At 32.2% G+C, this 56,592-nt stretch overlaps 5 protein-coding genes across 12 annotated transcripts; 2 read left to right on the top strand and 3 right to left on the bottom strand.

The window, feature by feature from the left end:
* Nucleotides 1-5,478: 5,478 nt before the first annotated feature.
* LOC123888920 (high mobility group B protein 1) lies at nucleotides 5,479-8,407 on the top strand. 2 transcript variants are annotated; one of them, XM_045938084.1, is made up of 8 exons: nucleotides 5,479-5,712; nucleotides 6,538-6,613; nucleotides 6,848-6,979; nucleotides 7,059-7,116; nucleotides 7,207-7,251; nucleotides 7,461-7,538; nucleotides 7,622-7,702; nucleotides 8,016-8,407. In XM_045938084.1, exons 2-8 carry the CDS (start codon nucleotides 6,552-6,554, stop codon nucleotides 8,082-8,084), a joined length of 525 nt encoding a protein of 174 aa, XP_045794040.1. In that variant the 5' UTR covers nucleotides 5,479-5,712; nucleotides 6,538-6,551; the 3' UTR covers nucleotides 8,085-8,407. The 2 variants fall into 2 exon arrangements, with proteins under 2 accessions (XP_045794040.1, XP_045794039.1); XM_045938083.1 differs by having other exon boundaries at nucleotides 5,550-5,712; nucleotides 7,461-7,702.
* A 2,312-nt stretch (nucleotides 8,408-10,719) lies between these two features.
* LOC123888919 (E3 ubiquitin-protein ligase AIRP2-like) lies at nucleotides 10,720-13,496 on the bottom strand. Of its 4 annotated transcripts, none has more exons than XM_045938081.1 (6): nucleotides 13,357-13,496; nucleotides 13,112-13,258; nucleotides 12,177-12,327; nucleotides 11,853-11,919; nucleotides 11,352-11,589; nucleotides 10,720-11,026 (listed from the first exon to the last, which is right to left on the bottom strand). In XM_045938081.1, the coding sequence occupies exons 2-6, from the start codon at nucleotides 13,234-13,236 to the stop codon at nucleotides 10,810-10,812; spliced, it is 798 nt and encodes a 265-aa protein (XP_045794037.1). In that variant the 5' UTR covers nucleotides 13,237-13,258; nucleotides 13,357-13,496; the 3' UTR covers nucleotides 10,720-10,809. The 4 variants fall into 4 exon arrangements, with proteins under 4 accessions (XP_045794037.1, XP_045794035.1, XP_045794036.1 ...); XM_045938079.1 differs by having other exon boundaries at nucleotides 11,847-11,919; nucleotides 13,357-13,490; XM_045938080.1 differs by having other exon boundaries at nucleotides 11,847-11,919; nucleotides 13,347-13,488.
* A 5,607-nt stretch (nucleotides 13,497-19,103) lies between these two features.
* LOC123889463 (protein root UVB sensitive 5) lies at nucleotides 19,104-28,097 on the bottom strand. 4 transcript variants are annotated; one of them, XM_045938802.1, is made up of 15 exons: nucleotides 27,861-28,097; nucleotides 27,408-27,467; nucleotides 26,595-26,749; nucleotides 26,222-26,322; nucleotides 25,665-25,723; nucleotides 25,191-25,237; nucleotides 25,023-25,101; nucleotides 24,861-24,933; nucleotides 21,850-21,939; nucleotides 21,395-21,454; nucleotides 21,178-21,291; nucleotides 20,994-21,054; nucleotides 20,783-20,904; nucleotides 20,571-20,663; nucleotides 19,104-19,640 (listed from the first exon to the last, which is right to left on the bottom strand). In XM_045938802.1, the coding sequence occupies exons 1-15, from the start codon at nucleotides 27,992-27,994 to the stop codon at nucleotides 19,629-19,631; spliced, it is 1,260 nt and encodes a 419-aa protein (XP_045794758.1). In that variant the 5' UTR covers nucleotides 27,995-28,097; the 3' UTR covers nucleotides 19,104-19,628. The 4 variants fall into 4 exon arrangements, with proteins under 4 accessions (XP_045794758.1, XP_045794757.1, XP_045794760.1 ...); XM_045938801.1 differs by having other exon boundaries at nucleotides 19,104-19,626; nucleotides 27,861-28,094; XM_045938804.1 differs by having other exon boundaries at nucleotides 19,104-19,626; nucleotides 27,421-27,467; nucleotides 27,861-27,955.
* A 9,946-nt stretch (nucleotides 28,098-38,043) lies between these two features.
* Nucleotides 38,044-47,305, top strand: LOC123888930 (alcohol dehydrogenase-like 3). The gene is made up of 11 exons (XM_045938098.1): nucleotides 38,044-38,370; nucleotides 38,538-38,676; nucleotides 38,797-38,933; nucleotides 39,072-39,121; nucleotides 39,331-39,662; nucleotides 43,481-43,563; nucleotides 43,929-44,004; nucleotides 44,378-44,439; nucleotides 44,527-44,625; nucleotides 45,016-45,177; nucleotides 45,328-47,305. Exons 2-11 carry the CDS (start codon nucleotides 38,607-38,609, stop codon nucleotides 45,436-45,438), a joined length of 1,182 nt encoding a protein of 393 aa, XP_045794054.1. The 5' UTR covers nucleotides 38,044-38,370; nucleotides 38,538-38,606; the 3' UTR covers nucleotides 45,439-47,305.
* On the bottom strand, nucleotides 45,784-50,529 carry LOC123888931 (probable envelope ADP,ATP carrier protein, chloroplastic). Its single transcript, XM_045938099.1, has 10 exons — nucleotides 50,093-50,529; nucleotides 49,078-49,134; nucleotides 48,161-48,223; nucleotides 48,001-48,057; nucleotides 47,836-47,919; nucleotides 47,606-47,674; nucleotides 47,400-47,512; nucleotides 47,130-47,299; nucleotides 46,435-46,513; nucleotides 45,784-46,350 (listed from the first exon to the last, which is right to left on the bottom strand). The coding sequence occupies exons 1-10, from the start codon at nucleotides 50,435-50,437 to the stop codon at nucleotides 46,236-46,238; spliced, it is 1,152 nt and encodes a 383-aa protein (XP_045794055.1). The 5' UTR covers nucleotides 50,438-50,529; the 3' UTR covers nucleotides 45,784-46,235.
* Between the last annotated feature and the right edge of the window lie 6,063 nt (nucleotides 50,530-56,592).

Here is a 56,592-nt window from a genome sequence, read left to right as displayed (position 1 = left end):
AATTAAAAATTTAATTTATATGCACCGTCGGTGTAAAATTATTTTGCACATGCGTCCAATAATATACCGACACATCATGTATGGTCATTAAAAACACATGATGTGTCACATTCATTAAATGATGTGGCAACGCGTCATTGGATGTATGTGTAAAAAAAATTTACACCGACGGTACACAACAATTAAACTCATGAAAATCATGAAAAATGGAGAGGATTCAAACTGTACACATCATAACCGTATAAAACTATAGTAGTTAAGAAAAAAAATAAAAATGGAAAATGGAGAGGATTCAAACTCTACACATCATAACTGCAATTGTAAAAAACCATTTTTTTTTCTTATGAATCCCTTTACGAAGAAAAGTACTATCAGTTTTAGGATTGAATGTTTAAAACGTGGAGCAATTTTATTTTGAGAATTATTTTTGTCACCCTATTCATTTGCTCGCGCGCCCTACAAATTTACTAAAATACATCTGTCCACTACTTGAGTAGCGGATACATCCCAAAAACACCAGATTCTTATTTTAAAACACCCACTGCTTAAGTAGCGGACGACATATTCAAAATTTCTCATTTTTATAACGCCCGCTATTTAAGTGATGGAGGGGTAAAAATGTAAATCCGTAGGACGCGCGAGAAGTATGTAAGATGGTAAAAGAAATTGTCTTTTATTTTTGTCAATAAACATTGAGCAATATTGACTTCGAACATATATATAACAAATGATTGGATATAGTCACCGTACAAAATTGCTGAAAAATTCTCTTCCCCACCTTACATATTTTTTCTACCCCTCAAAAATCCAATTTTACCTTTGAATAAAATTATGCTTTAGAACGCGTTTTTCGAAGTTTCTAGTTCAAATTTTGGAAAAATTCGGAAAACACATTCCAAAATTTGTATTTAAGGAAATTAAAAATTCAAAAAATGCGTTCCGAAATTTTTATTCAAGGATAAAAACGGAAATTAGGAGGGAGAAAACTGAAAAGATATGCGGGGGAGGGGGAAGAGAATTTTTCAAAATTGCTTAGCCCCATGTGTTTTTAGGCCCATGTATATATCAAACATGAATCAATTTTTGTTGTTGTTGAATTAGACATCAAGCACCTTATTCTTAACATAACGTTTCCACAACAAAGCAACGAGAAAAGAATGAATAAACATAGAATATATGTGAAAACTATTTTTTTTTTTTTGACAAAATATGTGAAAACTAATTAAACACATAAAAGTTTTTTTTTTTTGAACAAGTTAAACACATAAAAGTTAAATGCTGCAAGCAAATATTGTGGCACACTAATAGTTTGAAAGAGTTGGATACATCTCACTTGAAGATGAGCTGAAACTAGAACTTGATTTGGAATCTAAAAGTTCCTCCGCGGGTCAAGAATCTTGTTTGGCGGATATGTCGACAATGCTTTTCTACTCGTACTAATCTTCGCAATAGAGGTGTTAATTGCACGACTGTTTGTGCTCTGTGTAACGAGCATGAAGAGGACAGCCGACATATTTTCTTTTGTTGGGGAGTTCGGGGGAGTTCGGGGGAGCTCGGGAGAAACAATGAGTCAATGCTCCAGGACCACTAGAGAGGGAGACGCCACATCCCAACCCAAAACCTTAAGGTGTTAGGTTAATGGGTCACCTCTCTTATAAATCCAACATTCTTCCTACACATAGTCGATGTGAGACTTAAACACTCACACTTGAAACCCAACATTCTCCCCCAAGTGTGAGTTCCCCCACATACTATAGTTGATCCAAACCAGGATCCCGTCCTGCTCCCCCACCAAGCCGAAGCTAGGCTCTGATACCACTGTTAGGAAATAACAACACTAAAGAAAAAAAATAAACACAATCAAAACACAAGAATATGATGTTGAAACTCCAAACCGGAGAAAAAACCACAAACAGTTGTCTAAACAGACAACTAGAGAAAAATCACTATGTGAAAATTATTACAACACACAGACTTCTCTCACTCTCACCCCAATGCCCCAATACAACCACACTCTCACAAAGCAAATATTTAAACTAAGAGTCAGATATAAGCTTAAAGTGCTACTGACTGGTGCAATTACAAACAAAGAACTTAGGTCCATTATATAGCTTTGATTTCCTCCTTGCTTCACAATTCTAAGCGATGTGGGACTTTCAATAGCTATTTTTTAACCTCATTCTTTATTTAAGAAACTAGGCGATGTGGGACTTGACAATCAACCCCAACATCTTTGACTGTCTGGGGAGTAGCAACATATGGAGTATGTGTAATTTTAATCATGTAATTTCTGCTGGTCTGCAACATTATGCAGGTGCTTTAGAACTGATTTTTGAAGTCATACAGCGGCTGAATGTTGACGAGGCAGCGTTAATGGCCTGCATTATCTGGAGCATATGGAAGGTTAGTTGTGATTTATCGCAAGGGGCTGTTGGAACGTAAATCGATCCATGTTGGCGGTCTGTTCATTTGCCAATTTTCAAACCTTGGTTGGGCTCGCAGATGTTCACTATGCTCATGCTTGAGGATAATCTGTTAGACTCGATTAGGTTGATTTCATTTATGTTGATTTATATATTGTATCATCTGTTTCAGTTGGGTAAAGTTTTATGTCCCCAATTTTTTTTTTATCTTGTACTGTTTTTTTTTCTTCATTTTATTATATATTATTAAACTATGATAGACGATAAAAGTATTTAAGTGTGCCTTAATTGATATTTCTAAAGTTCCTTTAATACATGCAATTCTCTTATTAATTTTTTTTTTACAAAAATTCTCTTATTAACTTATAAATAAAATAAAAAACTTAATATAAGAGACTAAAATTCTAGTAATAGCATATTTATATTGTTTATTTAAGTAATAGGGAAATTGTAAATCACACCATGTGCAATGAGCTTATGGTACGGGCCACAAATGCATGGCTTTTATCTGTTTAATTTTTATAAACAAAGACTCATGAATAGTTTTTTTTATTCTAGATTCTAAGACTAGACACTGGATTTATTTATTTGTTCAACGGTAACCCACTCTATTATTTCAATTTTCAACGGTTATATCTTACAGATGTTTCTGATCTGACATTAAATCAAGAACTCTTTCTGACTGGACCTTGTGTTCATAAAGTGATCTTGGAGAGTTACGATCACACTGATTACAAGTCGGTGCCAATCTTGTGAGTTGTGATACTCTTACAACTTTATAAATATTTTAAATCTTAAATATAAGAAAAATTTAGCAAGTAAAATTTATGTATTTAGATTAAATTTTAAGTTAAATATATTATCAACAAAAAAAAATTGAGTTAAATACATTAATTTTAATTAATCAAACTTTCCTAACAACAAGGTAAAATGAGGGAAAATTTTATCAACTAAAATTTTAAAATGACAAAAATTATTTTACAACTTTTTTATATACTAGTATCTCTTAACATTATTTAACTTTATGTTTTGATTTTACCAACAGTATTCGTTCTATTGAATCATCTAATTTAATTTGGGGTCAGTTCTATCATCAATCAAGTTATTTCAGTCTTTCTCGATCACTATTTCTTGAATACTTTAAGAGTATCTATTAGTAACAACTTTTATTAAAAGAATAATATGATTTATTAGAACATATTATGATTTTTATTTATTTTTGACAAAACATACTATGAATTTCTTCGAAAATACATTATCCAATAAGTAAATAATTTCAAAAGTTACCTTGAATAAAATTTCTTATTTTAAATATTGACTTGATAAAAATATATATACAAAAGAGTAAAGTTTAAAAGACGTACCTATTTTGATAATTACCTTTCCAATAAAATTTCTACTATAAGATTTAATTTTTTTTAGACAATTTCTATATAAAAAATTGTTTCTTATAATTATGAAAATTTTTTCATATGCTTATTTTTCTAATTAAAATAATATGATTTTCTTAAAAAAAAGTAATCCAATATGTTAATAATTTCAAAAGTTACTTTGTATAAAATGTCTTATTCTAAATATTGGAAAAAATATATAGAAAAATATAAAGTTTAAAAGATGTGACAAGTTAATCCCTAAAAGAATTTCAGTTATCTCGATTAATTAGTTTCCGCAGTTACGTGTAAAGCTAGAATTATAATTTTTTTTGCTTTTACAAAATCTCATTTTTAATATTACCTCTGTTGGTAAATATAAGACTCTCTTCAAAAAAATTCTTGTACTTTTTCATAAAATTCTCTTTCAATTTTCAACAACATTTGTTATTTCTTTACTTATTTTACCTCTTTTTCTACACTTTACAATAAATACTACGATAAACATAAACAAATTATCTCTTTTAAATGATAAAATTATATATATAAAAAAAACCTGCACTATCAATAAATTAGGTTTTTTCTAATCTACCCTTTCATGATTTGAGGATATTATTTATCCATCAACCAATAATAACAAGTTATATGCAAATACAAAAGTTTGTTACAAGTTAGTTGTGGGTACCACATGCAAATCCACTTATGTGGTTTGTTTTGATTGGTTTATGGGTAAATAGTAAATACTCTCAAATTATGAATGAGTACAGTAAGCCTCACCATAATTTTATCACTACTACCAACTTTTTTAATTATCGTGATTCAGTTAACATGGTCTTATATTTAAAGACAGAAGTAGTATAAAGAATATGAATGATTTACTATAAATAATCTCGTAAAATAATTTATTTTAATCGCTAATTTTGAAAATGAAATCAGTCAACAAAAGTTCAAATTTTAAAACACTCTTTATTTTAAAAAACAACAAAAAAATTTGAACTTAAATGACTAATAAATTTCAATTAAAAAATTAATCAGAATTATTTAATTCACAACTAAAATAATTATTGACCAAAATTAATTTTTCTTTGTCAAACTTAATATTATCATGTTATTTTCACCTAGAGTTAAAACCAATAAAATAGGTCATCGTGAGTTTAGCTCAGTTGGCAGGGACATCACACTATATGTGAAAGAGCCGAGATTCTAACCCTGGACGCTTCATTTATTCACCTTTAAGGTAGATTTTCTAGCCACTAAAATAGATTATAAAAAAAAAAGCCAATAAAACAAAACAGATGTTAATGTGAGTATAATTTAGTTCGATAGAAAATTATAATATGCGAGAGCCGATTTTTTTGTTTTTTGTTTTCAAAGTTATTTAGTGGTTAAAAAGTTTATTTTAAAGATGAATAAATTGAGTGACTGAGATTCGAACTCCAACTCTTACATATATATAATACGATATTCCTGTCAGTTGAATTAAACTCACGAGACACAAGAGCCGAATTTAAACATACAATTTTTTACTTTCACCTTAAGATAAAATTCAAAATTCATATAAATTCCTTGACCAAAACCAACAAAACATAGATTAGTCAAAGAAATAGAGTTTGAAAGAAAAGAAAAAGTATATGTCAATAATTAGTAATTAATAATAATGATTGTTGAGAATATCTTCTCAAATGACAACCGGCTATTGCAGGTAAAATCCACTCATTATGGATATGGGTTGACTCATCTTTGCATCAAAACACACTAAAAACCTTACCTGCTATTCCGGTTGTATTTAGTTCTACTTGTACCCTCTTTGTTTTGTTCCTAACCTTTGTCGCTTTGATTCTCCGCTTGCTGTGTGTGTGTTCGGTTCTGCTTCTCTTGTTGAAGATCTTCTTCTTCTTCTTCCCTTCATCCCTTTCAAGGTAAATTCCTTTTTTCCTATTTAATTTCTATTTGCTTCAATATCTCTTTGGATTCAATATCTCTTTTGAATTTATTTATTTATTTATTTTTTGTTTGGCTTATGTTTGTTTTTTGAGGAAATGAAAATTAAATAGTTATGAATTATGAGGAATGAAAACCTTAAACTAGTTTTTATCTGTGTTTGTTTGTTTTTATGTATGTATTTAGGTATGTGCTATGTAACATGTAATATGGAGTTAAGTGTAGTGCTGAAGATTTGATGTTGAATTGGTCAAATAATTGAATTGAGGATTATGTGATCTTTGTTCACGTTGTTGATGATTATTATACTTAGTTTTATGATTGATGATTGTTAGCTCAATATTATGTGATATTTGATTTTTGAAAGGAAGGTCAATTTGAAAGTGTGTGACTATTGACTATGTGTGAATGAATTATGTTGTGATCAAGGTTTTAAGTCACAGTCATAGTTGCAGTCACATAGAAAATCACATTCAAACGAAGCTGATGCGATCTCAATTACGATTGTATTGTGTTGTGGTCTTGGAGACATCAAAAACTCTTCTTTTTTTTTTAACCTTGGTTGTGACTATAGGACACTTAATCTTGTGAAATTGATATTTGTGTTGGCTTTGTGGGTAAGTAGCGGATATGTGAGACTTTGAGGCTGCAGGATAATAAGCTAATCCTGATGGGAAATCTTTTTTAGTTTCTTGTTCAATGGATTGAGCATATCTTTGTGTTTTATTAACCTGCTCTATTTCATAATTGGGTATTTGATGATTCTTGGTTTTTTTTTTTAACCTTTGACCAACTTGGCACAGAAACTTAGGCGGCAATGACAAAGGGCAAGGGAACAGGAAAGACTTCGAGGGAAGTATTGAAACCAGTTGATGACCGGTTAGTTTCTTTTTCTTTATCATCACATTACACTTGTTATAATATCATAATATGAAGCATTTTTGATATATGATGACTTTGTATGTCATTGTTCATTAAAGTGTTGTTTTTCATATGATATACTTAGCCATGTATACAACTGCTATCGGTATGTGATTATAGATACATGATGGTGGAAACAGTTGTTACATGAATCATGTAACGATGAAACATATTTATATTTGTTGTCTACAGAAAGGTAGGAAAGCGAAAAGCAGCTTCTAAACCTGAGAAGAGCAGTGCACCAAAGACGACTAAAAAGGACAAGAAGGCCAAGAAAGATCCCAACAAACCAAAAAGACCTCCAAGCGCTTTCTTTGTCTTTCTGTTAGTATTTGTGTGTTTACCCATTTCAGTTATATATCTTTTTATAAAATTACCTGACTTTTCTTCCATTCTTTCATAGTGAGGATTTCAGAAAGACTTTCAAGGCAGAAAATCCTAATGTGAAGGCTGTATCAGCTGTAAGTTTACATTTGGATTGTGCCATTGTGTATCGTGATGATTGCTTTTATAATATGCCTCTAAACATGTATTGCTCACTTTCATTGAAGGTCGGAAAAGCTGGAGGAGAGAAATGGAAATCTTTGACTAAGCCGGTAAGCAATGCAATCTTTTAAGACATACCGACAAAATTTGAGCCTTTATAAATATTTATACTCTTCATCATGTCTTTTGATGTTTTCAAATATAAATTTAAACAATATTCTTGTAAAAGAATTATTAACATATTTGTAGTATTGGCTTTGTTATATTGAAGAGTGGATTTATTCTATCTTATTCTAACTCTCTTATTTTGAATAAAAAGGAAAAAGCTCCATATGAAGCCAAGGCTGCAAAAAGGAAAGTTGAGTATGAAAAACTTATGAATGCTTATAATAACAAGGTAATCATATGTTGTGTTTCTAGTTTTGCTGTTTGTGTTTTGATTGTCTTGTTCATGTGTTTAACTTTCTTTAATGTTGATAGCCAAGTGCAGCAGACGATGAAGATGAGGAATCAGACAAGTCCAAATCTGAAGTTAATAATGAAGATGAAGCAAGTGGAGAGGTAGTCTAAATTCTTTCTTCTTTTGCTTACATGAATTTTGAGCATCATAAGAAAAACACTTTGAATAGTATGACATTCGCTACCTCACAAAGGTGCTATGGTTTCTCAGTCTCCATGATAGTTTTTCTTCCAAAAAGTTTAGATAACATGTTCCAAAAAATTTCTTTGATACATTTTACAATCTATTTGCACTTTTTTTTTTCTCTCATTCCCTGTTCCTCATTTTACAATTTGTTTGCACATTTTTTTTAATAAAAACCATGAAAACAAATCTTCCTTTTTGTGTTTTTTTACCATTCTCCTCATTGTATAGGACGACCACCAAGATGATGAGGACGAAGATGACGAGGAAGAGGATGATGACGATGAAGATGATGATTGAGATTTGTGTGCATAACTTGAAATATGATGTTTCATTGGTTGAGGGAAGCTTTTATGTATTTTGTAGTAGGGCTACTTTTGGATATCTTTGTTGGTTGAATATTTATCTGTTATTGCTGGTATGATATTTTTCCAGCCATTGAGCTTCCTCAGTTGTTGGTTATTGTGCTTAAATTTGCCTTTGTGCACTGTGCCTCGAATGTGTTGGCTTCAGATGATAAATTTCATTTTGATCCACGCTTTGGCATAATTGTATGTAGTGAAGTCGCCTACACATTATGTATGCACTAAACTTAGTTTTAATAATTTGTCGCGATTATCTCACTCTAGTTGTTGCTATGTTTTAGCTCCTCCAAATTGAGTAGTTAATTAATAAAGAAAACCAATCGTTGATATTTTGACCACTATGATTTGTTATATATATGCATATAATATCAGCAATTAATTTGTTTATCACTTCACTCTCTAAAGCGGGTGGGTTGTTCACTTTAGAGCAATGTTTTAAAAACCGGACCGGCCGGTCCGACCGGTTCGACCACGAACCGGTGCCCTCGGCGGTCCGGATGACTAGCAAGAACCGCTAGTCAGTGGAACCGGTCAAAAACCGGTGTGAACCGGTGTGAACCGGTGTGAACCGGTGAACCGGAAAAACCGGCCGGTTTTTCTCTCACTTAAAAAAAAAAAAAAAACTGATTTTTTAATTAAAAAAAACGATGGATTGAAATTGAAAGGTTAAAAAATCAAAAATCTTTCCTTTCCAACCATAGACTCAAACACGTGAAAAAATTATATGAACGGTTCAATATAAACGGTTCAATAACGGTTGAACCGATCCGACCGGTTGACCCTTGAACCAGTTGTCACAACGGTTCGACCTCCGGTCCGGTTCTTAAAACATTGCTTTAGAGAGCTTAATTTGTTGAATTATTCGATTTTAGAAGAATAGTTTGAAATGACATCTCCTTTTGAGCTCAACTACAAAGCTATGTTGATCAATTTCTTTGCTTCCACAGCTTTCTCATTTTAAGTTTTCAGGTAGGTGAATATATACTAATAATTTTTGGGTACTAAAAATTTCTTTTGGTTACTTTTGGGTACTAAATATATTAACAAAACACTTCATAGCAGTTTTATTATCATGTGAAATTCAAGTATATATATATTCAACAATAAACTATAATAAAATTGTCCGTAGCCCTGAATAGGGTCCTCTTGTAAATCTATTTAAATTTGAATTTTGCAAATGACTATGTGGTGGTTGAAAAATTTCAATATGGATTAGATGCTGGTGGTCAACATTTCCGAACCGTCCAATTAAGATTGTACGGTTCAGATTGTAATACAATATTTTTATATTTATTTAATATACAATTTGAGGTTAGAATCTGAACTGTCAAATATTGATCGAACAATCACGAACGTGCTTGACTACACACCTAACTGCACTCAAACCCGATTTGAGAAATTTTGTCTTCATAAGTTAAAATTTTCACATGGTGGTGTGATCGTCTTTCAGTAAATATTTATCCTTTTCCATGTATTGCATTCTCATGACACATTTTCCTTTGGTATATCATATCTAGAAGTTAATCTAGCTAGTAGATATAACTACGTACTAGTACAAAGCTAAGTAATCAAAATTGAGAGTCAAATTAATGGATGGGATCAAATGTCTGAATTTTGAAAGATAGATAGCTAAAATTGTGAAATTAGAAATTGAGAGACCAAAGTTATGGATTGATTAAAATAAAAGGACTAAAATGCATTTAAACCTATAATATAACATTAATTTATCAACATTTCCTAACTTTTGTATAAATTGTAGAAAACACAAAAGTAGTTAAAGAATCTATTGAGCCATATTCCTTTTCAAAAAATATGGATCCATCATCACATCATATAAAGATGATGATGAAAGTTGACGAAGAAGATGAAGATCTGGATTTAAGGATGAAGACGAAGAAGAGGAAGATTTGGATTTAAATATGAAGATATGGATTTAAGGATGAAGATCTTGCTAATCAATGTCACTTAACAGCCACATCAATAAATTAAACACTCATTCACAAGTAATGTACTCTTTTAGGCAAGAATCTCTACTCTTTATTTTTGTTGTTAAACTAAGTTATCATTGTGTAACTGCAAAGTTTAATCTCTTTAAGTAAACAAAATTCATTTTTATTTTTGTTGTTAAACTAAAATATACGCGCAACTACAAAGATTAATCACTCAAAATTTTGGCTGACTTAATAGTATTTTTCTTCATAAATACTACTGTATTTTTAGTTAAATTTTTGTTTATTGAATGTATAATTAAGAGGTGGAATTTATTGTGTAGAGATTGCCACATGTAAAAAATTGCTATTAGCATGTGGTTGATTTGTGTGGTGTAATGAATCATTAATTAGTACAGTAGTAACTTAGTTTCTTTAAGTCTATAGGAAATGTGGTGTAAGAGGACTTGCTTTTGTTTTGGGTATAAAAATCAAAATGAAATGTTGATATTCTCGAGTTGGAACTCCAACCCTTACGTATATAATATAATGTCTTTACCAACTGAACTATGATAATCAAAATGAAATGTTACTGCTTAAATGAACAAGGAAAACTTTTGGACTATGAACTCTACAATTTAATTCCTATAAAATGAGAATAAATTAAAGGAATATTGCAATCACAATGTAACAGGTATTTACAAATATTAAGTTTGAATGAGCTTCCTTCTACTAAGAGGCAACCACAACATGTGATGATATCATGTGAATATATGGTCTAGCAACAAGAGGTAACTTTTCTATGTACATAAATAGTCTTTTTAAATTCTCCTTGTTGATTGAAGCAATATCATCTATCTCATTGCTGCTCATGTACATCCAAAGATCACAAGAGTTCACTCTTTTTAGACTGTCTCGACAGAAAGGGCACGATTCAGACCTTCCATGCCTAAAAACAACAGAGGAAGAAATAAAATAGTAACACATATCTAAATTTTATACTACATAGTCCATAGTCCATAGCACACATATCTGAGTAAACTCTGATCAAAGATTTTTCTAGTCAGAAATCGAATTTAGATTCTCCCGAACGATTTGACCTTGACTAAGTTTATTAATCATTTGAACTAACCATTTGGTTTAGGGTTTAGGGTCTAATGAACCAAATTTATCAAATAAAATCTCGAACTGGTTCGATTCATTGTCAGTTGTAATTTAACCTTATATAATATTCGCAAAGATGAAAAAAACTAGTCACCAGAGAACTTGCTTACCAGTCTCGGTAGCATTTCATACACATTGAATGATTGCAATTAGGCAATACAACCATGGTGTTCATCTCCATGCAAATATCACATTCTTCTACTTCTCTCTCTGTATCAATTTCAGAGCTCTTTCCTTTATCTACCACATTTTTAGGTTTGTACTTAGTAGCACACAGATGTTTTTGTTTCCTATCTTCAACATCGGTGATTCCTCTGTGAAGTTGCAATAAAGAGGGAAACACCACACCTGTTAATAGAGATTGTAGATGTAATCACTTATAGATTGTAAAACACTTCCCTAAGAAATGCAAAAAAGTAATGACACTTATCACATGGCATAGACTTATGCCATAAAAAACTTAATTAATCGATTATGCTATATATGGACACTTATCATATAAGTACTTATGTATAAGTTATTTCTATCACAAAAGATCAAATAAAGTTTAATTATTTTCATATAACTATAAGTTGTTTTCATAAACTAATCTTAGTAACGCTTACACTTACTATAGAACTCCTTCAAACTGGCTTTTCTTTCATAAATAGACATGGTTGTCTGCCCATCCTTGTATGCCTGCGATAAACCGAACATGTACATCATTCACTAGCATGACAATAAAACAATATCATCGGTCGTGGTTTTGAACTATGATGTATGATAATAGATTGTATGTTTTAAAGGCCATGTTTGGATAAAAGAAGTTGTTTTCATAAGTTATCCAGAAAAACTTATGAAAATAAGCTGAACATGTGTCACAAGTGCTTATATCAGTAGATAAGTTCAATTAAGTCATTCCAAACATGTCTAAAGTAAAGAGGCAGGAAAAGCACCTTGTATATAAGAATTTTCAGCAATCCTAAAGTTCCGGCAAGATGACAGTCAGTCCACTGAACAAGAAAAAGAAAGAAATGGGCAGCTGGGCTATAAGACAATCTCATCTGAAGGCAAGCTCCATCCAGATCACTTGGATAATCAGAAGCTCTGATTCAAAACATATTTACCAAAAAGATTAGTTAAGACAATGAATTTTTTGTAACATTGAAGAAAAATTGCACTCAAATCTCAGTGATAAACATTTAAAGTTGGTACATGAAAAATTAAAGGTTACATTACATCTTGTAATATCAAGATACAAATAAAATTGGAAAGTAAGAGTGATGGAAAATTTATTGTACTCATATTCATATCTTACTTTTGTAAAATACTCTGCTATGCTTTTCAATTTCAACAACTAATAAATTTCACTTTTACTAAATATATAAAGTGAAATTGGAAGGATTTTTCAGTTTCCGATCCGGATCCGTTGCCGTCAGGGAATCAAGTACTTATTCCACAGCAAACATATAGACCCCAGCTGTTCTGCTTCAAATTATATTCCTATTTTCTGTTCTACAGTTAAGTCCCCACTTCAACTCCTCATGCATTCATTTTTTATCATAATCATCTAGTTCTTGACAAAATCCCGATAATTCAGAGTTCAGCTAAGAGGTTACTAAAGACTATATAGTTCTAGCCACAGTCTAAACTCAAACACTCCCAATTATTTCGACATTCACCGAAGCTCATAAGCCACTTGAGTCCAACCAATTGGTTCCTTAAGTAGACAATTCATTGGTCTCTTGAATCATCATCTTTAGCAATGATGAAATTAATGAAAAATCATACTAACATACTAAGATGACACCAACATATAGGTAGTATCCAAATTAATCACAAAAATCAATACTCAAAAATAAAAAAGTGAGAAGAATGATTAAGTAATTACAGTGTATTGGCAAAATGGATGTCAGCTTCAAGAGTTTTGAGAGAATCTTTGTAAGACTTGCGCATGATCTCTACTTTTCCTTTTTCTTCTAATTCTTTCTTCTTTCTTTTCACAACAAACCCCATTCATAAAACACTCATACATAAACTGTACCAAATTAAAATTAAAAACCCATAAATAAATAACTCTAGTGACCAAAATTAAGAAAATTAATTCACACAACAATAACAAGTACCTCGTTTTACCTTCAAATTGAAGATCTTAAAAAAGAACAGGATCCTCGTACGTACTATACCAAAGTACTAGTAGAAAATAGAACAGTCTGAGAGAGAGAGAGAGTACTAGTAACACAAGAAGAATGTGTTGTTGTGTTGGGTACTCACTTGAACTACACGTAACTCATTCTTTTTGTACCTTTATGGCTACACGTATAACACGTCACACTCATGCTATGGATGTGTAATTTAAATTACTAAAATACCACTGCATTTTTTCCATCAAAGTAGAAAATTATAAATTCATGCAAGATTTGTTTAGCTACTTTCTCTGTTATCATTGTTTCTACTTGCGACTAATTCTCACTGTTTTTCAGCTCTTGCGATCTATCACTTCATATATATGGTTTTATTAATGTAGATTATGAGAATCTAGACTCTGATATAACGATTTATTTTTAATTTATTAATTAATAGTTGATATTATTCATTTTACACTCTAAATATCTCTCTAAATATCTCACTTTAAAGTAGCTTTGACCTAATCCTAATTTTAGGAAACAAATTCGTTGTAATAATAGTGTGACGCTGTTACTGCTTTCAACCATATAATCATTATCAACGGTTGAGATTGTTTAAGGTTGATTTTTTCATTGTGATTTGAACCGACCAAAACTTAATGGTTGATATTCATCACTACGTGCAACTGCATCATTTCCCCGCGGCAGAAAATCATGATCCCTAATTTTATATGATATATTTCTTTTATGATACATTCGTGATTCGTGATATGCATGTGTGATCATGTACGAAATTTTATCTTTGGTGTTAAGAATTCTTAAGAGGCTCAAACTTGTTTTTACTGCTCGAGTCAATTTAAAGCCACTAGGTTTAATCTAATGGTGAGATATTTGGGTAGTATGTTATAGGTTCTGGGTTCGATTCCCAGCTCATTGTAAACAAAAAAAGAAATACTACTTGAGTATTATTTTTAGTGATGCTTATAAAAAAAAAATTATTTTTAGTGACGATGAAGTTTTATTAGTCTAAAATTTGTATTGTAAAATATAAATATATACAGTGACTAGTTAGTATTTGTACATAGAGAAATTAATTTTGTTATTTTTAGAGAATTAGTTCAAACATGACTTATTACCTGTCACATTGAGTCTTGCCATTTTCAAAGTTGCTATGTGGTATGTTAGTCTATATTAGTCTATCTCTATATAAATCGTTTTAAGTTTAAATAAAGTCTCTAACCTATTTTTTAATAGATTGATGAGATTAAATACTACCCTAAAATTTAACATGATATCTTGTCTTGTATATAATATTATAATAAATAATATCATCAGCCGAAAAATATATTGTACTATCTTTTGTCCTATCTCTAATACAATTAATTTTCTTTATAGGAGTCTTTACATACAATTTTTATAGTTAATCAATTTCATGCTAATACGGATTCCAATCTAATATAATCTAATAATTTTGATGTAACTTTTCTTTTGTCCAGACGATTCCGCCAGAAGAAAGGATAATTTAGCCTATATTTGCAAGTTACGTGGTGAATCAGCTATTCAAGAAGTTACCATTTCTTAATCCTTTTGATTTTAAATTGAGGTTGTTGATTGGACATAAAACTTTTCACTTGTGTTGATCCTTCTCCTTCTGGTAAACCAAATATCTACCATTTCAAAATAGTATTATTTAACAGATCTGTTTGGTTAAAAAGGTAAGAAAGTAAAAATGATTGAAAATACTCAAATTGATGAATGAATTTGGATTAAGATATAATTTAAATTTATTTTTCGGTTTTCGCGTTTTTCTTTATTCCTACTTTCTTTTAAAATAAACGGACCATATATCTTAGAATCAAACCCATGCACATCCGTAAATTCAGCCCATTTCAAAACATTATTATATTTTTATTGTTTATTATATAATTTAAAATTTATGTGTTAAATTCTTTAAATTTATATATATATATATATATATATATATATATATATATATATATATATATATATATATATAATTTCAAGTGTTTGAATTTTAAATAGTAAATACCATGTGGAAGAAAGAAATATGGAAAGTGCATCTCCACATAAAGCACGTCATCTTCTTTGGCGATTATGTAAGGGATGTCTTTCAACGAGGTGCCGATTATTAGAACGAAATGATAATTGAGATATTTAGTGCCCATTTTGTGAAGAGGAAGTAGAAGACGATGTACATGCTTTTTTCACTTGCGTTGCTGCTCGGGATAGGAAGTCAAGTCAAGTTGGACAAGTTGCGTTTGACATTGGAATGAGTGGTTTGATGTTCGTAGATGTGATGTACTAATGATCATCATGTTCTCTTTTTAAGCACAAATCGGTGGGAAAAGCCTCATATGGAATGGTTAAAATAAAATGTAGATGCAACGTTTTTTGTCGACTCGGGAAGAACAACGAAGAGAACTTGTTTCTATAATAGCTCCGGTGAGTTTACTGTTGGATTCACATAGTGACAACATATGGTTTTATTAACAAAGGAGAGTTAAACATGGACATTATTGCAAGCCATGAATGAAGCTAAGCATAGAGCTTTTGAACGAGTCCAATTCGAAAGTGACTCTCAAGTGCTGGTTGAAGCAATTCGTACAAAGCGGTGATGCAATTCAGAGTTTCTTTCAATCGTTAACGATATTATTCTTGTTATGTTATCATATATAACCTTTGAAGTTAATTTTATTAGAAGACAAATGAATTCGATTGTTCATACTTTAGGTAGGACGGTCAATTCTTGTACTAGTTTTCCTAGATTTGAGATTATTTATTTCCTTCATATATTGAACTTTTGGTAATTAATGAAATGCATTAAACTTGTTTGATTAAGAAAATAGTAAAATTTAATCTAAATATTAAAATTCTCATAAAATAGACCGTCATTTAACTATATTTTTTTTAATAAAAATATAAATTTTTCTAAATCGCATGACGGTCCTTTAATCCAACTCACTCACCATCGAATTTGGGTCGGGTGGGTTTCACTATATATACGAAATAATCTCTAAAGGAATAGTATCATATCAATGTTTATACCTTTTTTTCATAAAAAAAAATGTTTATACCCTTTTTACCCCTACATAAAACCTCAATGGCAAAAAGAAAAAAGGGTAAAGATGAACCCTAACTAGTGAACTAAAATTACAATTTCCTTTTAATATACACGGACAGTTGGCAATTTCTTTATGATAATACTTGGCCTTACATTAACCACTGTTTTAGGCTCCTTCTCTATAGTCTAAGGTGACCATATATTAATTAAAGGTAGTAATGCAAACCATTTTAAGTCGGTGATAATGACATTCCAACTCCTTATAATAAGAAATGGGGAATGTTAGATTTGTATAGAAGTTAAATGTTGCTTGCTCTAGACTACTAGAGAGATACCTAAGATACGTTTTATTAATAACTTTATACTTCTTTTTCACACTTGTACATGACAATATGAATAGACCCTGCACACATTTACTTGTGCTAATATTTTCCATTTTCTTTCAATAGATTTTATTGGTGTGTTTGAATTTAGATAGAGCATTGATGTTGCTTTTTTCTTTTTCTTTTTTTTTATAAAATGTAATTTATATAAAAAAAATTATGGCCCTTTGTCGTGATTAATTTCAATCAGAAAATTTATCGGACATACAAAATTAGTTCTCTTTTTTATATTGAATTTTTTTAACATACAAGAGTCGGATATTGGAATCCTAACCTTTTATTTTGTGTTCGATTATTTTATGGATTATGCTTTTCAAAAAAAAAAAAGAAATTATATATATGTGGCTACTTAATTTACAAAACAGAAATTGATTTTATCTCAAAACTTCAGTTTTCAAGTAGTAAACGTAACTCTTGCATTAGATAAATAAAGGGTCTTGTTAACATGTGTCCTAAGAGCACATGTTAAAAATATAAAAATAGAAACATTCTCTTAAAAATGGTGCAATTAATTTGTGAAAAATTTAAAAAATTGAATTAAATGCACTGATTACAATAAAATATTTATATTTTTAAATTATTAACGTGTGCCATTACATGTTAGCTTTTCCCTAAAATAAAACATGTTTTTAGTGTAAAAAAAACTTCAATTTTCATTAAATCAATTATATAAAATCAAGTTCATTAAAAAAAAACATCAGATTTATCAAATGCTCATTCAAATACACTCTTAAATTTGCTTTTACACCCTTTGCGGCTCCTAAATCATTGTTGCTTAATTCTATTCTATAGATTTAACAATCAATGTAAGTGTTGAAAAAATTGCAAGCTTGAAATGGAATTAGATGTGACAAGAAGTTATTCCTTCAAATAAATGGATTGTCTAACTAAAGGAATATCTATTTTGTCCATTTATTAATAGTTACTCCAAAGTCAATAGCATTAATTGATTGAATTTAATTGATATGCACGTACGGTGTAAAATAATTTTACACTGTCAATCAATATCAACCATGTTTTCCGCCACATCACCCCACTCCACCCCACTTTCTTGATATGACATGACAAAATAATGGTTGTTTATTAGATGATTGTGCAAAACTATTTTACACCGTCGGTGCATGTCAATTAAACTATAAGGATTTGGAGGCAAAAGCTAAGAGCCCTTTCCTACAAGCTAGTAGTACTTGCCTATGAAAATCCAGAACTATTATATCGGCTTTGTGTTTTATTAGTAGTTATAATATTTTTATTAGTGTTATTAAGAATCATAATAATATTGATTTATGAAATGAGTCAAAATTGGTGGATTGTTTTTAGAAAATTCATAGATTTATCGCTAAAATATTATCCTTTCATAACATTATATCCTATTGCATGCAAAATTGGAACACCTATGGTTGGGATATTTAATTTGCATTATACTACAATTGATCTTTGAAAGTGAATGCACCCATTTTTCTATTCAGATGGAAGAGATACAAATTAAAATGAGAGCTAGCTAGCAAGGAATCTTTCCACTCAAGGTACTCGTCTATAAATACAATAATAACTCCAAACACTTAAAAATATAGAAAAAATTTCTTTACCTACAAGTATAGAAAACACTACAAGCACCTACTTAACTAAATGATCTTTGAACAAAAATCAATTTAATTACATAAGTTTCAACAGCTCCCTTGTACGAACCAATAGAACCGTAATCGAAACAAGAGGTTGTTTAGGGAATCCTCGGCCGTGCGAGATTATAGGGAAATAACGGCAAAAACAGATGTGAATTTAGATAAAGAGTACTTTATTGATGGTTTCTCTAACTACTTCCAGAGCAAAGCTCCAACATAACACCGAGAGGAATCATAATTTAGTCCTAAAACATGTTCTTATATACTACTTAGAAGATGTTATTGAAGAATATATTTACTAAGAATATATTATTTAGAGAATATTTTTATTATATATTACCAACAAAATATTCATATTACTTATACACCCTACTAATTACTTAAACATCTTCTCACATTGGTTCTATCACTCCCCCATAAGACAAGGTTAATCAAGGGATTTTTTTCTGAAAGGAATAATGAATTGTTGGACCTCAAATAGTAGGATTCACCGAATTGTGACTCCATGGATTTGGATCCTCTACGGCTGCAGAATGGTGTACAATTGTGGTTACCATTTGATCTAGTGAGAGAAATATCTCACTAGGTCTGACGATTCTCATAGTTGATGCACCGTGCAATAGCTGTGGAGGATCCATTCTCCATAGAAGTATTGGATGGCTTCATGAACTTCACTCCGGAAAAAAATACATGCATTGAACATCTTAAACAAAATTAACAAATATATATTTTACAACAGGATTATTCCTAAGATTGAAGTGTCAAAGCTAGTACTTGGTATATTCAATGACCTAATTCTATAAGCATATTGGTCAACTTCTAGTGAAAATAGATATTTTTCTATGAATGCTTGTCAATCTACTAATACAATGAATAATTTGAGAAACCATGTTTTAGACTTCTACTCTCGAGAACCTCGGATCATAAAACATGACGTGTTTTTGTTTCCACAGGTTTAGAATTTAGAAAGTATTGATATCATCAATTGAAATTTCTTTGGGGACCTTCAAATTTAATTGTTGAGTATCCCACTCAGCAGCTTTCAACTTTTGAATGAAATCATCAAACCTATTTTCCAATTCCATTAGGCTATTGGCAAGTTGATCATAAACATTACCCTTGATCTCCCAGTTCTCACTAAGCCAGAATGTCTGCCAAATGCTTCGCAATACCGAGACACTTGTAGCTCCAACCTTCAAAAGTTTAACTATTACTGATCATATAAGAGTTTATAGCATAAGCGTTCTTCATATAAGTGTGTATGTATAAGTTATTTTTATAGAAAAAGATAAAATAAAGTCAAATTATTTTCATACTACCATAAACTATAAACTGTTTTCTTATCCTAAATAGGGATGGCAAAAAAACCCAAACCCGAGAGACCCACCCGAACTCAAACCCAAGTCAACGGGCGAAACCCGATTTGACTGGGTTTGGGTTTGGGTTTGGGTGACACCCGATAATATGGGTGTGGGTTTGATGTCAGTCAAACTCACACCCGAAACCCATACACCCACCCAAAATATTTTATAATTACCTAATTACCCCCATAGTCTCCCTCAATTTTCTTGGAAGACCTTAAATTTTAGTTGTAATTTAATTTCTTGAAAGTCTATGATGTAATTTCTTGAAAGTCTATGTTTGAATTTTCTTGGAAGACCTTAATTTTAGTTATAATTTAATTCAAAGTGTATGTTGGAATTTAATTTCTTAAATTTGCAAATTATTTTCAAATGTCTTACGGGTTTGGGTTTGGGTGGAAAAAACCCGAACCCAATGGGTGTGGGCGTGGGTGTTGTTTTGCCACCCGAACAGCCTTTGGGTTTGGGTTTGGGTGATGATTTCGGGTGTGGGTTTGGTAAGTGTCAAACCCGTACCCATGGGCGCCCGTTGCCATCCCTAATCCTAAAGAGCTTATCAAAATAAGATGAAAACAGGTTCTCTCAAACAGTCCCACAAGTGCTTATGATAAACTCAAATAATCATTTAGCTATACAAGCTTTATAACATGTCAATGACCGACTATCCTAAAATTTTAAACCGTAAAGATCATGGACGGTTTTTATATCTAATAATAAAATCAAGATCAAACGAGGATTGCGTTTTCCAATTAAGTCATAAGGGAAATAAAGCATACCTTGAAAGAAACATAAAACTTCAAATCATCAACCTGCTGATTGACCACGAGAATATATTTCTCATTTGCATATAATCTTAGAAGAGATTCCACCTACATAATTATGACACTAATTATAAAATTCACAAATGTAAAATAAATAATTATGTTTTTTGTTGTCTCCTTCATAAAACTGTAATAAATTAATAATACTAGCATTACTGATCCTATACCATAAAATGAGATCTCTCCATGCTATCATCCATCTTCTCCAAGGGTGAACCAAAAATTATTTTTGGCTTCATGAACTGTGACCACAGTAATATATTCTCTTCCTTGTTGCAATCCATGCAGCCTGAAATAAATCCATTCGGAAAATTGGAAATTACCTTGAAAGGTAATAATAACTTACAAGAAAAACCACTGAATTTATCTGAATGTAACCTGGAACAGTGGAATGTAAAACATGTGATTTTACTAGTATGTGAGCACGCTTAAGATTTATCTGCAAAAGAATAGTTACATAAAAGGTAAATAACAAAACAAATCAGTCATTAGAATAAAGATTGGTGGATTTGGTTCCTTAATTGCACTAGATTCTACATTAGATTGTGCCTTACATGCTTACCGTGTTAAACTGCAGAACTGAAAGTGATTCATAGCGTAGCCAAAGATGAAGAAGTCGAGTAATCAACCAAGTTGATGTAAGTACAGGATATGATTTTACAAGGCCAGGTGTATCCTGCGGTCATAAGCTAAAAGAATGTAACATGCATAGAAATCAATGGTTTCGTCGTGCTTCTGCAATAAGAAATAAAATTATCCTGAAAAATTATGTAGTTTACCAGTATCAATATGCCCAAACCAAGGCCAACCAATTGTGCTACCACTTCCCAAACTTCTTCCTGTAATATTATGACGAAACAACTATTGTTGTAATTTGGTCATGAATACCGGTGTATATAATGTAGAATATTATTCAAGTCTTCTTTGCATTAGCATAATCTGAATCTAATTGTGACGTCAATTGCTTCCTAGCTTTGAATCAGTTTTTAGCTCAAATTACGAGCAACGATATAAGATGAATATAAATTTTGAAATTAAAATTAGCCTCTAACATTGCTTTAATACAGGAAGTAACACAAATAGAGTTTCTCTTGATAAAGATGTATTCATAGATAAGAGACAGATACGTTTTATTCTTGAAAGCATTAAATTCCAAGGCTTAATAGTTATGATATGATCATTATTACCAGAAATTAATGTAGCACTACTTATTGGTTATGACATGAGAGTTTACCTTTGCTGCTACCTCTCCTAGATTTGCTGAAATTGCAAAGTGGCTTTGAATCACTCGAAAAGAAGGATCTTTTAGTCCTCTTGCTACAGCCTGTTTCAATGTCAAGACCAGAAAATTACACAGCCATATGTGATCCATATATTGAGCCATTCATGTGTATACAGAGAAGATTTTATAGTTATCTGTTTGGATAAACACCTTAATTATATGCTTATCATCTAAGTGATGTATAAGCTATTTCTATAACAAAAGATAAAATTATAAATTCAAATGGTTTTCATATAAGTTATAATCTGTTTTCATAAGCTATCTCGGAGAGCTTAAGGAAATAAGATGAAAACAGCTTATGGACATTTCATAAGTTGTTTCCACAAATTCTACCAAATAGATTCACAAGTTAACAGTAGATACGCTCAAGGTTTTAAATAAAGGTCCGTTACCGCGAAAACGGCCGCGACAAAAAGGTATTGGGGCCTAGCGTTACCGTTTTTCACCGTTTTTATATGGTGAAAAAAAATCACGCCGAAACGCAGTTACGGCCGCGACGAAACACCGATACAGCCGCAAAGAAACGCAATACGGCCGCGACAAAATGCTAATAGATAGAGATTTCTATTTTTTCCAATAGAAATGCATAAAAATCACATTTTTAATACAAATATGAACATAAATTATAAAGTGTTATATCTTTTTAATTCTTTCCAAGTTCAAAACTTTACATTTATCTCATATTTAAGTTGTTATACAAATATCATAGTACAAATAATTTTAATAAGATTTGTGCGATATTGTGATTTATTCACACCGCGACGACCGTATTTCACAACGCAACAGCCGTAACAGCCGAAATCGCGAAATTCTTGACGCGACCGCGACCGTGACCGCGACCGCTATTTAAAACCCTGGATACGCTCAAATAAGTCAATCCAAACATGCCACAAGGCTTGCTAAGACAGCTTTACAATCATAACATAATATAACAATCCTAACATTAAGCTAGATCTTTTATACTAACTGTTGGATATTCCGCCTTCATTGCGGTCCGCCCCCGTCCGCCTAATTGCGGCATTTGGGTTGCCTTCATTGCAGCCTCCAACACCTTCATTGTGTTGGGTGTGAAGGGGTGGATTTAGTCCCACATTGCTAAGAGATATGGCCTGTGTAGTGTTTATATACTAGAGGCAATCCTCACCTTACAAGCCGGTTTTGTAGGGATGAGTTAGGCCCAATATAAAATCTAAGATGGTATCAGAGCCTATCCTAGATCTATTGTTGGGCTTCCCGCATCGTCCACGCTTCAGGCCCAATGGGCCTGAGCGTGAGGGGGTGTGTTGGATATTCCGCCTTCATTGCGGTCCGCCCCCATATGCCTAATTGCGGCATTTGAGTTGCCTTCATTGCAGCCTCCAACACCTTCATTGTGTTGGGTGTGAAGGGGTGGATTTAGTCCCACATTGCTAAGAGATATGGCCTGTATTCTTAGATTTTATATTGGGCCTAACTCATCCCTACAAAACCGGCTTGTAAGGTGAGGATTGCCTCTAGTATATAAACACTACACAGGCCATATCTCTTAGCAATGTGGGACTAAATCCACCCCTTCACACCCAACACAATGAAGGTGTTGGAGGCTGCAATGAAGGCAACCCAAATGCCGCAATTAGGCGGACGGGGGCGGACCGCAATGAAGGCGGAATATCCAACATACCCCCTCACGCTCAGGCCCAATGGGCCTGAAGCGTGGACGATGCGGGAAGCCCAACAATAGATCTAGGATAGGCTCTGATACCATGTCAGATTTTATATTGGGCCTAACTCAACCTTACAAAACCGGCTTGTAAGGTGAGGGCTGCCACTTGCTTATAAACACTATACAGGCCATATCTCTTTGCAATGTGGGACTAAATCCACCCCTTCACACCCAACACAATGAAGGTGTTGGAGGCTGCAATGAAGGCAACCCAAACGCCGCAATTAGGCGGATGGGGGCGGACCGCAATGAAGGCGGAATATCCAACACACCCCCTCACGCTCAGGCCCAATGGGCCTGAAGCGTGGACGATGCGGGAAGCCCAGCAATAGATCTAGGATAGGCTCTGATACCATCTTAGATTTTATATTGGGCCTAACTCATCCCTACAAAACCGGCTTGTAAGGTGAGGATTGCCTCCAGTATATAAACACTACACAGGCCATATCTCTTAGCAATGTGGGACTAAATCCACCCCTTCACACCCAACACAATGAAGGTGTTGGAGGCTGCAATGAAGGCAACCCAAATGCCGCAATTAGGCGGATGGGGGCGGACCGCAATGAAGGCGGAATATCCAACACACCCCCTCACGCTCAGGAATGGGCCTGAAGCGTGGACGATGCGGGAAGCCCAACAATAGATCTAGGATAGGCTCTGATACCATCTCAGAAATGGATATTGGGCCTAACTCATCCTTACAAAACCGGCTTGTAAGGTGAGGGTTGCCAAAGCTATATAAACACTACACAGGCCATATCTCTTTGCAATGTGGGACTAAATCCACCCCTTCACACCCAACACAATGAAGGTGTTGGAGGCTGCAATGAAGGCAACCCAAACGCCGCAATTAGGCGGATGGGGGCGGACCGCAATGAAGGCGGAATATCCAACACACACCCTCACGCTCAGGCCCAATGGGCCTGAAGCGTGGACGATGCGGGAAGCCCAACAATAGATCTAGGATAGGCTCTGATACCATGTCAGATTTTATATTGGGCCTAACTCAACCTTACAAAACCGGCTTGTAAGGTGAAGACTTGCTTATAAACACTATACAGGCCATATCTCTTAGCAATGTGGGACTAAATCCACCCCTTCACACCCAACACAATGAAGGTGTTGGAGGCTGCAATGAAGGCAACTCAAATGCCGCAATTAGGCATATGGGGGCGGACCGCAATGAAGGCGGAATATCCAACACTAACCAAGAAACTTCTAGAACCTATCCAGTTCCATGTGGTTAGTAAGATCGAATTACCTTGGTAAGATTTCCAAGAGATGCCAAAGGAAGAAAATATCCAGGATATAACTGGGTTGTCAGATCAAAAACGCTGCATGAGATACCATTGTAGTAAGGGTTTCTTTAGAGCTATATTTCATTTGCATATTTCCATAGGATAACAAGAGAACGTGTTCAGACCTTCCTGCACTGCCAATGAAATCTGCATACATTCTCCACTGTTTTGGATCATCGTCAAAAAGATTTCCAAACCGTCCACCTGGAAAAACTAATAAAAGTGAGTTGAATGTTAATAAGATTAGCACACGATCATCTCCTTCCTTCAGTTTTCTTCATTAAATCTCAGACCAATGAATAAGCGCCCGACAGCTCCAATGCCGTCCTTTGAGACCCATCTAAAGATGAAAGCATAAAACATTCAACCAACCACATTAAAAGTTAAAATAATAAATAATGGCTGCAAAGAAACATAGAATTTAATTCATATAGAATACAAAGCCGGTGTGAAGATTTTTCACACTGTCAATTAATCGTAATCTTCATATTATTATGAAGCACGGACACAGACATGGACACTGGACATGACACGAACATCGACACCGATAGTAATTTGAGAAAATGACATAATTCAATGTAATCATATTTGTTGGTGACTGACACCGGGACACCAAATTTGAGGAGTGTCCGTGCTTCACAGCTTTACTAACAGTGTAAAACTTTACACTGACAATGTATCAATATAAAACTCTTTAACGTATTACTATGTGCATATAAATGCCATATTAGCATACAACAGTGTAAGATTTAAAGTATATGTTTCACCTGATTGCAGCGGCAGAAGCAGCTGCTGTTGTTCCTGAGAATGAACCGACACCAACAGCCTGCAAGAGAAGGGGAATTTTGACACAGGACAAACACAGTCATCGTTCCATACATTTATGCGATTGATAAATATTTTTAAACATAAGATGACATAGCAAAGGAGATCATAGAATTGCACAATATTTTGTTACATGATTGATAGAAACAAGTAAAACCTTCAGTGATTATCAAAAAAAAAAAAAAAGTAAAACCTTCAGTGAAAAAATGTAAAGGAACATATACAACTACTAAAGGAGATGGTTTCTAATCAAATTCAACATATTTTAGGAAAGTTCAATCAAGATCAAAAAATTTATTCATGTAGCTAGTGGATGATTGATAGAACTACCTCTATAATGACTTTTAACATTTGGCCGTAAGCCTAGCTAACATGCACAATGAGATTCTGTGCACTAACTATCAAACTCGATGCTACGACCACCAAATGCACACAAACCAACCATAAAAAGATTCTTGAGAAAAGAAAAATTCAACAAGCATGAGCAAGAATGACATGCCTTTAGGAGACTTGAAGTGACTATGGTGTGACATATCCATCCGGTCACATTGGTAGGGAACTGTAGTAACATGTACTGCAAATAATCATCTGAGACTGATCCTGCATCATACTGGGAAAGATAAGTAAACAAATGATCACCTTACAACTGCATCTAATCACTGAAGTTAAAACTCTAGACATTTCCACTGCAGTTTTTAGTGGTTGGTTCTTCTAGTATTCTATTCTCGAACTCTTTTGCATGTGACACTTAGGAACATGTTGGAATGACAATGTTTATCCTATTTTCTAAAGCTTTGAAGATTATCAAGAAAAACAAAAGAAAACTGTTTAACATATTATAGATAATTAATAAAAGGAATTATGTTAATCACCGGGAAAGCCTGCTGGTAGAATAAAATCTTTAATCATCCTCGGAAGCCAATATAGTCTTTCATCAGGAGAATGCGAAACCCCAAACCTGCTTTCCGTAGTCCTATCCTCCTCAATAAGAATGGTTCGCAACTTTAAATCATCACCTAATACGTATCTGCTCATAAGGGAGAGAAAAGTTCATGGTCGAAGTTTTTTCAAAGAAGGCAGCCACTCTAAAATGTATGTAATAATAAAAAAAATGTAAACGATAAAAAGTTAATAGGTTACAAATATTAGCATATTCCATGAACCGAGAAGGGTTTTAAATTTAGATTACAGCCAATGCCACATTGTAAAAAATTATGGATAGATGTGTGTAAACAAAAAAAACCATGATGTTTCGATCACGATTGCAGTTGTGGACTCAAATGCAGTTTAAACGCTTGGCAACAAGCAAACATGGTCACAGACACACAGACAGGACACAAATACTGACACGCAGACATCGATAATCATTTGAGAAATGAAAATGATTGAATATACCACATGTGTTGGATTCCAAATACGCCTTCAATCTCAAGTATGAGTTCTACATAGCTTAAAGATGCAGATATTGTTTCTATTGAAGCAACTTGTATTTCATTTATGCTTTTCATTAAAGTAAATTAAAAGTGTATTAGTATTCCAAAACCTACCAACTTAACAACAACAACTAGCACCGCTGCTGTCAAGAATGTGCAATTAAAGAAGCCTTAAAACATAAACTAAACTAAGAAAGGAAATCTCTTCAAAAAAAGCAAAGAACGCAACATATAGTATAGTTAAGTAAAAACCTCTTAGCAGTACCATTGCTATATCTCTCCACCAATATCACCCTTGATAAGCCTTCACCTCTAAAAACAACACAACAAAATGAGATATAAAGTTACTTGTTACAAAAGAACATATCAAATTCAAAATCTTAGTTTAATTAATTCAAATTAACCCTTAAAAAAAAAATCCTAAAATCCAATTATCTCCCTTGTCTACAACATTATAATATCAATGTAACTAAATACTTCAATCAACTAGTAAAATTTTCCAAATTTCCTTTCCTCAAATAACTCCACCCATTTCTTCTCTACAACAATTAAACTATCAAAATTAATCATACCCTTTATAAACTAATAATCAATAAACTTTGTGGTGAAAACAAAAAAAAAAAAAAAAACAATTTTTTTCCCATAAAAATGCAACCTTTAAAGTTTTCTGAAGCAACAAAACAAACAAAGAGATTAGTAACAAACCCTCCATTATCATCAGCATCATCATCATCTTTGGAATTTTGAAAACAACAAAGCTTAACTTTCTTCAACTTCTTCACTTTCAGTGAAGAATTGAATGCACTTGAAGATAATGACAATTGTAAAGTGTGAGACATTGAAAAAATTTATCAAATTTTGAAATTTCTTATAGTTGAATTATGAGAAAGTTTCAAGCTTTGATAATGTTCATTGCTTCTTCTTCTAGTATGGTACCAAATATATCCAAAGCTTGAAACGTAGAATGAGCCACGAATCGGTCGGGTCGGATCGGTTCTTCAGTTTGCCCGAATATGATTATCCGATTTGACCCGATTAATATCATCTTTTGGGCTAGCATATAGGCCTGTCCCATAATCGTCTTCAGATTTAAATGAAGGAGATTACTTTGCACACCTTCCTCTTCCCAACATAGCCCCCCCACAGTTTTTTCACTCTTTCTCGTAGATAGAATAGTAAATACTAGATGAAACTCGGACTTCGATTTGAGTCACACAGTTATTTATCTTAGCCGTCCAATATAAAATTGAGAGTGAAAATGAGCGTTGAATTGTATTTTTTTCTTTTTCTTTGAAACTCGAGTGTTTGAAAGATATAGAGCAGAGTACTTGCAACGGATAATATAAGCACAAGAGATATAGAGAAAGAAAGAAAACACACAAAGAGGTTTTATACACTGATAATCAAAACTGAAAGTAGTTCAGTCTTCTTGACTCTTCAAGGGAGTTTGTTATAATCACAACTGATTACAATTGCTCAAACACACGATTTATGACTTCTTTGCCCAAGTATACAACCTAAGACTTCCTTGCCCAAACACCAAGTTTAAGACTTCCTTGCCCAAAATCTCTAGCCTAGGACTTCCTTGCTCAAATACCCGTACAAGAGACTTCATTTGCTCAAGCATACTTGCAAGAGACTTCTTCTAACTTAAACAAGTTTAAGAAAGATTACAAGTTGAATATTATCTTTTAATCTTGCACACTCAAGCAATTATTAGTAACACAAATTCTACTTTGTTATCATCAAAATCATTAGAGAGATTTAAAAAAATCAATTTTATTCCAACACCGCGATCCTCCATTGTCATCATCAACATCGAACTCAAAATCCTCATCAGTCATCACCATTTTTCATTGAAGAACATAACATCATCATCATATCGTTGTTGTTGCTACAAGTACATTTGGTTACCTTCTATTTTGTTTATACTCTATTTTAGGGCTAACAAAAAAAAGAATAATCATGTTTCTTTTGACTTTTGATTCATCCTATTTTTATTTTTTATTTTTTTGTAATTCGTCCTATTTTTTTATTCCACTGTTAGAATGTCTTGTTGGAACTAGAGCTGGGTATGCGGGCTAGCCCGCCCCGCATAAACCCGCATAATAAATGGGCGAACAAGCTTGTCGGCAAATATAAACGAGTTATAATATTAAGCCTGAGTCCGGTCCGCATAAGCCCGCTGGTTAAACGGTTAACCCGCGGACTATTACCAAAAAAAATAAAAAATCACTTTTTTTAAAAAATAAACTAAATTAGTAAAATATTGATATAATGAAAGCTTAAAAAACTATATTATTAATAATTTTATGTTATAACATATAAATTGTAACTAACAAATAAAAATAAATAAAGTTTGTAATATCATTGAGTTTATCTATCTTCTCTTTGTAAGTAATGAAACTAAAATCAAATTCAACTGATTTTTATCGTCATTTTTGTACCGTCCACTTTAGTGAGAAAAACTTTCTACATGTACCCAAAAAAGCATAAAAAGATTAACAGATTCAATTTAACTAAATCACATCAAGGTAACCAAATTATTCAAAACATAATAGCGGAAAATACCCCCAAGAAAAATAAATACCCATTTGGACATGTATCTTTCAAATACTAGCAAATGTATATACAACTAAGACAAAGTAAAAGATAGTGAAAAAGAATAAAAGATTATAAGTAAAAAACCATGCCTGAATCCTGATGTTTTGTGTTGTTGTCTACTTGATTAAAATTGGAGTGTGTTGTTGCTTTTTATAATTAGGGTTTAGACTAAGTCTTTTTTTTTTGTGTGGTTAAAAAAGTTGAATTTGGACATGTACCAAGTTAGTTATATCTGATATATTTTATAATTAATTATATATATATAAAAAAAAGACGGGCCACGGCTAACCTGCGAACCCACGGATTTAACCCGCATAACCCCATGGTTTTAACGGTCCAATCCACACAGGCAAAAATGTAAACGGGCCAAAAAAATTGATCTTAAGTCCGTGCAAGCTGCGAGTTAAACGGGTCGGTCCGTGGATCTTAGTCCATATACCCGAGTCTAGTTGGAACTTCATATCATATATTGCAAGAGGTACATTTTATGCTTTGTTTATGTTTTTTTTTTCATAATTGTATCTGTTAGGGACTCACAATTAGTTAGTAATTTTAGGGGGCAAATTGATAACAATTACATAATTTCATTGGGGTACACTTAATCTTTTGATTATTTATGACATAATTTAAGAAATAAAATGTAGCTATAGAAATAATATTTTGCGAGTGCAGCCGGATTTTGGTTCGGTTTCACATTTTGATTACTTCCATATATTTATCTGGGTATATTTTAATATGGACCACTTCATCAAGTGGTCCATGGTGGACTAGTCATGAATAATATTATAACGAATACAAATTTTACAAAATCTACCGTTGGATTGAAAGTTTATATCATATAGATCATCCATAAAAAAATTTTGGAAAATTGAAAATCATTTGATATGTTATTGAGACACACCAAGATTAACGGTTTATTAAATAACGTTAATTTTGATGTGTCTCAATAACATATCAAATTATTTTCAAAAAAGTTTCAAAAATTTATAGATGATCTATACGATATAAAATTTCAATCAAACAGTAAATTTCGTAAAATTCATATTCGGTAGATCATTTGTCCACGGTGGACCACCTAGGTGGTCCACCGTAGCATTAACCTACATCCTCCTTTCTTTTTATTCTTCCCTATTATTCCTATTGTTTATACATAGTTTCATAACAAGTTTTGATATTTTACGGAGACTAAAATCAAACTTTTTTTTTGCAAGGGCTAAAACCAAAACAAGCTAATTGCAGGGACTATTTTCATATTTAAGCTAAAGGAGTATAATACTTCTATAGGAGTTTAATGACCCATTTTGTTATAAATTAAAAAAATTTATATATTTTTTTTTAAAATGAAGGTGTGCATTAGACCATAAACTTGAGAGTGTACTTAACTACTTTTTAGTTATTATTTGCTAACACATTTCAAAAAATAAGTGGGTGTGTTATAACAAATATCTATAGGATTGTTAACTTACACCCACTTATGTTTTAGAATGAATGTTTTGGTAACATGCACTTCAAAGTGTCTTTAACTACTTTTTAGTTATAAGTGGCCAACAGACATCTTCTAAAAAATAAGTGGGTATATATATATATATATATATATATATATATATATATTGTTATGAATATTTAGTGGATGTTCATATAGGTTCTAGGCTCATGTTATTGGTCCATTACATTTGCTTATAAATAGAACTCATGTATCATGTAAAGTATACTCTTAAGGAAGAATATAGAGTCTGATGTTCTCCTCTCTTCTCCCTTTCTTTTTATTCTTCCCTATTATTCCTATTATTTATACATAGTTTCATAACACATTATCAGCACGAAACTCTACCATAATATAAAGACAGTTAACAAAGGTTGTTACTACTGGTCGTGGCTATGGAGCTTTCACAACTTGTTAGTGTTGTTGCTGATCTGGTTAGTTTTCTGTCACAACTTGTCAATACAAACACCTAATATGTGTTACCATAATTAAATTAACACGACAAGTTCTTATGAATTGATTTTGACTTGTAACCCTTATTTTAAATTTTGGGGCTTTTAATTAATTTATCTATTTCTATGAACATAAGTATTGTTGTTGTATTATCGATGATATGGCTATAGTTATAATATATATTATCATTGATATAGTTCTAGAAGAACTTGAAAAAATTCAATCTTTCAATTGTCTAGTTCCTACAGAACTTAAAAACAAACAGAAGAATTCAATCGTCTAATTACTCAAGAATTTAAAAAATCTCAATCTTTATTATGAATTTCAAAAAAATTCAATTGTCGTGTGTATCCCGAATGGATTGTTATATGGTTCTTGAAGAACTTATAAGTTGAATTTTACTCTATATGAATTCCAGAAGAATTTAATTGTATAGTTCCTGACGAACATATAAATTTAGTCTTTGAATTCTCAAAGAATTCAATAATCTTAGTTCCCGAACTTAGAAAACTCATCTTTTATCCATTATGAAGTCCAGAAGAAGAATTCACTATATAGTTCCTGAAGAAAGTAATAATTTTCACCTTTTACTATAAATTCTAATTTCAATAATCATGCATCTTTGATGGATTGTAGTATAGTTCTTGAAGAACTTAAATTTTATTTCTCTTTTATGAATTGTAGATGAATTCAATATTTCTACATCTTTAGAGGAATGTAAAATGATAGTGATTAATTAGCAGTTCTTGAAGAACTTACAAAAAAATTCAATGAATGACCATAAACTTTTGTGTTTTGTTTATTTCTATCAGCAAGTTGCAATATTTTTTTAGTAAAGTTCCATTACTAAATAAACTTTTTTGTTTATGAGCAAGTTTGCAATGTTTTCCATATGATATGGTATTACTTTAGTGATAATGGTATAGTGGTTTCACTTGTATTGGTTTCTTGATTTTATGAGCATGATTAGAGTAGTGATAAAATTGGTCCTGCAATTCTAAGTGTATAATGCTTCATGTGTAAGTAAATTATAATGAGAAAAGACGATATTTTTATGTCTTTATAAAAATTTATAACATCTACTTGATTTTAATAGAATTTAGCAGGAAGAATTTTTTTTTTTCGGTTCCGTTTTGTTATTTATAAAATATGATTCATCCATAAATAATGTGTGGATGATTTTTTAATTATTTGTGATACTACAAAATTATTAGCGGCTTCAGAAGAGGCTAATGTATTATTATATGGAAGTACGAAGTTATACATTATCATTGATAATGAATTGTATTCTTAATATCTACATATTCCGAAGAAATTAAGTGTAATGAAAAAGTTATAAACTAGAAGTTTATACTACATTTTTATATATAATAGTGTAATTGAAGTGTTGTGAATTCGTCTATAAAATCACACCAATAAAAACTTGATGTGTGGAGCAATTTAAGTTTTATACTACATTTTTATATATAAAAGTTATAAACTAGAAGTTTATACTACATTATATTTTGGGAACATTCAAACTCATGAAGAGCTTGAGATATTGTCATTTCTTACAAAATAAGTATTTGAAGAATATTTTAGAGCTCGAGTAAATGATGAAGAACTAATTGGTCCTGAAGTATCACATTTTGGTTCAAATGGGGCCAAATATATTATGGACCTATTACTTGGGGCCAAATATATCACAAACAAACTATATGTTTACATGAGAATTTAAACAAATCACAACAACAACCTCATGAATTGATGAAGAAACTTTAGCGCTACGAGAGATGAGTCAAGAATGTGTTTTGATTGAAGTTCGTGATTTATCACATACAAGAGATTTGTAATTTTTTTCTTCTGAAGGGTTATTGCAACAATTCAATATGAAGATAACATCGCAAGACTGCTAATTCGTGGAGTAACATAAAAGGAAGATAGAACAAATTTTCTGCAAGTCACTGCCAAGTAAACTTTTGGGCAACTACTACAGAAGATTATTTGATTTTCTTCATCTCATATATAATTGTCTTTATGAGGGGAGACATAAATATGTTCTGCACTCTTTTTCCCTTCACCATGGTTTTGTCCCACTGGGTATTCATAGTAAGGTTTTTAAGGAGGCAGTTCAGTTCAAACACAAAGGATGTTGTACTCTTTTTCCTTCACTAGAATTTTTTCCCACTAAGTTTTGTCTAGTAAAGTTTTAATTAGGCATATCCTCGATGGACATCCAAGGGGGAGTGTTATGAATATTTAGTGGATGTCCATATAGGTTCTAGGCCCATGTTATTGGCCCATTACATTTGCTTATAAATAGAACTCATGTATCATGTAAAGTATACTCTTAAGGAAGAATACAGACTCTGTTATTCTCCTCTCTTCTCCCTTTCTTTTTATTCTTCCCCATTATTCCTATTGTTTATACATAGTTTCATAACACACACACACACATATATATATATCCGACAAAGTTTTTTTTTTTTTTTTTTACGTAAATCTTAACTCATTTCATTCAACAACATAGTTTCAATATATGATGGTATGTAATCAAATTCTTGACAACTAGCAGTGGCGGAGCTAGCCCGAAAAATTGGGGCGGGCCGCCACAAATATAAATCGAATATACAAAAACATTACTAAAAAAAGACATATCATATTTAGGGTGTGTCTAATATGTGGATATCTCAAAAACAATCAAATATCATTTTAAAAATATATCATGAAATATATTTTATGTCAATTCATGTGTACACTTAATACTTTTTAATTAGTTCTTGCATTTATGTTTATAATATTATATGAATCTCTCCAACAAAAACTTAATTTTTTTTAATAAAAGATTGATCAAACATGAGTACTTTTTTTATACACAAACTCTATTTTAAATAAAAATTCGAGTACTTTTTTCTCCAAAAAAAATATACTTGAATACTTCGACAAAATAAATTACACATTTTAAAACATCTATAAATTATTAAACAATAAAACATTAGAAGGAATGCTTAAAAAAATAAATTAAGAAGGATATTTGAAATATTAAGAATTCCGGGTCTTCCAAAGAGCGGGGGTTTGAAACCCCCGCAAACGGAAAACCTGTTAAAGAATTCCAAACCCCCGGAAAACCTAAAGTAACAAACTACACCGTCTATTTAGCGGGGGTTTATAACCGCCGCTAAATAGTATACCTATGGAGAAAAAAAATATGGGGCGGGCCATGGCCCAACCCAGCCCATGAAGAGCTCCGCCCCCTGACCAGTGACAACTAGCGAAAGATAACGCCACCTTTGCTAACAAGTGAGCAACATTGTTGGCTTGTCTCATAATAAAACTTATCCTAAAGTTTCATAATGAACGTAAAGAAGTTTTACACGCGAATAACATATCGCCAAATTTCGTACGTAAATTTAGTTTACCTCTAATGTCATCAGCCACTAGCTTGCAATTTAGTTCTTCTATAACAACATTAGAAAATTCAAGATTTCGGAACCAAGAAATAACAATTTAAAGACCTCATACCTCTGCTTCATGTGGAAGGAGATTACCATGATTCCACGTTTTTGAGAATGAATAAAGTTTTCTTTATCATCTCTTAAACGCATATTTGTACCAAAACGGTTTTGCTCCCTAAATATCGCTGCATCAACATTACATTTAAGCATACCTTACATTGGTGATATCCATGTTCCCTCTACAACTGAAACACTAGTGCTTGCACCTCTTCCTTCTTCTGTAACAATCGACGTAATTTTTCTCAATCCAGTATTATTCACTAGATTTTGCATTGTGTAATAATAAGCAGATTTGACACTATATTCACCATTTCTTGAAAACTTCCAATTAGGCGCATCTATAGAGAGATGAAAAGAAGAAAAAAAAGATACCACATAATTGTTCACCATTAAAGACACAAAAATTATTAGGTGGTTGCGCATCTTTTTCCTTCTGCCTTATATGTACCAAATTAAGAATAATATAACACCACATAATTGTTCACCATTAAAGACACAAAAATTATTAGGTGGTTGTGCATCTTTTTCCTTTTGCCTTATATTTACCAAATTAAGAATAATATAACAATGTTTTCTCTTTAGGGCCTATGGTTTTTTTTCCCTTTTGGAATTTACTTTTTTGCCCTTCAATAAAAACTTCGGTTACTACGAATAGAATTTTTTTTGCCTTGAAAAAAAAAATTCAGTTTCTGTTAACCGAATTTTTCCTGAATTTGAACTAGAAAAAACTTCAGTTTCTGCGAACCGAAGTTTTTAGCAAGAGCAAAATTAGAATATTTGGGAGTATAACAGATATATGGGAAGCCTAGAGAGAAAACATCTAATATACTTATAATTAAGTGGATATTGGGCTATGTGGCGGAGCCAAGGGTGGCCGGATGGCCCACGACCCAACACCAAATATATATATATATATATATATAGAGTCAGGATCCGTTGACACCAACTAGTTTGACACCAAATGTTACACCTCTCAATAACGTTTTAACCGATATAAATTTTATAAAATCTACCGTTGGATTGAAAGTTTACATCATATAGATCATTTGTGTAAAATTTCAGACAAATGCAAAATCAGTTGATATGCTATTGAGACACATAAAGATTAACGGCATTTAAAAAAATACAAAAACCGTTAATTTTAATGTATCTCAATAACATATCAAATGATTTTGGATTTATTTGAAATTTTACACAAATGATCTATATGATGTAAACTTTCAATCCAACGGTGGATTTTATAAAATTTATATCGGTTAAAACGTTATTGAGAGGTGTAACATTTGGTGTCAAACTAGTTGGTGTCAACGGATCCTGACTCATATATATTTTAAAAGGTGATTCGGTTTTGTTCTTCTTATTTATTATTTGAGTTTTGCTCTTGTTCTTCTTATTTATTATTTGAGTTTTCCTATGTGATTTTTTCATTTGTCCCGTCTTCGTATGGAGTTGTTTGTTATTCCGTCTTCATACGGTGTTAGTTTTATCTTTGTACGGTGTTTGTTTTGTTTAAATTAGTTCCTTCTTTGTACGGTGATGTTAATCTTAACACTTGAGGCATGGTTGAAGCACTCAAAAAGTTCAATGATGAGTTTATTAATGAAAGATTTTTGTTGTTCAAAAAAAAAAAAAATAGACATGCCTTATGATATGTGAGTTTGTTAATAAAAGATTTTTGCTGCTAAAAAAAAGGTTCTTGGTATTATGAAAAATCCACATCAAAAATTTTTGTATCCTCTTTATATATAGATATAGATTATGACTTTTTTCTTTTATAAATATATTTTTTGTATTTAATTTATATATTATAATTTTTTCAGTGGTCTATCCATAAAAAAATTTAGTTCTTCCACCGACTCAGCTCAAGTAGTTAACGAGCTCCATCAAAAGACACATAGTTGGAGAGAACCTGAATTCAATTTTGAGATGAAATGGTTCATATTTATATTTTACTTATCTACCAATGGTCAAACTCTAAACTGTAGAGCCCCTTACTCTTAAAAATCGGAAGGCGGGATGAGTTATTATGCATAACGAATAAACTTATGCATGATGCATAAACAAATCTTCACCATCAAATTGAACCTAATAAATCTCCAAACGCACCATTTCCCACCCCAAATCAACAACAGCAACCCTTGGACGTCATCAGATTGCTTCGTAGTTAGTTTTAACCTAAAATCATGTCAAAACCATTTTTGTTGTGGAATGGTTTCACATTAAATGTACTTAATAATGTCAAAACTATTTTTACTGTGGAATGGTTTCAGAGGGTTGTAATCCAAAATCATTTTGCTGTGGAATGATTTTGTGTGTTATTTATGCATGGTGCATAAAGAATTCGTTTATGCACCATAACCACTCTCTCGAAAGGCGCAAAAAAAAAAACTAAAAATGATTTTTTTTTTCTATTTGCATTTTTTTGTTACACTTGCAATCACTTTCTTTTATGATTATCAACATCAATTCTACATGCATGTCAATTTCCGATATGTCTTCTTTATTGTACAAGTACTCAATTTTTACAATTCAAAGAAGACGTTAATAGATGTTCAATTTAATGATCATTACACACCAATCAGAAAAAAATAAAAGAAGAGTTATTTCCTAATCAACCTATAAACCAAAACAAAACAAAAATATTTATTCAATCAACTATAGATTGCAAAATTGCAATTTCTCCTCTAAACATAATGTTTTTTCGAAGGCACCAAATACATCAAGTGTTAGCTAACCAACTTAAATGACGAGTTTTCACACTTTTCTTATTCCTCACTAAGCACCAAAAGAATTGAAATGAATCCAACTTTCCTCGAAATTGATAAATTCCAATTCAACTATCTATAAAGACTCTATTCCAACTTGAATAGAAAAGAAGCAATTAAAGAAAATATGATAAACATATCTTCCTTCTCCTTAAAACAAAAAACACAACAAAATTCAAACGGATTAACAATAAACATTTTTATTTTTACCAATTTACTAAAAATTAATACTAACTAACACCAAAATTTATTAATGCATATAAAATCTTTTTTTTTCCTTCTAAATATACACGTGCAAGTGTACAACACCACACACAAATGACACACCTAGTCTCTCTTGTTATTATAAATACATACAGCTCCTGTTTCATTTTTCTATAGTTCTATATCGTTTGCCATAACCCATCCATCACAAGGTATCATCTTACTTTGTTTTTTACACCACTTTGTTTATTTTTATTTCCTTACATAATATGTACTATTAATTAGCACATATCTTATATACTATTTTTTCCTCTTTATATTCTTCTTCTTTTATATATACAATACATGGATTCCCTTTTGTCACGGGCTTTAGTTTCAGGCTTTTGTTGGTCACTAGTTTCATCCACCAACCAATTTGCTTTTCACAAGACAAGAATTAGAAGAAGCTATGGCAACTTCAAATGTTGCAAATGGAAATGGTTCAAGTGAGACCAAGGGAAAGACCATCACTTGCAAAGGTAGGTAACTCACACAACTTACATATTCAAAATAATTAATTAATTTGCATTAGCCAAACTTACTCATCTATACTTGAGCATATATTGAATCTTAATCAACAATTTCATTTTATGCATTAGCCGCCGTGGCACATGGTCCGGGAGAACCTTTTGTCGTGGAGCAAATTCTTGTACATCCTCCTAAAAAAATGGAGGTTCGAATTAAGATCCTCTATACTTCTATTTGTCACACCGATCTCAGCGGTTGGAAAGGCGAGGTAAACACAATTTGCACATCTATATCTATATATGTATATAAAATAATACATAAATTATATTTTGTTTCAAACAATTTCTTATTTTGATTGTTTTTCTTCTGATCTATTTTTTTTTCTTCTTGTTTTTGTCAATCAAAGTGTGAACCTCAACGTGCTTATCCTCGGATTTTTGGCCATGAAGCTTCCGGGTATGGAAAAATCCATTCCGCCAACTTTTCTTTCATCATAATCACAAAGTTACATGCCATACTTGTTTACTGAAATTATTGACTTTATTTACAAATGGTTGAAATCTTCAACTGTGTGATTATGAATAAACTAAATTCGGATTATATTGAATATATAATGTTGACTTATTTATAATTAGATGTGACAAACAAAAATAACATTTGTGTAGGGTTGTGGAGAGTGTGGGAAAAGGAGTGAGTGACATAAAAGAAAAGGACATAGTTGTCCTAATATTTAATGGTGAGTGTGGTGAATGTGTCTATTGCAAGTGTGAGAAAACCAACATGTGTGAGAAGTTTGGGGTAGACCCAATGAAGAAGCTAATGTGTGATGGTACAAGTAGATTTTCAACAATTGATGGCAAACCCATTTTCCATTTCTTGAACACTTCAACTTTCACGGAGTATACAGTGGTGGATTCAGGTTGTGTTGTTAAGGTCAACCCTCAAGAAACTCTTTGCCTTAAAAACCTCACCATGCTTAGTTGTGGAGTTTCCACAGGTAAGTACCCTATATATATATGTTCATTCTTTTTAATATTTTTTTTATTTAAAATAGTTTAGCGTCAAAATTGACACATACTATTTGATAAATATAATGACAAAATAATATTCTCTCTTTCGTTTGTATATTTTTTCTTAATAAAAGTACATTAATATTAAATGTATAGTATCAATATCAACGATGATTAATAAAGATTCATTAGATGTTAATCTTATGAGTCTCAATAACATGGTTTTACCTCAAAAAAATAAAATAAAATAACATGTTTTCTCAAAAAGAAAAAGTCTCGAACAACATATTAAATAATTTTAAATTTTAATAAAATTTTACATGCATAATATATATATAACATGAAATTTCAATCTATATATAAAATTTTAATCTAACAATTTATTTTATAAAATTTGTATATATAAATTAAAAATTTATTACAAGGTGCAATATTATTATAATGTTAGACTAATGTCACTTTGATTTCTTCCAATATATAATTCAGAATAGTTCTTTTGTTTTTTATAAACTTCAGATTGGTTCTTAATTTAATATTCTCTATTATTTGCGGTATGTTTCTTGCATATTCATCATGCCTCCTGTTTTTTAATGGTGTAGGTAGGACATATGATTCACTTATTATCGTGATTCAAAGAACATTATGGCTCTATCACCAATGTCACATTTTATGTCTTAAAAGCTTATAATTTTATATGTCATTTTTTGAGCAATCACATTTTATGTCTTAAAAGCTTATATTTTTATATGATAAAAATTAATTAGTTTGATAAAATTTGTTTCTCAAGAGTTTATAAGTTTAATGCTATTATTTCAATTATTATATCTTTAACTATTTATTACTCTATCTTTTTTCAATTCTTCAATTTTTCATTTTTATATTATTAATGAAGGACAATTTTGTAAACTAACTCAATTTTTTTTTCCATACAACATTAATTACAAAGAAGAAGTATAAAATAGTACATAAATTAGCTTATAATAAACTATTCATTCGCTATTAGTTCATCAACTATAAACTAACTTATCATATATTCAATATTTTTTTTATCAAACTTTTGAGAGAGAGTAAACATGTATCCGATTTTTTTTTTTTACTACAATTGAGTTGATGATTGAACTCAGAATCTCTAACATATTTTTCAAACTCCTTATCACTAGTAAATTAGCTAGTAAGATAAAATAATTGAAAATTAATTTGGATACGCACCGTGCTCGTCTTGCGCTCAGTTGCGTTATTAATAAAATTTAGTAGTTCAAAAAATTGAAAATTTAATTTTATTTAATTTCAACAGATTGTTTTGACTAACATGCAATTTAATACGTGGGCCTATTGCCTTGCGTGTGGGGATGGGGTTGATTTTCAACATTTAATGTTCCTCGTTGTGTTCACCCCATTCCTTATCTTAAGTCATTCTCCCTCACGTCATTCACTCCTCCTCCTATTAAACTGTGAAATACCCACTGAAATTTTAAAACTCGTTAAATACTCTCATGAAATTTGAAAATAGATAAATATTTTCCTGAAATTATAAAAAGTCAATCAAATTGCCCCATGACACTACCGGTCAGAGTCCATGTCAAGGGGTAATTTGATTGACGTTTTTATAATTTCAGAGAAATATTTTCCTATTTCCAAATTTTGGGGAGGTATTTGACGAATTTTGAAATTTCAGAGGGTATTTGCCAAATTTGTTTTGTGCAACAAATTATGTACTGATGCATTCAAACTCCCTTTTCCCGGTCAATAACGAAACACATCACTACGTTTACTGGTAATAATATATTCCTCTAGTCCTTAATATAAGAAGTTGACTTTTTAAATACATTTAAAAGTGAATGTATCTAGTGTATAATATAGTCTAAATGCATTAATTTTTTAATATATCTAAAAAATTCTTAATTATATTAAGGACGGGAGGGAGTAATAGTAGTACATCATAGTACTAATAATTGAATTGATCAATGCAATTGAATATTGTTTAATGACGCTAGACTGAGCCTCAAATCTATGTCCATAAATTTTTTAATGGGTATGGTAATTACTAATGAGTGTTGCGGAGTAAATTTTATTATACAGTATTTGATTTTTTTTAACCAGGCTTGACAAAACAGTCAAATAATATTATATTTTAATTAAAAGTCATAACTTTTAATGTAGCTATATAATAGTTTCAAACAAATCTGTGTCAAAATAAATTTTCAAACAAATCAACCAAAAAAAAAAATTGTTTCAAACAATAGGTTTATTATATCACTTACAAAATTTACCTTTGATTATCAATAAAAAATTACCTGATTCTTTTGAGAAAAAAAATACCTTTGATTTTTGAACAAATGGTCTTTAAAAGTACTTATTACTAGAATTTGCTATATTTTTTATAGGTATAAATTATAATTTTCATATAGAAAAATTGATTGCGCCGGTCAGGTTTGACTTGAAGTTTTGCTATAGCAGTCTTGAGGATGACCAAATTTCTTGACCTTCTTATTTTGCAATTATAAAATAGAAAATGCGATTCTTTAAAATGTTTTGTTTTATGATAAATAATAAAAATAAATATTTTATAATTTTTTATATAAATAGATCTTTATATTTTAAAATCAGTAACTTCCCCAAACTATATTTTCTCTAGAAGCAAATGAAAATTCAAACATTAACATCACCAACACGTACGTAATTAAAATAAAAAGTATAAGTTGTAATTTAATCGATAAATGCTGACATTTTTAAGTTGGATATTTTCACTGAAATTCGAACTTAGGACATCAAAGTTATGTGTTTGTCTTAGTACGCTTGTTATTTTGTCTACCTATATAAAAACTCGGTCAATACTCAATAATACTATTTTTATTTATTGTGCGGGACGTTTCAACATGATACTAGTAGAGAGGAAAAATAAATTTTCAATGGAATATTTAGTCAAAAAATTATCAATGGACTATAATAAGTTGACTCAGAGACTTGGAATTTTTTCCAACTTGAAAAATACTATTCTTCTCGTGTCTATGAAAAGACGTACAAGTAATTTGTTCTTTAAAATTTGCTGGAAATAGATCTTTGGTGTCTTTCATTTTTTTTATAATAATAATTGGCATCTAGATTGGCCAGAAAAGAGGGGAAATAAAATACCTAAAAAATGAGAAAACGAAGTCTTGTCATTTTGTTTGCAGCCTGCAATTTCACGTAACATTATTTTTGTTTTTTACTTATTACTTTTCCCATGCAGAGAGGAAAAGTATGTTTTGTCTCAATATTTTATCTGATGGTCAAGTCAATGTTTGTATCTTAGGACGGAGTCTTTTTTGGAGCCGGCCAGATGTGTTTTATGTTAAAGAAAGAATCAACGATAATGTTTTTTATTTTGTGTCAATAATGTTATTCTTAGTCAAAAAAATGTGTATTCATTATTGTCTACAGTATAATAATAGAGTACAATTGTACCCAAAAAAATAATAATAGAGAAAAAAATGTGCATTGATAGTGTGAAATAATGTTACCAATCAATAAAAACCGTGTTTCCGCCGTATCACTCCACTTCCTCCACTTTCTTAATATGACATGGAAGATTACAAAATTCTTACCGAATGTTGGTATAAAATTAATTAACACTAATAACACATAATCTTTAAACTTATAATAATAAAAGCTTTTTATTTTATTTTTTACGGATAAGAATAGAAGTTTGTAGTCTCGTGCTCAGTTGATATATTTGCCATTAAAAAAAGTAACGTTTGATATATATATATATTAGGTTGATTTTATGTGATGTGATTGTGAATTGTTGAAACTCAAATAAATGTAGGAATTGGAGCTGCTTGGAATACTGCTAATGTACATGCTGGTTCATCTGTAGCAGTCTTTGGTTTAGGTGCAGTTGGCCTCGCAGTAAGATTTTTAATTTCCTGGCACGATATATTATAGCTATTTCTTGATGTGTATGCTCATTTTTTTTCTCTTTGATATTAACTTATACTGACAATTTCAATGCTTCACGATAATTTCATCTGCAGTAATATTTTTCTTTGATTTTAACTTAACACTGTCTTTGTTTGATGTGCTGAAGTCTCTTTGTTTGATTTTTAAATTATGATATATTTAAATGCATTTTTATAAATAATATTATAATAATGGTGTTTCTATTTAATTCATCATTTATTCAATGCCTAAAATATGAACCAAAAACAAATTTATAACTAAAAAAAAATATAAAAAATCTTGGGAAGACTTAATTTTTGTTGGACTTGGGCCAGGTTGCAGAAGGGGCACGAGCCAGAGGTGCTTCCAAAATAATAGGTGTGGATATCAACCCAGACAAATTCATCACAGGTAGCAACTTAATTTGAGTACAAGAGTTTAGGACTATATAAAATTTTCCTTCTAATCACCATATAATTTACCTTCTAACCTAATGCCTCACTGGATTGTTGGGCCAATGAGGAGAGCCTCACTGGGTTGGTTCAACATATTGAGGCATCAGATATATGGATCATCTCACTTATAGGGAGCCTCACTCAGTTGTTGGGCCATTGAGGAGATCATCACTGGGTTGGTTTAACACATTGAGGCATTAGGTTTATGAGTCTCTCATTTATATGTTGTTTAACCTCTACTTTTCCGACAATACGAGACTTAATTCACACTTAATATATCTCATCATAATCTAAATCTAACATGAAATATATTTTCTTTGTGCTCAAAGCCAAAACAATGGGAATCACAGACCTCATAAATCCAACTGATGAAGAGAAGCCGGTATATGAGGTTGGTGCTTTCTCTCCACTCATTTCGCAAAAGAATATATTATCTGCACATGCATTTTCACCAGCAAGATTATAAATTCATCTGCAGAGAATCAGAGAAATGACTGGGGGAGGAGGTGTAGACTACAGTTTTGAATGTACAGGAAACTTGAATGTTCTAAGAGATGCCTTCTTGTCTGTTCATGAGGTATATTTATATTCCTAGTAGCAAAACAATTCCAGCAGTTTCATTGACATAATTTATAGGCCAAATGCATCCAGAGGTCCTTTAAGTTTTGCATCTGTAACAGATAGGTTTTAAGTTTTTGAGGTAACAAATATGTTTTTTAAGTTTCTAATTTATTGCACCGCTATCCTTCAAATAGGTCAAAAAGCAATGTTACCTAAAAACTTAAAAGGACCTATGTGCTACCTAAAAAACTTAAAGGATCCCTCAATGCATTTGACCTAATTAATATTTCAACTATTCTTCATAAACTTAATCTTTATTTGAAAGCAAGGGTCCAATTAAAAACTGATCAGACACAATTTTCTAGTTTAAAATTGTGCACTACTTATGTCAATTTTTGTAATGCAGGGTTGGGGATTGACTGTACTATTGGGAATTCAATCATCACCAAAGTTGCTACCCATACACCCGATGGAGCTCTTTGATGGGCGCAGAATCGAAGGATCAATTTTTGGAGGTTTCAAAGGCAAAAGTCAGTTGCCTAATCTCGCCACAGAATGCATGCAAGGGGTAATGATCATCTCTACTTGCAATGCCTTCAAACTCAAATTATGTTATGAGTTTTAGTGTGCAAATAATATTATTCTATAATTACTCATCTTAGCAAAAACTAATGCATGGTCTAATACCTGGTTGTTATGGCTTTGATTAACTTTTTAGGCGATAAAGCTGGATAAGTTCATCACTCACGAACTTCCCTTTGAGGAGATAAACAAAGCCTTTGACCTTTTGATTGACGGGAAATCTCTGAGATGTCTTCTGCACCTCTAAGAAAAACGCTCTTTTTTTCATTCTGATAGAGAGCACTCTCCAATTTTATGATATCTGAATGAACTCTTAAATAGAAGTATATCTAAATTCTAAATATAAATATGAGTGTTTTTTAACAGTACTTACGCAGCGTTATCTTACTGTGAAGTGTGCTACGACGGCCAAGAAAGAAAAGTAGTTGTGTACTCAAGTTCGCTCTTCAATATGAATGTTGGACGCCATTTCTTTTTCGTTATGCCTTTGCACCCTGTAAATTAAACGTTTCTGAAGATGGGAGAGAGTATAATAACAACCATTCTGATACAACTACTACATGTAAAAATAATTATGGTTTGCAAGGGAGAGTTTATTAAATGCATACAGTTTTCCATAATATATCACCATGTTAGATAAATGGTTAAGTACAACTTGTCTGAAAAATTACAGCTAATGATAATGTCGAATGCATCAAAAGAAAATTACATCATGCCTACCTAACATAAATATATATTCTACAAAATTCTTGGCCAACTGATACAGAAACATTGGCAGCTGGATGATTGTCATTACTGCTGGAAGATAATATTTGGAATCATGGTGAATTTGACAAACTCACGGTGATAATATGATTTTGTAGAAGCTCCAAAGTGTAGATTTTGTAAAATCACGGTAATTCATTGTGATTCTGTCAAGCTCACCATGAATCCAAATATACACACAATTTCCACAAAAATTGAACACTTCTACACAGAGTATTGATTCCAAAAAAAAATTCAGGAGCAAAAAAGGGTAAAATAAGAAGAATTCAGAGTTCCCTTTCATTGTTTGTTGATGTTGTTTTGTTTGTTGCGATTTTCCTCTGTAATTGTTTGAAATTCTTTCTCACTAGCTGCAATTATGCGCTTCACAATGTCATATGAGGTAAGCTTGATGCTGCAGAGAGAAACAAGGGTGAGTAAAGAAACTAATGCTAAGAAAGCATAAAAATGGGCTTCAACAATAGGAGAAAACAGGAACCTGCTGTTTGGTAGGGTTTTCAGAGCATTGGGTACAAATCCCCGATACAAACCAGCAACACCATCTCGTGCCACAATACCTGTATCAACATAAGTTTTATAATAAACAAATCCCCCTTAAAATACACAAATTCAAATAGTTTAATTAACATCTAGTGTGCCATCCCAGCATATTTAAATCTACTTATACTAGTATATTGTTATATTACAACCATGATTATAAACATATTGAACAAACTTTCAGGGGAAAAAGGAAATAACAACAATTGTAGACAGACAAATACACTGGTTTACCATGGTCTGTAATTGTTAAAGCAACCTTCAATAAGACTATCGAGTCCTACTGTTTACCAAATATAAAGGGATCATTTTATTGTGGTATCACTGGTATGATTGATTTTATTGCATTTTTTATCATATAAATAAGCATCGAGTTAATAATTGGAAGATTCTGAATCAATTATTATCGTACATGTGTGTTTTACTTTTAAATTCAAGGCTCCAATTAGGCAACTTAATTACTGCAGATATAAACCCAATACTGGGGGTCAAAGAATAATAGCAGGATTTTATTTAGTTACTTATTTTGACAGGAAAACTTAGAAACAGTATTACAGCACACAAGTCAAATTCTTAAATACATTGTTTTATATAAATTTATTTTATGACACTAAAGTAAACAGGAGTAATCCTCACCTGTAAAAGCTTCTAATACTGTCGTATAAGGTGTACCCCTCAATTGCATTTGTCGCCGGACAGTGTCTAGAGGATAGCATGTAAGTGTGGCTAGAGATGCCGAAAGCACAGCAGTGAGTATAGTTGTTTCAGTTCTCTTTTGATACTTCTCAGGCAAAGACTTCTTTAATCTATCACCCATAGAATTAGAAGGTCAGGATTTTCAATATCAATGTCCAAGTCCACTGTACCACAGATCACAATAAAGATAGAAGTTATTAATGAACTTACAAGTCAAAAACACAAAAATTCACTGCAATATAAGGAGCAATTGCAATAAGAGAAGGCCCAAGGCCTCTGTAGAAAGATGCAAATCCTTCCTCCCTTAGCATGCACAAGGCAACCTGGAAAAACCACAAAATGGTACCGAGCCCCCTATCAGGTACATCTTCACGAACAAAGAACTTGCTTAAATGCTAAATCAGTTCAATCAATACCTCTGACATGGTTCGACAACCAGGTTCAACGGCTAATCGTAATCTCAGAACATCTAATGGGTAAGTTATCTACAAGGATATAAAAAAATTAGATACATTGAAGCAAGATGTAAAGGACAAAAGACTATTTTACATAAACGAAATTGCTAATAGATATTAATTGTATCATGTAAAACATAATAACACGCAAAGCTAGGAAAAAGAAACGCACGGGCCCTGTATTTACTTACAAAAGTGGATGTCATGCCAGCAAAAGCACCTGCTGAAAGTCTTGCCACAACAGAAAGTTCACCATCCTGTCCCTTGAATAATTTCTGTGAATAAAAAAATAGAACTTCAAACATGAACAGGTAATATTTGCTATTAGAAGTTTTAAAAAGGTAGTTAGGGGTGACCTTATAAAATTCGTAAGCAAAAAGCTGGACGGCACTATAAGGTATAACCCGAATCACCTGTAACATTAAAAAAGAAGCTCTAAAATGGAAAGACTAGTCATTGTTAATAAGGAAAAGTGAATGCAAAAATATCAATACATTTTTTACTGATTGTACTGACCTGCGGGAGGTTTCCCTTCCAGTAACCTCTAATCCCTTCTTTCTTCCCTATAACAGCAATGGCCTGTGTTTTATATTCATGTGACCAAAGAATTTTTAAAAAAAGTCAAGATCACAATCAAAGTGATGGGAGGAGGAAATAAACTAAAATTAGTAATTAATATGTGATGTGCAAATACAAATCGTTAAAAACAGGTAGTTGACTGAAAGTAACATTCTATTGCTACTACTGAGCTGGCCGATTATACACACAACTTGGCCAACTACCCTTCTACAAGATGGCTACAATTACAAACTAGCACCATTGAGAACAGAGAGTCTATAACCAAGTCCATAAATTATCAATTACTAATCATCATGAAGATAAATCTTTAAAGCATTTATAAACACAAATATGATGAAACCACCTTTTGCTACTGTCAACGGAAGACAAAAAAATAATTTTGCCAAATGTTAATTGATACAAATACAACATTAGTGCAAATAATGGAGTCTACCAAGAAGGTATGGAACTCATCAACACACCTCTTCAAATTCGTTCTGTATTCAATTTTTTCTTTTAACCAATATAGATCATAGAGGTATTAGTTAACTTAGTAGTGGTAATTGGTAAATAAACAGCCCAGGTAGTAGCATAATACTTGTTCATATGACCATATGATCTTTGGTAAGAGGAAAACGTCCCTGCGTCCCAATTACCATATAGATTCCAAGCTAGTCACAATATAGTTCAAAAGGACATAGAGGAAATACAGAAGTAGAAAATTATCATATATCACATAACAATCAAATAATCAACTTACACACCTACAACATACTCTTAAACATTTTGAGTTGAAACAAAGGGAAGTACAAATCATAAAACCAATCAACACTTAAAACGTTAGGCCGGAAACTATGAAAAGGATCAAACATTACCTCAACGAAACCTATTGCTTTCTTAGCACTGTCTTGCCCGACCCGCACACCATGAGTCTGCAAATACATTCTGTGCCAGTTAGCTTTTGGATTTCATTAATTAAACTTGTCACTACAACATTATAATTATGAGAGAATGTTTGTTTACGTTTTCAGTTGACATTTTATCATCTAAAATTACAAAAGTACCATCTTATTATTATTATTTGATTTCATATTTCCAACACCGGTGTTGTCAAAATAGCTACTATACCGACAGTAAATCTATAGCATAGTAAAATTTGAACAAATTACTATTATTTCGTGATGCGCTATTTAGGAAAAACTTTTGTCAAATTGCTCCTTTTGCGTAATAATAAGAACGAACAGCAATTTTCTGCAATCTGCATTTGGCAATAGTGTTTCCAACATTGAGCATTCCTTTGTCAAAGACAAAATATTAAAACAACATTTGATAATTTGACCATGTTTGGCAAAAGATAACGGATAGCTAATAAGGTAGCTTATACTTACAGTGAAGCTAGCTTATAACATATAGTGGATAAGCTAACTGATTGAATTGAATTCGTAGTGTTTGGTAAAATCAGTTGTTGAATTAGCTTATAAATATAAAATGACATAAAAAATGTATGTTTAATTAATATTTAATTTTTTTCAAGTAAGATGACAGACATAAAATTAGAAGAAAAAATGATAAGTTATAAGCTAATTTATCAAAATAAGGTGTAGCTAGTAAAAATAAGCTATAAGCTTGTGAAAAAAATGTTGTCAAAGAGAGCCTTTACCTACAAAAATTCTCCATAACATTTTGAGCATAAGATTTTATAAACACACAAAAATGAATGCACACAATTCGCACTCATTTTTTAAACTCCATCTAAACGCGGCGTTTGGTCTATAATTTCAGTTAAGTTACAGATTCTAATTATGGAGTTTCTAATTAGTTAGTTAGTTAGTTAGTTACAGATTCATTGTAAGAAATAAAACAAAAGATAAAAAATAATTCTGCGCGCACCTGCATGAGGAGTTTGATACGGTCGAGCGGCGCAGTGAAAGTCTTAGCGGCGGCACCAGCGAAGGCTCCGGCAGAGAAAAGAGCGGCATCTTTAGGAACAAACGCCAAGGCAGCGAGCGGGTGTTTGAGAAGCTGAGAAGGCGTAGGAGCAAAATGGTTATGAAATTTGGCTTCTGCAACAGAAACACAGGCGAATTTCGTGTCGGAGGTGGTTGCGGTGGCGAAGGTGAGAGTAGCGTTTTGACGGAGAGGGGAATGGGAATTGAGAGAAACGACGTCGCATTTTATGTTTGGGATTTTGTGCCATGAGATTAGGGCTGTTGTTGTTTCGTCTATGGTGGACATTGGAAGAGGAGATAAGGCGCTGAGGAAGGAGAATGAGAGTACGTTTCAAAAACTCCCTCACTCACCAACAGCTGTTTCTCTTCTTGGTTGTTACTCACACATATAAAAAATATTCAAAAATATTGCTGTAAAAAATAAAATATTATTTTTACATTATGCTTTTTTTTTCCGGTAGTCCACATTTAAGATGGATAAGTGGCTGTCTGAAATTCGAATTCGGCTTATAAATATAAAATACGATATTTTTACCAACTGAGTTAAGTTTGCGAAGATTATATTGTGGTTTTTTAATACATATCATATGTTAACTATGGTTCGAGACACTAATTAACAAAATCCAAAGAGGTCATTTATTTTTTAATAAAAAAAGTACTCTTTTATCCTTAATTATAAACAAAAATCAATTTTTCATATTCATTGATGTTTGAACAATGTGAAAATAAATTCGACTTAATCAACAATTAAATAGGTGAATCCAAACAAATCACTTGATATATAAATTTTTTAAATTTAACGGTAGATTTTATAAAATTGATATTCGTTATAGGATTATTGATAAGTGATTCATCGTGCACCACTTAAGACACTCGTGCATGTTAGCCTCCACCCAAACAAAAAATATATAGTCAATGGATCAATTTGTTCCAAACAAAATATTTGTGAATCCTTGATTCTAACATATCCTTTATTAATAGGCTAAATTGGACAATTCACCCCTTAATTTATTTATTAGTTTCATTGGTCCCTTAATAAATTAACGTTTCTAATTAGTCCATTAACTTATTTATTAGTTTTATATTGGACTCTTAACTAATTAACGTTACAAATTGGTCCTTTAACTTCAATTTTTCTAGTTATATTGGTTTTTTTCGTTAGTATTTCTCAAAAAAAAAAAATTAACGTTAGAAAAATAGTTATTGACGTGTTTTTTTTTTTCAACATACCACTCATTTCAATGTGTTACATGGCCACATCAGTAGTAAAGTAAACAAAGTTAACGTTTTTTGAGAAAAACTAACAAAAAAGACTAATACGACAAACATAATTAAAGTTAAAGGATCAATTTGTAATGTTAATTAGTTAATGAATCAATTTGTAACGTTAATTAGTTAATTAATCAATATGAAACCAATAAATAAGTTAAGAAACCAATTATCCAATTTTACCTTACTAATATAAATCATATTATTAATATTATCAATGGTACATAACCTTTAAACCTTTATTATTTTAGTTTCTCATAGATTCTTTTTATTATGATAGAAAGATATTTTCACATTTTATTTATTTATTATGTCAAAATAAAAATATAAATATATCTTTTGATCATAATTCAAATATTTGTTTTTTTTTACAAAGTCATAATTCAAATATTGATAGTAGTTTATACTGTGGAAGTCTAACTCTTCAAACTTTTATTTTCTAGCTTGACAGTTATGTGAGAATTTGAGGGAAAGGACTTGAAGAGTTAGAAGCAAAAATGTGTTGTTTTCGGAATTTCAAAAATCGTATTTGAAAAAGAATTTTTAGTCATCGAAAATATTATTGGTTAACCTGCGAATTAGAGGATTCTCTTTAAGATTTTTCGCTGCACTACTTAAAATTGTGTAAGGAAGACGCCATGACGTCTCCAAGATAAAACTTGCAAGATCACAAATTTCATTTTACTACTACATCATAGAAAACAACATAAATTTAATAATGAAAACAAAAAGCAGTGGTTCTATTGAAGGAATAATTCAAGTTAGAAGTTAGTTACAATTTATGTTACTTGTGTTGTAAGCAACTAACTAGTGAGTTAGTTAGAGTAATCATAGTTAGTTAGATTGAATGTGTATATAAGCACATTAGTCATTGTAATTTCAACACAATCTTGATCAATAATAATTCTCCCTTTACTCTCTCAATTTCCATCATTCTCTCATTGTTGATTTCCCTCATTCTCCCTTCAAGTTCTAACAACTGGTATCTAGAGCCTCAAGGTTCTTGGCATTAAAGATTCAAGAAAGATCACTGTGCAGCAGAAGCTTGAAGATGTCAAGCCAATTGGAAACTCTGAGCAACAGTTTTGGAGGAAAACTTCCGATTCTTGATGGTTCCAACTGGGATAGATGGAACAAGCAGATGAAAGTCATCTTTGGCTTTCAAGAAGTGCAAGATGTGGTGGAAACTGGTGTGACTCCACTACCAGCAGATGCAAATGAGAATCAAAGAACTGCACACAGAAATTCCAAGAAGAAAGACTTCAAGGCTATGTTCTTTATCCATCAATGTGTTGATGTGATAAACTTTCAGAAGATTGAGAATGCAGGATCTGCAAAAGAGTGTTGGGACATTCTTGCTAAATGTCATGAAGGGAATGAGAAATTGAAGAAAGTTCGATTGCAGACATGGAAGAGAAAATTTGAATTGCTTCAGATGGAAGATACTGAAACAATCACAGCCTACTTCAACAGAATCACCAATATTTCAAATCAGATAAGAAGCTGTGGAGAAACATTGGGTGATGCAGCTATTGTTGAAAAGGTAATACGAACCCTAGCTCCAAAGTTTGATTACATTACTGTTGCAATCATGGAATCCAAAGATATAAGCACTATGACATTGGATGAACTGCAATGCTCTTTGGAATCACATGATCAAAGACTGAGTGAAAGACAGAAAGATAGAGCTGCAGATCAGGCACTGCAAGCTCATGCAATCAAGAAAGGCAATGGTAAATGGAAAGGGAAAGATAAGGCTCATAAAGAAAGCAATCACCAAGATAATTCAAAGAAGAACAGTGATCAAGGAGAATCATCACATCAGAGTAATGGTTCAAATCAAGAAAAGAAGGGAAAAGTGAATTTGAAAAAGATTCAATGCTACAATTGTCAGAAATATGGTCATTTTGCAAAAGACTGCAGAGGCAAGAAGGTTCCAAGGTATGGAGGAAAGAATAAGGCTGAAGCACATATTGCTCAGGAAGATAGTGACTCAGAGGCTGATCCAACACTGTATATGGCAACCATCACAGATGCTGAAGATGATCAAGAACATTGGTATCTTGACACAGGTTGCAGCAATCACATGACAAGCCATAGAGACTGGCTAATCAACTTCAACAGTTCATCAAAAACTAAAATAAGGTTTGCAGACAACAGAACAATTCCAGCTGAAGGAGTGGGTGATGTATTGATCAAAGGCAAGAAAGGAAATCAAGCCATCATCACTGGTGTTCTATATGTACCAGACATGAAAACAAATTTACTAAGTATGGGACAGCTACTAGAGAAGGGATTCATTATGCATATGGAGAATAACATCATGGAAGTGTATGATTCTCAGAACAACACTATTCTGAGAGCTCCTCTATCTCAGAATAGAACATTCCAAGTCACCTTGACTGCAAATCAATCCCAATGTCTGGCTACGATAAAGATCAATGACCAAGCTTGGTTATGGCATCTGAGGTATGGTCATCTGAACTTTAAAAGCTTGAGTTATCTGCAAAACAATGAACTGGTCAATGGACTACCTGCAATTAAGATCCCTAGAGATATATGTCAACATTGCTTGTTAGGCAAGCAAACAAGAAAGTCTTTTGTCAAGGAGATTGCAATGAGAGCCAAGCAGGTACTTGATGTAGTATATACAGATGTATGTGGTCCATTTGACACACTATCTTTAGGAGGAAACAGATACTTTGTATCATTCATTGATGAATTCAGCAGAATGATGTGGATTCACCTAATGAAGAGCAAAGATGAAGTGCTTCAGAATTTTAAGTCATTCAAACTGTTAGTTGAAAAGCAATCAGAAAAGAAGATTAAAATTCTGAGAAGTGATGGTGGTGGTGAATACACCTCAAATGATTTCAAAACATTTTGTTCAGAAAATGGAATTCAGCATGAGGTAATAGCTCCATACACTCCTCAACACAATGGAATAGCTGAAAGGAGGAATAGAACTATCATGAACATGACCAGATGTATGTTAAGAGAAAAGAATCTACCTCACAGTTTTTGGGGTGAAGCTGTAGTTACAGCCTGCTATGTTCTGAACAGATGTCCAACAAAGCAAATGAATAAGGTACCAGAAGCAATTTGGTCAGGACACACACCATCAGTGAAGCATCTAAGGGTATTTGGCTGCTTGTGCTACAGACACATACCAGATCAAAAGAGGAAGAAACTTGATGACAAGAGTGAAGCAATGATACTAATAGGATATCACACTGTAGGTGCTTACAAACTGTACAATCCCATTACAAAAAAGGTCACTGCTAGCAGGGATGTAACATTTGAAGAAGATAAATGCTGAGATTGGAACAATACTACATCAGATAATGGAAACTATGTACCATTTGAGCTGCTTGATAAGCAAGCACCTGAAGAAGCAACTGTGCCACCACCTCCAGCTTCAAACAATGCACCAGTGGTACTAAGGAGGTCAGAAAGACCAATTGTTCCAAATAGAACTCTGCAAGACTATGAAAGGGTCAGTGATGATATGGTCACTCCAGATGGTGACATTGTACATCTGGCACTATTTGTTGACACTGAACCCTTGACATATGCTGAAGCCTCAAAGCATGAAGAATGGAGACAAGCAATGACAGAAGAAATTGCTTCAATTGAGAAAAATGCAACATGGAGTATCACTCAATTGCCTCCTGGTAAGAAACCAATTGCTGTCAAATGGATTTATAAGCTAAAACATTTACCTAATGGAACTATAGCAAAATATAAAGCAAGATTAGTAGCTAAAGGGTTCCTTCAGAAGCAAGGCATTGATTTCTCAGAAATTTTTGCACCAGTAGCAAGAATTGAAACTGTAAGATTGGTGGTAGCAATAGCTAATCACTTCAGATGGGAGTTTGTTCAACTTGATGTCAAGTCTGCATTTCTCAATGGCAAACTTGAGGAGGAAGTATATGTTGAACAACCTCAAGGCTTCACAGTTAAGGGAAAGGAGGATCATGTATTGAGGCTGAATAAAGCACTATATGGCCTGAGACAGGCACCTAGAGCTTGGAACATGAGGATAGATGAATTTCTGAACAAAATTGGATATTCAAAGTGCACAGTTGAACATGGAATTTATGTGAAAGGCTCAACTCAGAGTAAACTCTGCATAGTATGCTTATATGTGGATGATTTACTGATAACAGGCAGTGACAAAAGAGAAATTGAAAGGTTAACAAGTCAGCTGAGCTCAGAATTTGAAATGACCAATCTGGGAGGCCTAAAATACTTCCTTGGACTGGAATTCACTAAAACTAAAGAGGGAATGTTGATTCACCAGAGAAAATATATCTCAGACATATTGAAAAGATTCAACATGATGAATTGCAACCCAGCCAATACACCAATGGAAACTGCTTCAAGCCTGAGTAATGATGATGAAGGCAGCAATGTCAATAGCACATTGTATAAGCAGATGGTTGGAAGCCTGAGATATGCCTGCAATTCAAGGCCTGATATTTGTCACAGTGTAGGGATAGTCAGTAGGTTCATGCAAACACCTAAACTATCTCATATGCAAGCAGTGAAGAGGATACTGAGATACTTGCAGGGCACAATGGAGTATGGTATTCTATATCCAAATTCAGATGGAAAGAAAGGCAAATTGATTGGATATAGTGACTCTGATTGGTCTGGTGACAAAGTAGAAAGGAAAAGCACTATGGGATATGTATTCACACTGTTTGATTGCCCTATTTCATGGAGCTCTAAAAGGCAAAATGTAGTAGCACTGTCAACATGTGAAGCTGAGTACATATCAGCCTGCAATGCAGCATGTCAAGGTATATGGCTGCAATCTCTGCTGCAGGAAATGAAAATATATATTGAAGATGGAGTAGAGCTTATGGTTGACAACAAATCAGCCATAAATCTGGCCAAAAATCCCATAGCTCATGGGAGAAGCAAGCATATTGAAACTAAGTTTCATTTTTTGAGAGACCAAGTCACTAAAGGGAGGATCAAGCTTAGCTACTGCAGTACAGAGAAGCAGATAGCTGATGTACTTACCAAGCCATTGAAAATTGACAAGTTCAAAGACATGAGGAAAATGCTTAATGTGTTTAGCATGGAGAACTTGAATTAAGGGGGAGTATTGAAGGAATAATTCAAGTTAGAAGTTAGTTACAATTTATGTTACTTGTGTTGTAA

This window comes from Trifolium pratense, linkage group LG6 (assembly GCF_020283565.1).
Source record: "Trifolium pratense cultivar HEN17-A07 linkage group LG6, ARS_RC_1.1, whole genome shotgun sequence".
Lineage (NCBI taxonomy): Eukaryota > Viridiplantae > Streptophyta > Magnoliopsida > Fabales > Fabaceae > Trifolium > Trifolium pratense.
The sequence above is the reverse complement of the archived record's forward strand: the minus strand, read 5'-3'. Positions and strand labels throughout refer to the sequence as shown.

Coding starts and splice junctions, on each gene's coding strand:
- LOC123888931 (XM_045938099.1), bottom strand. CDS start 50,437: ATGTCCACCATAGACGAAACAACAACAGCCCTAATCTCATGGCACAAA. Junction 47,920..48,000: donor TTGCTTACGAATTTTATAAG/GTCACCCCTAAC, acceptor TTTTATTCACAG/AAATTATTCAAGGGACAGGA. Junction 47,513..47,605: donor GTTGTCGAACCATGTCAGAG/GTATTGATTGAA, acceptor TGGTTTTTCCAG/GTTGCCTTGTGCATGCTAAG.
- LOC123888930 (XM_045938098.1), top strand. CDS start 38,607: ATGGCAACTTCAAATGTTGCAAATGGAAATGGTTCAAGTGAGACCAAG. Junction 38,934..39,071: donor TCAGCGGTTGGAAAGGCGAG/GTAAACACAATT, acceptor TGTCAATCAAAG/TGTGAACCTCAACGTGCTTA. Junction 44,626..45,015: donor CCTTCTTGTCTGTTCATGAG/GTATATTTATAT, acceptor TTTGTAATGCAG/GGTTGGGGATTGACTGTACT.
- LOC123889463 (XM_045938801.1), bottom strand. CDS start 27,994: ATGTCTCACACTTTACAATTGTCATTATCTTCAAGTGCATTCAATTCT. Junction 26,750..27,407: donor AGCAATGGTACTGCTAAGAG/GTTTTTACTTAA, acceptor CCTTATGAGCAG/ATACGTATTAGGTGATGATT. Junction 21,940..24,860: donor CTCTTGGAAATCTTACCAAG/GTAATTCGATCT, acceptor ACATTGAAACAG/GCTGTAGCAAGAGGACTAAA.
- LOC123888919 (XM_045938079.1), bottom strand. CDS start 13,236: ATGGGGTTTGTTGTGAAAAGAAAGAAGAAAGAATTAGAAGAAAAAGGA. Junction 11,590..11,846: donor GAAGGAGTTCTATAGTAAGT/GTAAGCGTTACT, acceptor CTCTATTAACAG/GTGTGGTGTTTCCCTCTTTA. Junction 11,027..11,351: donor ATGAAATGCTACCGAGACTG/GTAAGCAAGTTC, acceptor TGTTGTTTTTAG/GCATGGAAGGTCTGAATCGT.
- LOC123888920 (XM_045938083.1), top strand. CDS start 6,552: ATGACAAAGGGCAAGGGAACAGGAAAGACTTCGAGGGAAGTATTGAAA. Junction 6,980..7,058: donor AGCGCTTTCTTTGTCTTTCT/GTTAGTATTTGT, acceptor ATTCTTTCATAG/TGAGGATTTCAGAAAGACTT. Junction 7,117..7,206: donor ATGTGAAGGCTGTATCAGCT/GTAAGTTTACAT, acceptor CTTTCATTGAAG/GTCGGAAAAGCTGGAGGAGA.